Below are 72,089 nucleotides of genomic sequence, written 5' to 3'. Positions count from 1 at the left end.
GTCTTATGTTTTTTCTTCTCTAGTTCCCACTGGCGCGCGCAGTGATTTGCGTGGCTCGAAGCGGTCCTCAAAATTTCAAAGTACTGCTGACATGCAATGAATCAGATGGGCTCCGAGTAGCGGTTCTTGCCTTGAAAGTTAAGGAAGAACTTAAGCTCCGCATTTAGGAGATTTTGCCCCCACGGCCTGCGGCCCTTTTTAATTGCACACAAACTCATCAGCCTACAGTAGTAACATACCCCTTTTCGTGAAAGATCACATGGCACAAGTATACACCCCGTTCGTCCCCGAGCCGCATAAGCGTCCCTTGTGTGCCCTGTTCGAATTCCAGCCGAAATTATTGAAAATTTTCCTAGAACGAAATAATGCGGATACCTTTATTTCACATTACATGTAGTGCTTGGTACACTTTCATTCTACGCATGGTGTCTGTTGTATATTGAGTTTTGGTTTTGATGTGATGATTACCACTGCTAGTGGGACCAGTGTCGCCGTTGTATAAAAATGTGCATCTCCTTGAATAAAGAGAAGTTGATATGCTTGTTGCTCGTACGGCGCGGCCGCTTCTCATTCATCGTCAGCACACGCCGACAAAGCATTGGCGACGAGGGTTAATCAGTTTCAGGGGGGCTTGATTATCGCCATCGGTTTTTTTGCGCGAAGAGCATTTCAAGGCTCGCTCCACAGCCTCCTTTCCTGCCCACGCCTGACAGTCCTACTGTTGCATGGCAGCAATGGCCCCTCATGTTCGGGAACTTACTGCTTGCTTCGGGTGCTTCCGACTGCGCACATGATCGTCGTAAGGCCCTACTACATCACACTCTCGATGTAGAAGGTCAGCCATGTTTTACACCATGCCGCTTCCATCTTCGGACAATTCTACGCCAGGTGAACAACGGACTAGTAGCATACGGCATCAGAACATAGCAAGGGCACTTCCGACACGCGGACTGAACCGTCGTCGTACGACATCGCAGTAGCAGCGCTGCACGCTCATTTATGGCAGCAGGCAACGTTGTCGTCGAGAGGCACCGTTTCGGTAGGCGTGTACAGCAAGCTGGTTGAACTATCAGTGAGTACGTTAGCGCATTACGTAAGCTTTCTGCCACGTGCTGCTTTACTTCCCTGGAAGATTCGCTGCGTGACCAATTCGTTGTGGGTGTATAATCTCAGAGCTCGTGGAAGCGGTTCCTTCTGGAAGGATGGTCTCTATCGTTCGTTAGAGCTGTGCTCACGGCAACACAGTTTGAACAGGCAACCAACGACCTGCAAGAATTTGCCTCTGCAGTTGTTGGATGCATAGACGCCCGTGAGAACACATCACCGCGAGCATCATGTCCCGACGGCAGCTCGAAGCGTTTACGTAGTTACCAGTCACATTTGTACTGCTGCGGTCTATCCCAGCATAATGCCGCCTCATTTTGCTGTCCAGCCAAAACACAAGCGTTGCCACAGTTGCAGTATCATCGGTAACTTTCGCTCTGTTTGCAACAAACAAGACACCGCTCCCCTTTGTGCGATTGAAAGCGAAAATTCATGCGATAAAGTTTTGAGCGCTCTGGCCTTGACGACGTGAACCCACGCTGCAATCCATATTACCATGACAATTTCCAATCAGTATTATTGGAGACGAATTTCCTCGTGAATTCGGGGTAATCGGTTTCCATTATATAGTATGCCCTGTTTAGGTGTTTACAAGGACAGGCGCTTTCTGGCCCTAAAGATCGGCTAGTAGACTATTCAAACAAGCCAATTCAAGTACATGTTTTTTTTTTTTTTTTTTTTTTTTTTGCAGACGTTACATACCAGGACTGCACAGCATGCCTTCTTTTCTATGTCGTGGAACAAGGTCTCATTTTTGGGTATTGATGCCATCAAAGCGCTAGGTCTGCTAATTGATGGCTCGTTGCTGCAGTGTCTTGAAACAACGCTTACTACTAATGCTCGACATGCGACCTCTGATCATACAAGCGTCAAGCAGCTCACGAACCTTCCAGTCAAATTAGTTCGAGTTTGAAACTATATTCGAATCAGGGCTTGGCCTCGCGAATAGTATTGTTCACCCTGTCAGTACACGATCGTAGTACAGCCAGTTGCATCAAAACTTAGGCTCCTTTTGCTCTCATTACGACCAGTGCTCCCTTAAGAACGCCGTCGGATGGAAAAGCTGGAGGTATAGAGCGCCTGGAGGCTTCGGAATGGGTGTCCCCCACTGTGGTGGTTAAAAAGAGGGAGGTATTCGTCTGTGTGAATACCTCCGACAGGCAAACAAGGCCGTTGTTGCAGACAGCTTTCCTATTACTCACACAGAAGAGCTGTTGCATAGTCTAGTGGGGGCCACACATTTTTCGAAGCTTGACCTCGCATCTCTTTATAACCAGGTCGTGCTTCACCCTGAGAGCTGCAATTTGACTGCATTTATAATCCACTATGGCCTCTTCCATTTTAAGCGAGAGTGTTTCAAAGTGGCTTCCACGCCCTCTGCGTTTCAGAGAATGATGTCAGAAATTTTAAAGAGACGTAGTGGCATTCTTTTCTACATTGATGATGCTATTGTATTTGGGAAGGCCAGACAGCAGCATACAACGAATTTTGCCGCAGTACTGAGGCGCATAAAAGAGGCGGGACTTCAGTTCAACAGGCAATGTCTTCGATACGCCTCAGGGTAACAGCAAGGGGTATTATTCCACTCAGAGAAGAGCTTTCCTCCATCCAAGATACCCCGGCACTCACTGATGCAGCCGGACTTCGATCGTTTATAGGACCGGTCGAATACTACGCAAGGTTCATTCCCAACTTAGCACACATTGTCGATTGCAATGTGTGTTCTTAACAGTAAGGGACAGTCACTCGTTTGGTCTAGCGAGGTTGATGACTGTTTTAAAAAGGTTAAAGCGGCACTTGCATCCAGCACCGTACTTCGAATGTTGAGACTCACCGCTTCCTGTGGTCATTTCCACTGACGCTTCTTATTGAGGGCTTGGAGCGGTTCTACAACAGGTGGCCGGACATGAACACTGCCGCTTTCGCGTCACGAGTGCTTTCACCAGCAGAGAGGAAATATAGTGTAGGAGAACACGAAGCACTTTCATGCGTTTGGACTTGTGAGCGGTGGCATGTTTACCTGTAGGGTCGCCATTTCACGCTGCTGACTCACCACCAAGCCTTGCTCGCATTGCTTTCAACCCAAGGAACAGGAAGGCTTCCTTTACGTGTGGCAAGGGGGGCAGAGCACCTCCTACGGCGGAACTATACAGTCAAGTATCGTAAGAAGCGAAACACTGAGTAGCGGATTCACTTTCACGTCTCCCCGCGTCACCTGCGCAGGAAGAAGGAACTTTGCTAGACGAAGTGTTATCGGTTCTCCCTTCTTGCATTGCGAGAGAATAGTTTGCCCAGTCGAATGATAGCGTGCTGCAGCAAAGCAACACCTATATTCAATCATTGTGGCCGGCACACAAATCCTTACCGGAGGAGCTTCAACCATTCTTCAGAGTACGCGATGAGCTTTCAAACATTCAGTGCTGGACAATTTGATCTTGCGTGGCGAACGTCTCGTGGTTCCCGCATCAATTATGTCTAAGGTGATTGTCGCTGGCCACGAAGATCAACCCGGAGTGGTGCGAATGAAAGCACGAGTGCGAGGAAAAGTTTGGTAGCCAGGCATGAACAGGCAAGTCTAACAGTGATGTCGAGGTTCCGCATATGCCAGACCGCGTACAGGAGCACTAAGGTGACGGCTACACCATTAAAACAAGTCCCATTACCAGAAAAACCGTGGCTGAAGCTGGGAATGGACATTGTTGGCCCATTTGACAGATCACCGTACGATTGCAGATATGCAATCACGCTGATCGATTACTATTCAAAGTGGCCCAAAGTACACTTGTGCAGCGAAACCACAGCCTGCACAGTAACAAACTTCTTAGTATTGGTGTTCGCGCGCGAAGCTACCCATAAGAAATTGTTTGCGACCACGGGCCAGTTTACTTCTCGGGAGTTCGAAACATTTCTGAAGGATTGAGGTATTCGCTTGAGACATTTCTGCCCGCAAGCAAACGGTAAAGTAGAACGCTTTAACAGAGTTTTAATAAGCTTCGTTCAAGTAGCTACACTAGAGCAGCGTCCCTTGGCAGGTCATAACAGAATACCTGGGCGTCTACCGTTGCACGCCGCAACTGAAAATGCCCCAGCCCTTCTCCTGCACGGACGGTTTCCAAGAATTCAGCTAGATGAGGTAAGGCACCTATCAGCCATATTCTTTTCTGACCCTGATTCCGAGCTCCGCCACCTATGCGAGCGGGTGAAGCAAAAGCAATAGAACCGAAAAACGTACACGGACGCTTGGAAGGCCGCAAGAGAAACCAGGGAGGGTCTGGGCGACCAGGTCCGAATCAAGAAACCTACAATTTTCTTTAACGGTGACCTGGAATTCACCTGGCCAAGAAAAGTGATCAGCAAGAAGGGACCATCATCTTTCCGCCTGGATGACGGCAAAAGATGGAATGCGTCGAAGTTGTCAAAGATGCAACAAGCGTCGGCTGCCCTTTACACGTCGGGTGAAAGGAACTGTACAGCTACTGAAGGCAGGTCCCCGATAACAAGTCAGGGCCGTACTCCGGACGCGACCGGCAGGACTTAAGCTATTGCGGCAAAACAATCGACCATGGCACCGGCCACTGGCAGTGAGCCGAGCTGATCCCTGTCGACGGCGCTCCCCTAGAACAACAGACACGCAGTGCAGGGTACAGCCACCAAGAAATAGGCGACCTCCAGATTGCTACGGCTACCAAGTGGAGGATTGTACTGCTGTGAATAAGAGCCGGTGAGATCCCTCGCAAGTGTTGCACGCATGTGTAATTGGGAGTACAAAAGACAAACACCGAGATGGCATTGCTTTTGTTTTGTTGTTTTATGTGGTTTTAGTTTTGAATTTTGTAGCATCTTATAGTATACGTACGCTATGCTTACTGTAAGTAGAGTTTTGTAAATATGCACTAACTTACTATTTTACTAATACATGTAATTTTGTTTTTGCTGGAAAGAGAATATGTTGTATATTTGGTTTTGGTGCAAGAAATGCAACTATTGCAAAATCTAGTCAAGTGCAAACCATACGTTAATCTAGAGATTGCTGTCCCCGTCGGAGGCGACCAGTTGACAAGCCTCTAATCACCTGCAACAGCTGCAAGCGACTTAACATATACAGCCATATTAGAGAGGCGCTTTGAGACTCATTAGCATGCTTCACTCGCCCGCAGAAGCAGAGGAACAAAATTTAAAAGCACTAAGGTTAGTCGCGATGCCGCTGACAGATGCTTGAACAGCGCAAGGCGTGTATCCTAGCAAACGAAAAAAGTTTGCGAAAGGGCTTAAGCGAAAGAAATGGCAACATAGTTAGAACCGAAGAGGCCACCTATTTTCAGCACGAAAGAGCGGTGCATGCCCGTATAATGAGGTCATATTTTTACGAAACTGAAACGGGAATGACTAACGGAGCCGAGGAGGGAAAATTTTGTGAAGCGATCTCATTTCATTACATAATTCTTTACTGGAAACGAGTGCGATATATATATATATATATATATATATATATATATATATATATATATATATATATATATATATATATATATATATATTGTTTCATAAAAGTCTTCCAGGATCCAGAAATATGTATAAGATGAGGTAGGGGCGCACAAACGACAACAAAGGTTTATTTCCGACGTTTCGGCAGGGGCCCGGCCGAAACGTCGGAAATAAACCTTTGTTTTCGTTTGTGCGCCCCTACCTCATCTTATACATATTTCTGGATCCTGGAAGACTTTTATGAAACAATATATATATATATATATATATATATATATAGTTTAGAGGCGCTGACAGTCTAAGAGTCTAAGGCAAACGTTGGGGAATTTTTTTACATGTTTGGTTTTTGGTATTTGACAAGAATTATCGGTGATTATCGGGATAACGAATATTTAATATTCTTTATAGCGATAATCACCATAAGAATAATTCTTGTCAAATACCAAAAACCAAACATGAAAAAAAAATCCCCAACGTTTGCCTTAAACTCTTAGACTGTCAGCTCCTTTAAACTCAACGAGCCCCTCATTTTCCTTTCACACATATATATATATATATATATATATATATATATATATATATATATATATATATATATATATATATATATATATATATATATATATATATATATATATATATGTATATATATATATTATATAAACGCCCTTTATGCGTTTCGAATTTGTGGACAATCAGTCAGTGCAGCCGCCTTTCAATCCTGTTCTGGCGTCCCGAAGAACTGACACTAAAAAGTAGTTAGTAGCCAAGGGATCTAACACTCGCTCGTGCACCTATAAACGTTCCTGTCATGGCATTTATATCTTCGTCAATGCGCGAGGAGCCATCCGGGATTATGTGTCATGTTTACAACGATGGAAGACACAGACGAATAGCAGGCGCTTTACAAGACAAAAACGCTTGGAAAACACTTTCTTAAGATCAAAATAAAATATATTTCGGGTTTTAACCAAGAAATTCATTTCTACCATTGGCTAAGAAGTCTTAATTTTGTGAAGCAGGAATTCACCAGTGCATTGGGCCAGTATAAAAGAATCGTTAACCTTTACACTAATCTCGCCCTCTTTCTAGTGTGCTGCATTTCTTGTCTAGGAGATCGGTACTGGAGTCATTTGCATAGTTTCTATTATTTATACTTGTACAGGACCAGGGAGATTCGTTACTGAAGCTGTGTAATGTTGTTGACAGCGATAGCGCGCTTTTGGGGCATAAAATAGTTATTTAAAGAATGTAGGCAAGTTTTTGTGCAGACTGTTGAGAAGCTGGTGCAAGTCATTTATATGTTAGACTCGGTGGCTCAGAGGTTAGGACACTCGAATGTTGATCCCAAAGATGCGGATTCGACCTCTGCCAATTCAAGTCGATGGACGCTGCAACTAAGGCGACCATGCACAGTGTGATGCGAGTTAAGAACGCCATAAGGTCGAAATTGCTATATCCTGTCCACTTAGGCGTCCCTCACAGCCTGGGTGGCTGTGAGGGACACATTAAACTGCATGAAACCAGAAGTTATTGCTTCGATATTCATTTCTTCTTGCGACCTTTCTTGCACGGTCGCTGCTCACAACATGTTCTGCTTAGAGGTTTCGTAATGTTGCGACCTAGTAGATTCAGAACAGCGTTTGACTTCAGTATACCAAGAAAATGGTAGGACTTTTAAAACAAATACCCTAAAATTGGTCCCAATTTTACCAAAATATAATAATAAAAACGCGCAGGATATAACCACTACATTGAATCGTTTTGTAGCCCGCTTGTCCTGCCTTTACAGAGGCACAAAATAACACCATATACGTATTCTTGGGAGCATTCCGGTGAGCTACATTCCAAGGTTCTCTATAGCGCCTGTTTTGTTACATTTTCTTGGACGATGAATACAGCAGCGATTTCGTTTATATAACCAGCAACAACAACAAACAATCTCACACGATGGGTACAAACGTGCGACCTGAAGCTTTAGCATTAAGTTCCGGTCTGCGAGGAAATACGTTTTAAGGCATTCTATTTTGATCTACCAGGCTCTCCCTAGCCTATAGTGCGTGTGCTGCAACACACGTCATCTCTTGCACCGTGCCCATTTCGCACAGTCTGGCAGGCTTCGCCGTAGCCTGATGGAAAGGTGACTTGTTGCCCGAAAGTACCGCGCTCCACAGTCACACATAAATGTCAGATTCGCCGAGCTAACGCGTGAAAGGATATGCATGTCGTGCATTACTGGCGTGGTATTTTGGTTAGAGAAAAGTGCGTGCGATGTCGACTACGTCGACGCAGAAGGCGCTGCTACTAAGATATGAACGTTTTAAAAGCAACTGTGAAATGATTTTTATTTGAAAATTGTTTTACTGACGATAAAGAGACCGGAAGCATACGGAAACGGCACAGTCATCATCATCATCATCATCAGCCTGATTATACCCACTGCAGGGCGAAGGCCTCTCCCATATTTCTCCACTTAACCCGGTTCTGTGCTAACTGCATCCACTTGACCCCTGCGAACTTCTTAATCTCATCCGCCCACATAACTTTCTGCCGCCGCCTGCTACGCTTTGCTTCCCTTGGAATCCAGTTTGTTACCCTCAGCAACCATCGGTTATTCTCTCTTCGCACTACATGTCCTGCCCATGTCCATTTCTTCTTCTTAATTTCAACTAGAATGTCGGTAACTTGAGTTATTTCTCTGACCCACTCTGCACGCTTTCTATCCCTTAATGTTACCCCTACCATTTTTCGTTCCATAGCCCTCTGGGTTGTCCTCAACTTAAGTAGAGCTCTCTTGGTTAGCCTCCACGTTTCAGCCCCATAGGTGAGTACAGGCAAGATGCAACTGCTGATACTTTCCTCTTGAGCGATACCGGTAAGCTGCTAGTCATAATCTGCGAGTGCTTGCCAAATGCGCTCCATCCCAATCGTATTCTTCTTGTTATTTCCTTTTCGTGGTCCGGATCTGCGGTTACTACCTGTCCTAAGTAGACATATTCGCCTACTGCTTCCAGTATTTCGCTACCTAATATAAACTGCTGTTCCTTCCTGAGGCTGTTGAACATTACCTTAGTCTTCTGCATATTGATTTTCAAGCCTACCTTTCTACTTTTCCTGTCTAGGTCATCAATCATTATTTGCAGTTTATCCCCCGAGTTGCTTAGCAAGGCAATGTCATCAGCAAATCGAAGATTACTGAGGTATTCTCCGTCTACCCTTAATCCTAACTGCTCCCATTCTAAGTCTCTGAATACTTCCTCTAAACAAGCTGTGAATAGTACTGGGGAGATTGTGTCTCCTTGCCTAACACCTTTCTTTATGGAAATTTTGTTACTTTCTTTATGCAGAACTATGGCTGCTGTGCAGCCACTATAGTAACCACGAGCAATTGAATGCTTGGTTGGATCCCTCCGTCAAGCCTGTTTCTCGCTTTTTAAATGCACCCCCAACATCTCTGATGGTTTTATATAAAGGTATTGTAAAGGTATCTATGCACAGAAAACGTTGCAGAGGAGGGGTAGGGCCCTTGTTCTAGGGATCCATTGTGTGGCTGCATTGCCACATTCGACTAAAGAACGTTGGTACCCTAGATTCGCGCTATGCAGCGCAGTTTTACAGCTCTGCAGTGATAGGAAAGAGGCAGAAGAAGGTTTCAAGTTATGTCGATAGGCATGCGTTGCGCGCTGCGACGAGACATAGGTCAACCCACTCTTGAATGCACTCATGTCTACTCATTCACACTCTGGTTTGTGAGCGTGAGCGCGAATGTCGGGTTGTCATATTGAGTGGAAGTGAGTGTGAGTGGTCCTCAGTGGGAGAGTTAGTGAGCAGATAATATTGTGAGTGAACGTAAGTGTGAGTGCGTGTCAGGGGTTGTGAGTGAACATGTGTGAGAGTGCGCCTGAACAACTGTCAGTGGGAGTTGAAGGTTTACTACAGCCAAATGTAGTCAACCTTCATGAGCAAATACCCCACACAAGCCTCCGAGACCACGATGTGTCTCTAGATGCTTTCAGTTAGGCAAAGATTGTGCTTCGTCAATAGGGCCCTATATCTGGACAGTTCGTATAGACTTGAAGGGCAAAATTAGGGTCGCAGTAAGGACCAAAGATGTCTGGACATCGATTACTCTTGGTATCGCTAGAACATATAATAACGTAGAAAATAGGATACTTTCAAACCAGCCTGACAGAATTAAACCGCTTTTATACATCTTTGCTTCATACCAAAATTATTTATAAAAATACACAGTTCTTTTGTACAAGAAGATCATTTAATTCTGAAACACAGTACTAAAATAGAAGCGTGCCTCACAAATTGCCTTGACTTTATTACTTTTCCACATAGTAATGCGGGATATTTGTTTAACTGTGATGCCAAAGTCCATGTGTATGCGGATTATGTTCCCTTCTCGTGCACGGAAAAGATATTCCACACTAATTATCGAACCTGCATGCCTCTAAGTTTGGCTGAGTAAGATAAACTTAATTATCAACGTGAAAAACATCTCCCCTACTAGTTTTCACGCCGGCATACCTTTTATATACCAGCCTAATGTATGGCGGTGCCCAGATCCCTCAGGTTTAATAACTAAAATATCGAGGTGTAATAAACTATCTCAAATTATATTGGCGACTTCATATCAAAAGCAATTTCTTGAAAGGTGACCCTGATGCGAATAAACAAAAACATTGCATGCGTCGAGACTCTGTTTTCTTTTCCCTGCGTAAATCATGTGCAAGACTACTTCTGGAGTTCAGTTTGTTCTGTTTTTTGGCAGTCCTAGGTACAAAGCGCGACCTTTGGTGCTTTCGGAGAGGCGCGCGTGCACTACGCCTAGGCCTCGGTTTGCCGAATCAGTTGCGAACGTAGTCCTATATTTAGAAGCCCATGTAACAGATATGAACTCTCGATTCGAGCTTCTAAGTAAAGGCGCGATAATTCGCCCCAGTTTCGTATACATCTTTAAAACCTGCCCTAAACTACTACGAACAACAAACAACGAACACACAGCATATAGCGTGAACTGGGCGTCTGTTTTTAATAGAGCAAGGTTTATTTCATAACAAGCTACATGAGCTACATGACAAAAAATGGCAAGGGTTAGCACTGTTAAATTTATTTTCGCCTTGCTTGTTTTAACTAGGCTCAGTTGCTCTTTTTACACAATACGTGATTCAAATTTTCGGTGGCTATGGGTCTGGTGCGATGCAGTTTTAGCTGTATACATGCGTGGTGATCTAGGAGCCATCGCTGAAATTGTCGGTCTAACTTTCGCCTCCGTAGTCAGCTGCGGTGCAGCGGTGCGCTTGATCATGGAATCCAAGGGTTTGGGGGGCCATCTGTAAGCCGTTGCTTCAAATGGCGGAGCTTTTTACCTGCTATCAACCCGCTTATAAGATGCTAACGCACCCACCCTGGCTGCTCAGCAGTTAAGGCAATCGGTTACTGAGCAAGAATACCTGGGTTCGAATTCGACTGATTTGAATCCTCTCCGAAGGTCTTTTCGTGAGAAACCACTACAATAGGTCACGATCAGGCACTGGCGAGTCACAGGCTTGGCAGGCGAACTTGAAAGCCATATAGAGAGACTCGTGCCTTCGAGCTCCTATACCTGATAGGTTTGACTTAGCCATGTAAGGACATGAGGTCTTGACCTCACAAAACATCTTAGTCAATTACAGTGACGGCACAAGCCATACCAGACACGATTCTTGGTCACTCTGTGGTGAGCGCATGAGTATACTTTCGCACTAAAATTACTTAGGCATATATACGCAACAGAATAAGCTAAGCAATCTAAAGCTTTTAAAGAGAAATAACTTGTTGCCTCATGCGTGGCCTGGACAGTAATAGTGCACAGTGTGTCAGCATAAACTTTTAATAGAGAGAAAAAATACATTGCCGCGACTAGGTTTGTATCCCGTGCCAGAAGGAGCAGATCAGCTTCCCTGGCCTAGACGTGAGAGCAGTATACTATCGCTCAATGTTTTAAAAATAGGGCGTGATTAATATTCAAAATGTGCGATATTTTCGCCGCAGCCGATCACGCCTCGTGTAAAACTGCACCACATTATTGCGCTGGGCAGAAAACATCCCTTTCTTCATCAACTTTCTAACAGCTAAATAGATAATGGGACGATATATTGATAGTGGATGGGCCGTGCATCTTACAGAAAAATAAGAGTGATTCTTTCAATGACCCTATAAAAATGGCCATATATTGTGCATTGTAAGGAAGAACATGCTTAGGTTCAAGTAATAGAATTAGACCTAAGCTTCCCTTTAGCGTAGTGTCAGGGGATAACGTATTATCGGGCGAATCCACCAGGCGGAGTGAAAGAACTTGCTATGCATTAACCTAAGGCACGAAACCAGACTTTAGTTTTTCATTATTTTGCCATCACATATACAGTACAGCAAACCCTTTTGGGCTCATAGCCGAAGCTAGGGCTCATAATCATACGTGATTCGCGGCGGAAATAATAGCGTTAAGAATAAACAGGAAGGAAGACAGGCAGGTCAAACACGAAAGAAAAAAGATGGGAAACTATGCATCTAATTATACATAATGAAGGAAAAAATATTTTCACAGAATGGTCAAAGTTTCTGGCTACATTGACGTCAGTCAATAGTATTCCATGTATTTATACAATACAAATTTAGGCACTGGCCATAGAAGTTGGCCGTTACAGGGAGATTAAAACTAAGGTTGTTTGCATTCGTAGCGCAAGTTAACAGAGAAAACAGATTGGTTGTAAAGGGGTGACTGTTCCAAATAATGTTATTTACCGTTACAGACACATTGAAATACCTGCATAAAGGGTACAGGTAGAAGAAGAGGAAGAAGATGGCTTACAGGTATGAAGGAGCACTGAACAAGGGTAAATGGGGGACGCCTCAGTTTGGAACATTAGAACCAGCAGGAATAAATATCTGTGAACGAACATTAGAATTCCTTAAGTATATTCCCTCTGCACTATAACTATTCTGAAAAACAATCCTAGATAGTGCTAATTGTACAGTTTATTCACAGCACATGTGCACTCTATTCCCCTCGGCAATAGCATAAGCTGCACATGTTTCTCGGAACACATTTCCTCCTTATCACTTCCTAGTTGAGTTTGCCCTCGAACCTTGCTTTTTTTTTTCATGTCAGTTGCGGTTCACTGTGCGGAAATTATTCTGCTTATTTGTCCTTCTCCCCCCCCCCCCCCTCCTCTTTTGTGGAAAGTTTTAAGAATTGTTCACTTCGAAATATTCCTTATCAGGACCCTTTGCAAAGCCTGTCACTTTGTAAGAAGGTGTGTCATGCACCAAACCTACTTAAGTGGTGACTAATCATCCACCCGGCACTGTAGTTTTTCCTGTTACTGTTGCTTTTATTTCTTTTGCAGGCCACAGGATCCCTGGTTCCAGGCTGAGAAATACATACTGAAGAGACGTTTTTTAGCACATTTAACCCTTGTCAGTGATGATCGCTTTGCCCAGACGAAGACAAGTCCATTTGTCGAAACGTTAGCTCGACCTGCGACCTGTGGCGTCCCCCCTTTACCCTTGTTCAGTGGTACGCCATACCGCACAAATAAGAGTGGATGGCTTGCCTGGCGCCAGTTAGAAGACGTACTAATGCGTAAAGTTCTTTTCTGGGGACGGATGATGGGATCCAATTAAGAATGAAACGTAAAGGCCCATGAGACACAGCAGTACACGAAATAACAGGGAAATATAGAGTGGTAAATTGATTTCAGCCCAATCCGTGTAGCCCTTAATTTCTTGGTGACAGTGGAAACGACCCATTGCTGGCGCATTTCTGAGCTTCTGCAGATCTTGTTTCGAGAGCCTCCATTATTTCACTTATTGCTTTTCTATTTGAATGTTTCCGATATTGAGGCAATTGTGTGTGCACAAACTTCAGAAGGGTATTAATCAGCAAATTGCGAGACTAAAGGAGAGCGGTTATTCTGACTCCTCTTTGTCTAGATATAAGAAATGTTGCACGTAGTCTTAACTTGCACAATATGAAGCGACACAGAAGAAACTAATATAAAGACATCTATTAAGGTGGCAGCTTTGCTTGCTGGTAACACATGTCAAACAAGAAGGTTCTCGTGTGCGCATTTCCTCGTCCATGTCCTGTCGCTGTGCTAATTTTGTTTGATAAGATAAAGACCCAATCTTTTCTTATCTGCCGTATACATAGCCTCGCATAGCTTCAAAAAGGTTAGCGGTGGTCACAAATCTCCAGTGGGTCCCACGGCCCCAAAACTTCTACTCAGTGCATCTGCAGCACAGTGTGATAGCGAACCTTGTTCCTGAGCTATCAAGCATAAGACTAAGAAATGTGAAATACGAGGCTAGTGTTGTGTACTGTATTACGCTGTCCTGCGCAATGAAATACAATTGACAAACTGACCGCTGCTGAAACAAAAGATTAAATGAGGCGGTCAAGAATTGTTCGTCTCTCACCCACCAAGTAAAGCTAGCCTGCCATTGCAAACTCTGTGCATACGCAGATTACCGGGCGCTAAACAGAGTCACGGTATCCAACCGCAACCCGGAGCCGCACATTCATAACTAGGGTTCGATCCCGACCGCAGCGGCTGCGTTTCGATGAAAACGACATGAAGGAAGAGGAGAAAACATTTATTTACATGAAATAATTTGGGAAGGGATGCGCGTATGGTTGTGAACCTGAGTGGCAGACCCTATTCCGGGACGCCATTGGCCGTCGCCGCTGTTGTTGTCGTTGTGGCTGTAGGAAGAAGGAAAAGAAAATGCACGAGCCTGCTATTGGCTCTGTAGCTGAGCCACCTCCGCTACCTCGTGCAGACAGAAGTAAATAGAGAAGAAAGGAAAAAGAAGAGGGAGAGAAAGACGCGCGCCGCAACAACAGCCGTCGTCCATTACCGAAGCAGTGGCGCGTGCAATGACGGCCTGGAACAGGTAAAAGTCGGTGGCTGGCTAACCCCCGCCGCAAGCGGCGTTGACTTACCGTCCCAGCACAATATCACAATATCAACGCGCAATACCGTCACACAATATCACAATATCACAATATCAATTAAGGACACAGGGTTGATCAATACCCTTTAAAACTCATCTGTGTGTGCTTATGTGCGTGTGAAAGTGTGCGACACCGATTCTCTTTTTTTTCTCATTTATTTCCCCTTCCCCTCCCACACTCTGTCACCCTCATCCCTCAACCCTCATCAGGAGTAGCATGCTAGGCATACCACCAGGCAGACATCTCCTGTTGCCATTAAAATATCTCTCTCTCTCTCTCTCTCGTCCCAGCCCCGTAGGGCCAGGATCTGCCAACCTTCCCCGCCGCTGCCCGAGCTCTCTGGACCAGGGCACGTTGGGCAGATCCGAGCTAAGCTCCTCGCAGACTCAGACACTCCAACCAGAATCGGAAACAGCGTTAGTACCGACACCTGCCCCGACCTCACATTCATACAGGGAGCGGAACAGGCAGTGTGCGAGAACCTGTTAGATTATCTGGGCAGTGACTACTACATACTCAAAACGCAAGTAACCTCAGACAGACTAAAGCGCCAGCTGAGATCGGCAAAAATCACGGATTGTAGCGCTTTTCGAGAGGCATGCGACGGGAATCTCGCCGAGAACGGGATCCAATCGATAGAAGAGTGGGGAAACATGCTCAAGGAAAAACAACGCAAGTACACCAAAGAAATCGCGCGAACCACGCAGACACCCGAGGTATACGCCAGGCTGCTCAAGCTGTGGGAAGCTAGACGCGGGCTCACTAAGAGATGGAAGAGACAAAAGTACAACAGAAAACTAAAACTTAAGATCGCAGAAGTCACAGCGAAGGCAGAGGAGTACGCGGCATAATTGGCAAGGCAAAATTGGCAACAATTCAGCGATTCCCTCAACGGAACTTTGAGCACAGCGAGGACGTGGCATATCCTCAAGTCTCTCATAGATCCAACCAAGACCAAGGCAGAAAACAACAAGGCCATCTACAGGTTAATCCACCAGTTCAAGGGACCAGACTCAGAACTCCTGGAGAAAGTATGCGTTAAGTGCTTCGGGGACTAACACTAACAATTGACGACCCATTTCAGGTGAAATCTTCGGACGATATTGCTAGATTTTTAACTGACAATTCGAGCAGTGCCTTTGCCGCATGCTCAGTTGATGTAAAAGATTTGTATTATTCCATACCGCATGACGAGCTGATGGTATCTGTAGAAGAATGCATAGATACGCATGGTGCTGTTGCATTTCAAAATGCCTGCGGAATGTCTATTAGAGGGTTCCTGGAGCTATTAGCAGTGTACCTCAGGTCAACTCACGTCTGTTGGGAGGAAAAAGTGTATCTCCAGAAACGCGGTGTTTGCATTGGTTCATGCATCGCGCCTCTACTCAGTGATTTGTACTTGGCGCGAAAAGACAGGTTCCTGAACGTAACCCTTGCAGGTACTAATGTTAAAAAGGTATTTAGGTACGTTGATGACTACCTAGTTCTTTGTGATGGCCAAAGGGCGAATACGCTGGAAGTAGTAATGGAGGAGGTGGGTCGCTTTGCGCAGGCTTTGCAGCCACTTATTACCACGCACGAGCTTCCTGCTCAAGGGTCACTCAGGTTTTTAGACCTGAGACTTGAGTTCACTAGAGGGCACGCCTGCTGGGCCTATGAGCCCAGAGCGGAGAAAGCGCCAATGCCCTTCCAATCAGCTCACTCTAAGCTGACCAAGAGGGCTATTGTGAACTTGTGCTTCACGAATGCCTTGAGGAAATCCTGTGTTCACAAAATGAATGTGAGCTTTCGTCGCCAGGCGGAACGGCTTGGCAACTCGGGTTACCCCTCGCACTTGCTGGTATCTGTTGCCAAGCAGGTGAAAAAGCACCTGATGCAGGCTAGGCCCGAGCAGCAAGATGATGCACAGAAACAGAAAGAAAGGAGGCCGGTAGTAGCAATTCCGTATCTTCACAATATTTCCCATCGCCTGAAAGGCATAGGTCGAAAAGCTGGCGTGAATGTAGTGATGACTGCTCCTAATAAACTCAAAAGTCTGTGCAGACGAGTCAACTCCGATCCGACCAAAAAGAATCAGGGATGCACGATAAAGCATCGAATCCCCTTTGTGGAGTGCACCGAAGGCCTTGTTTATTCGTTGCCAGTGACTTGCGGTAAACAGTACATTGGGCAGACTGGCAGGTGCATGAATGAAAGGCTGCTAGAACACAAAAATAATTTCGAGCAAGCTTGCAGGAACCTGGGAATCCATTGTAGAGATTGCCCTTCAACTAGTTGTGCACCGGCTTTCCAAAAATGCAAAGCTTTGGCTAATCACAAAGACCAGCTAGTCCGGGAAATAATCGAGGCAGCTTCGATAGCGAGTCTGCGCGACGATTGTGTCAGCACACCGTCCGTTGCTTTGACTAAGAAAGAATTTGACATGTTAAAAATGTGATTATAAATATCTGCGATTATGTGTCTTATGCTTTTTTGTGGACGCTTGAACGATATGGTTGCGACGCATGTGCCTTTTGAAAGGGTGATGAAGGTATAAGAAGCAATGTTTCTTCGAAATAAAAACCAGTTGTAAGTCAGCGCTTGTCTCTTGTCCCGATGTTTCGCGCTGTCCCATCAAGAATGAATAACCAACATGCTCAAGCTGCTGTCCTGGCTGACACAAACCCAGCGGCTTACGCAGAGCACTACCGGGGAAGAGAAAACCACACCCTGGACAGGCTCATCACTCGAGAAGAGGCTCATCACGCGGACAAGATCAATAACGCACTCATCCGCAACCTCAGTGATCACCGAGTCGCTGAATAAACAGACTTTCTCAACAAACACTGGGAAGCGGAGACCGTCCCCGAGGAGTGGAAGCATGCGGAAGTAGTCATGATTCCTAAACCGGGCAAGAAACTACAAATTGAGAACCTCAGACCGATCTCGCTCACATCGTGCCTTAGGAAACTGTACGAACGAGCAGTGACGCTGAGACTACAACAGTACATGGAGGACAACGAACTGTATCCCCACAGCATGTTCGGTTTCAGAGCAAAACTATCGATACAGGGTGTACTACTTCAAATCAAAGAAGAAGTACTCGGGAACATCCCCAAGAGCGGAGAGAACATAATAATGGCATTGGACATCAAGGGGGCTTTTGTCAATGTCAGTCAAGAGGCTATCCTTACGAGCATGAACGACCTGAACTGCGGGAGGAGGGTCTACGGCTACGTCAAAGCCGTCCTGTCAAACAGAACAGTAACAGTTGGCCTGGGGGACCTCAGATCAGACAAATTCCTCACGCCAAACAAAGTAACACCTCAAGGATCGGTCATCTCTCCTACGCTCTTCAACATAGCCATGATTGGCTTGGCAAAACAGTTGAAAGAAATCGACGGCATACACCATGCCATGTATGCCGACGACATCACCATCTGGGTCAACACAGGCTCGCTCGGAGAGAAAGAAGAGAAATTACAAAAGGCAGCCACCTGCGTAGAGAACTACGTCAGAGCAAGAGGGCTAGCATGCTCCACCGAGAAATTCGAGGTCTTAAGAGTTTGGAGAGGAAGACACAACCGCACAGTCCCCACTAGCGACGACTTAAAGCTAAACGTCTACCTCGAGAGGAAGTCGATACCAGAAAAAAACTCATCAGAATTTTGGGGATGTGAATACAGTCAAACCAACGCTGTACCCACACCCTCGCCCTAATCAAGGCATCCACTCTACAAGTGACCAGCATGATAACGCGCATCTCACGCAGACGTCATGGCATGCGAGAGGAGGACACACTCAAGCTGGTTAGAAGCCTGGTAGTCAGCCGAGTGACATACAGCCTCCCCTACTATAACTCCAACAAGAGTGAAGTACAACAGGCGGACGTGATTCTACGAAAAGCCTGCAAAACCGCACTCTACCTTCCTCACAGCACTTAAACCAAAAAGCTCCTAGCCCCAGGACTACACAACACATTCGATGAATTGAGAGAGGCACAACTAGTCTCCCAAGTGCGCAGACTACAGCAGACCCCACCTGGCAGGGAGCTGCTTAAGAAACTGGGCCACGCCGATCAAATTCAAGAGATTAAGAGGACACAAACAATCCCGGACGAATATCGCCACACACTAAAAGTAACGCCCATACCCAGGAACATGGATCCCAACCTACACAAAGCACGCAGAGAGGCAAGGGCTGAATGACATTAGCACCCAGAGAAACGACGGTATACGTGGACGCAGCCACATACACCAGAACGGCGGGGCAGCACAACAGAAATGTGGTAACAACAGTGATTGACTCGACGCTACGCGAGATCACCAGCGCATCACTACAAGACTGTGCGATAGTCGAGGCTGAGGAAGCGGCCGTTGCTCTAGCGGCAGCGGAGGGCTATCGATCTAAGCGGTCTCTAACAATCCTTACAGACTCACAAACAGCATGCTGCAACTATCTTCGCGGCAGAATCGGGCACAGAGCGCTCCGCGTACTCCGCTCTGGGGGCCACATAACACGACAACCAAACGAAAAACCAATCAAGCATACGATAGTACGGACGCTGGCACACGCGGGAGTAACAGGGAACCAAGAGGCGGACAGGATAGCTCGAGGGTGCACTTATTACCGAGCATCCAACGTAGGCGACCCCGAGGGGAACGGACCTGCCCCCCAAAATTATTCGGCGATACTAAACCATTACAAGGTCTGCAGAAAGCGGTACCCACCACCACACAACTCCCTTGGCAGAGAGGACTCGGTCGCTTGGAGACTGCTACAAACGGGCTCGTACCCGAACCTACACGCATTCATCGCACACAGTACACTGACAAATGTCCTTGATGCCAAGAACCACCCACGCTGTACCATATAACGTGGGCATGCCAGAGGATAAGCGTGGTACCCGTTATAAGAAACCCGAGTGCGTAGCAATGGGAGGGAGTGCTCTCAAGCGATCGCCGAGTCGACCAAGAAGGTCTGATTCGGCGAGCACAACTAGCAGCAGCATCCAGCGGAACCCTGGACTTAAGGGCAACCAACCTTTGTCTTAGAAGATGGACGAAGCCATCTGAAAACCGCAGAAGACAAGCCAATCTAGAGCTAAATAAAGTTTTTTACACACACACACACACGTAGACTAGTTGGCTGTTTTATAAGTGGCGTCCGGGTGCTGTGCGACGTCAGCGTACGTTTAAGATCCTCAGGTTGTCGAAACTACTCCGCAGCCCTCCACTACGACTCCCTTTTCTATCCTTCCACTTTCACCCCCACTATCTGCCTGCCCTTATTTCGCGGTTCAGGTGTCCACAGCGCAAGTATGACAGATACTGCACCTTTCCCTTCCTGTGAACCAATTATTAAGGTGAAAGTCTTTTAATGCCTTGTGCTGTCATTGTTGTTATTGTGGCAGTAGGAATAAGGAAAGAAAATGCACGGGCCTGCTACTAGCTCTGTAGCTGAGCCACCTATAATTGGTTCACAGGAAGGGAAAGCGCAGTATCTGTCACACTTGCGTCTATGGACACCTGAACCGCGCTGTAAGAGAAGGGAGGAAGGTGGGAGTGAAAGTGGAAAGAAAGAAAGAGGAGCCGTAGTGGAGGTCTACGGAGTAATTTGGACTACCTGGGGATCTTTAACGTGCACTGACATCGCACAGCACACGGACGCCTCTTCGTTTCGCCTCCATCGAAAGGCAGCGGCCGCGGTCGGGATCGAACCCGGGTACTCCGGCACAGTAGCCGGGCGTCTTACCACTGTACCACCCCGGCGGCGCAGCTTAGCCACCTGGGGTGGTGCCGTGGTAAGACGCCCGACTACTGTGCCGGAGTAGTCGGGCCCACCTCCGCTGCCTCGTGCGGACAGAAGAAAGAAAGTAAAGAAAGAAATCAAGAGAGAGAAACCCGCGCACCGCAACAGCCGTCGTCCACCACCTAAGCGGTTTCGGGTGCAATGACGGCCTACAACAGATAAAAATTCGGTGGAAGGCTAGCCCACGCCGCAAGCGGCTTTGACCCAGCCCCGTAGGGCCAGAACAGCCACCCTTCGTGGACAAAATGTGTCCCGCTTTTGCGGCGGCTTTGATTGGCCGAGGCGGGATGACGTTATAGAGGTCTCGACCAATCACAGAGCACCACCACAGTACGCGCTTATGCGTGCCTTATATGGCCATATGCCAATCAATGATCAATTCCTGATAATTTAAATAACTAACCAAATAATTACTAATCACTGACCAATTAAATAAATCGGTATATAAATAATATATGACTGATTATTTACCTACATGCTGTAAATATTTATTAACTAATGACCGTTTAATATATAAATAACTAATTAGTACCAGTTGCGTAGCAGAATGCGGCACTCAGGCTTTCGCCTTTCATTACTTTCGCCGCTAAAGTCCCTTGTAATTTTTATTATTAATATGCATGACATAACGACCAAATTTCACGGTGCTACAATATTTTTCAAAGTGGACCTAGCAGGGGGCATACCACCAGATACCCGTGACACCCGAGGACATCGCAATAACCTCCATAACAACACGCTTTGCCCTCTTAGAATTTCTTCGAATGCCTTTCGGGCTTCGAAATGCCGGTCAGACGTTTCTGGGGTTGATGGACGGTATTTTACGTGGTCTAAACTTTTGCCATGTCTACCTGGACAGCTTTCTCATTGCTAGCGCCACTCCATCTGAGCATGAGCAACACTTGCGCGCCGTGTTGCGACGCCTTTTCTCCCACGACATCGCGGTTAACGTAACAAAATGCCTGCTTAGTATGCCTGAACTCCCCTTCTGGGGCATACGATATCGAGCGCCGGAATTCGCCCCCACACGTGAAAGTTTAAATCTGTGCGGGAATTCTCGCTACCCAGCACAAAGCTACAGCTCCGAGAATTCCTTGGACTGGTGAATTTCTATTGTCGGTTCGTGCCTCAGTGCGCTGAGATTTTGCATGCTCTGTACAGATCTTCATCAGCGCGGAGATCGCTGGGAAGAACCTCACTTGGGGCGACGAAGCATGTGACAATTTCCATCGAGACAAGGAGGCTTTGGCAAATGTTGCTCTCCAGTCCAGCGCCGCACCGTGACGCCGTCAGCAAGGCTCCCTGCACCTGACTCGTGATTCGATCATGTGCACTTGGACATTGTAGGACCTCCGCCATCTTCCAATGGGCAGTCGTATTTACTGAAGTATGTCGACCAATTTACCCGTTGGGATGATGCTGTACTCATTGTTTAACACATTCGCCTGCGCTATTGTGTACCACTGGGTGGCTCGCTTCGGCGTGCCATCGACAGTCACGACTAACCGTGGCAGGCAGTTTGCTCTTTTCGCCAGCATAATGTGGCTGATCGGCACTTCTCGCATAAGAGCGACTACCCATCACCCTCAGAGCTATTGCACGGTTGAACGTTTTCACCGCCAGCTTAAAGCAGCTCTTACTGCGACCGAAGAAAACAGCTGGGCAGAAGCTTGTCCTTCTTGGTATACGAACAACGTTGAAATCTGACATTGAATCCAGCGCTGCTGAGCTCTGCCCTGGAACAACACTGCGACTACCTGGTGAATTTTTCGCACGACCTATAGATGAAAGAGCCGTTGCTACTGCGGACTACGCAAGCAGGCTACGCGATATCACGAGCAAGCTTAGTGCCACGTCGCCTCGTCAGCCAGCTCCGCGACTCGTCAATGAACATTCGGAGCTAAGGTCTTGCTTCCACGTTTCTGTGCGTCATGATGCCGTGTCACGACCTCTTACACCGCCGTACGATGGTCCGTTTAAGGTGCTCTACTGCACGGGAAAACTATTGACGCTGGACATTCGAGGTCGATGCGAGGTGGTGTCTACCGACCACGTGAAGCCTGCCCATATCGACAATTTCAAAACATCGCGCACTACACGAGTAGTGGCAAGTGCAGCAGTGCGCCAGTTCTGATGGAAGTTTATTTGTACGTTGGCAACGCACTGGGGAGGGAGTGATGCAGCGACCTACATGCGCGCTTCCGCAGGAGGAAACAGAGGGCGGAGCACGGACGCGCCTAGCAGCCAGAAGGAAAAATAAATATCAGTCTTGCTTTGGGATTCACGGCTCGCGGTCACTCGTTTCTGGCCTGCGCTAGCCCAACTAGAGTAATTGCTTAAGCTCTCTAAATTAACTTATTCCGTTGTGAATATCTGCGTGTGTCCTTAAGTGGCACTTATAAATTGAATCCTTCCCCATTGAAACACAGTGGCTAGTTTGTGCTGTGCCTGCTGTGCCTGCGTTCGGTTTGTCGCTTGTAATTGTTTAGCGCGGTTCCTCGAGAGCTTCTAACTGCAGACACATTCTGGCGAGCACTCGAACCTCTGTCTGGAGTGCCTTTTTTGCTTTCATGAAACACCCAGCTTCGTTTCTTGATAGCCAGTGGTGACCGCTGTACACTCAATCGCAATTCGTACTTACTCAGCCATTGTCTTAAATTTAAGTGTCGCCTATGCTTGTGCAACGCATTATTAATGTTCAGGCACTTCTGCATTTTCCTTGCACCTGTCTCTGCTATTTAATGCAAAACACTTTACTACTAATGGGGTCAATGACCTAGAGGATTACTTGTTGCAGTACCCGCAATACGCAGCTATTTTTTTCAGATGCCTTCCAAATTCTCGAAAAAATTGCAATATGCGTATATTCCTGGCGCTGGTCTGGAGTTATTCTATTCAGGACCCAAAGCCAATATTTATTTCTGAATTTCTTCCAATTAGTTCGACTCTTCACAACGTCCTTTGCGATATGTCTCATGTAAACATACTCTCGGAGGGTTTCTCAGTCTTAGCAGTGCTTGAAAGCTCTAAGACATGTGTTTTGTCCAGTTATATTTTTACTTCCTGTCTATGCACGACAACTGCGTTTTCAACCGATTCCGGAACATTACGGCATTACATCTAACCTGGTTGCCTCTTTCTTAATGAATCTAGCTCTCAAAGGTCCATTTACCACAGTTGACACAGTATTAAGAAAATCCACTAGCAGCGAAAACGGTCACAAACTCCCCGGAATCAACGAGGGCCCGCGAAAAGCCAGGTATTAGTTTTACTTCGTCTGGGCAGCATTGTGGTTTGGCGGTGCCGCATTAAAGAAAATGAAAATTGACAAAAGCACAAGACTGCGTGTGCAAGAACCAGGAAGAAGTAGAAGCCGCAGGAAATCAGAGCATCCGCCAGAAACGGAATGGTTCGTGAACAATTCAGCGTGACGAGCGGTTCCTTGCGTGAGGATCTTAAAGGTCAGCCAGGGTTTCGGTTTGGCTGCCTAATAAATAAACAGCTGCTTGCGTCAGTCATTTGGCTGATAGTTGTGCTCACGTCACATAAATTCTTAACCAGTAGATAGGCGCATTGCCACACACAAGCAGCAATAGAGAAAGTATGCCCGTCGCAGGAAACGGATTACGGCCACGCAACCAAAACAGGAATGGCGACAGACATCGAAGCATTATTAAAGCACTCACATGAGAGGTATTTAAAATTTACGCGGCGCTGCCGAGGAAACGGAGCTCGGGTAATGTGCGGCCCGCCTGGTAATCTGTGTGGCAGGAGGAGCAAAGTGGCGCAGGCGAGGAGGAACGTACGAAAAAGCATTGAGGGTACTGCAGAGCTTCATTGGAGAAATGCAAAAACATGTGCTTTGACTGAGCTGAGCTGAGTTGAATTGTTGTATACTACAGGGGGGATTTTGACCGGAACAGCGCGCACTAAGACACAGACAAGAAGAGAGACACGACACACACGAGCGCTGTTCCGGTCAAAATGAGTTACCAACTTGCCCAAGCATCTGTTTTAAAGGGGGGATTAGCCTTGCTTATTCTGCCGACAATTTCTCCATCGTACCATCACTTATGTGTTAAAAAATATGAAAATCTGTGATATTTGCCTCCCTATGCGCGCAGTTACTTATAACAGTACATATGCCCCTCCAACAGTCCCCATCTATGCACAAATTGATTCACAGTATAACATAGTCCACTCCAGAAGTCACCAGCTATGCACACATTTACTCACATTCAAACATAGTCCATTCCAGCTGCCGCCATCCATACACACATTCACTCACAGTATAACATAGTCCACTACAGAAGTCACCATCTACACACATTCACTTACCGCAGAACATAGTCCGTTCCAGCTGTTACCATCTTGAGTCAAGATCAGTATCATGCAGAAATTGTAAAAGAAGACGTGAAGCCTCCCTTGTGCATGTCTGGTTTCCACTCTGGTAGACAATGACCTGAACTGCACCACGGAGGGCTGCTGTCTTCTTGAAGGAATCGAGCAATGCACACCTTTCCGCGTTGTACACTGGATATCACATAATATAACGTTCTGTATCCCCACAGACACACCGTATAGAACATAGCGGAGACGATGCCATGCCCGCCTTATGCATCCAGGCAAGAGTACGAGCAGACCCTGCGCGAATTTTATGTAGAGTGGCCTGGTGTCTTCTCAGACCCTCGGTTACACATGGCTTGTGGGGCGCACTCCACAGGATACTAAAATGGTTGAGTACCGTTGCTCTCAACAGTTGCTTTTTCGCTTGAGGGACTTTTTTTGAGGAAGTACCGGACAGTGCTTTATGGGCGAGACTGTCTGCCACCTCGTTGCCCATGACAACTATGGGGAGGGTACCCATTGGAAATGTAAAGCCTCTGCTATGCAGATTCTGCACTAAGCGTAGAGAGCTTATAGACAAGCCATCAGAAGGGAAACCGCGCTCTAACTTTTGAAGGGCTGATTTTGAATCTGTTAGGACGACAACAGGTTGCTGCTCTTTAGTAGCTCCTAGACTGTCATGCCTCAGTACGTTAGAATTTCATGACTCAGCACTGCTAACCGTAATGAGTCAGCACTTGTAAGAGTCATGATTACACACTAGTCATGGTCATGACTGAGATTTTCAGAAGTCATGGACCCGCCGTAGTCATGTACATTGAATCTCCGATCTCACTGGCTCGTGAGAAGTGCCTATGACTAATGACTAAACTTTATTGACCCTCGTGACATGACTAGGCATGCCATGACATTTATATGCCACTTGTCGTTATATACGCATTCATAATTATCATTCTCATCTTAATGTGACCTCAATCACACGTTACATTTTGCTTCTATATTTTGTTTCCATGTCTTGCTTCCATTTTTTTCGGACATGTTTTCGCAAACATAGCCACGTAAGGTCGGAAGAGCGCGGGAAGCAAGGGCAGCCATGAAACTATTATGTACAGTAAAGGGATTTATTTTCCTGTAAGCAGTAAACCTGCTAATTTTAATTTTAAATGCCTTCTGATATGAAGGAGAAAGAAAAAAAAAACACTTCATCTCAGAGCGCGAGATCATGCGCTTAACAGCTGCTGGGCACACATCTGAAACCAAAGCGCGGTTAACGTTGCTGAATGCGATGCGGCTTTGAACGAGAGGATGGCTAGTTTTTTTCTCAAACCGGGAATTTGACAGGGAGGGTAGCGAGATGCTTTCATGCACGAAGCCAATAAGGTGAAGCTTTATATTGCACAACTGATCAAAGCTATGCTGTAGAGTATATCCACTGATTGTGACTGATAGCGGCCTTCACCATTGCCCTGATGTTACTTCTTCACACGATTCTTCAATGAAGTGATGGCGAGACATCATAATTTCTTGAATATTGCTATTGCTTTTTTTGCGTAAATACCTCCAACAGAAAGAAGCTGCGTAGTCTCCCTTCTGAAAAAGGGTCGTCGATTTCAAAGGCACCACTTATATATATATATATATATATATATATATATATATATATATATATATATATATATATATATATATATATATATATATATAAATATATATATATAAAAAAAAAATGTATCTATTATATATATATATATATATATATATATATATATATATATATATATATATATATAATAGATACATTTTTTTTTTTTTGCCGACTAGAACAAGGATTCATTTTCCGCGGCGTATGCTGTCAAGCGACTGGTTGGAAACTATTTACGTTCTTGGCGAACCTTTGGTTCGATACACGAAGCAGCAATTGATGAAAATGAACAAAAGTTCCTTATGCTTTATAGACAGATAGCGCCACTATGTGTCCATTAAAGCGACGTCTTCTAAAAGACTGCCTCACAAAGAAGCGTCCTCTTTTTAATTTTGAAGCCTTTAAACAAGGCAGTCTGTGTGCTCGCAGCAAACACCTCTTTTCAGTGAATGTGATAACCTGTCTTGGTGCAGCAAGCATGAGGCAGCATCGGCCGTCCGAGTGGAACCCCCCTTGATGCTTTAATTTATTTTTCGTACTAGACGGCAGGGAGATCTTGTCCTTACTCCTGTAGCAGGCGTCAAGCATGGAGCCTCGCAGTTCGCTGCCTGGCTCCGTCATTTCAGAGCGGGCAAGCGGTGGGTCATGTGGGGGACGGACTTCATAGGCACGTGCGGGTAAGCGTGCTCCTGTTGACGCTGGGCAAACTCTATCGGTCTGTTTGTCTTTAGAGGCACCCCCCACGCAGCGCCAGTCTTCATTACCAAAACGCACATAGCTATCAAATGACAGGGCAATGCTTGTGATTCTATGGCTGGTGGTTGGTACCATGGCAACACTGTCGCCAGGCAGCTGGGAGTCACCAAAGAAAGGCTTTCATTTTCGCTTCAACATGAGTGAAATAATCTTCTTTTCTTGCGTCCGTATCCGTAATTCGGCCGCGATATTCAAAGCTTATATTGCGCTTACGGTTCCCTCTATCAAGCAATTCTTGAATGCGGTATTTTTACATTTAGGCTTGCATAATGAGCAGTGGGAAACCTGTGATCTTCATTCTAGAGTAAAATCAAGTTTGCATTGAAGAGTAAAAACCCTCATCTATCAACTCTGGTGTACTAGGCGTCCTAAGAAATTGCCATGTCAAACTATTTGGCACATTGGAATAGTACGTCCCTGCAAATTTTTTGTTCAGTCTTGAATGTGTTGAAAGGATGGGTAATCGTGCCATGAAATGTTATACTTTGCTTCCTCAATCCGACTTTGTGGGGACTTTCTGATCCAGAGAAATATGGTCTTGAAACATCCTGGCAGCATTGACTTCTCCTAATTGTATTTCGCTTTACGTTCATTAAAATGCGCTGCTACCTATGCGAAGAAAGATTTCTCAGGAAGTGGAAACATTTTCCTCAATTCAAAAAAATGTTTGCTTGTTTGTGTCGTATTGAGGCCAGAGGAAACAGCTACCGCACACACATTCGAAAGAAAAACTCAAACAAGGAAGAAAAAATCACAAATTCAAAGCCAAGTTTAACCCTAAAAAATGCACAGCACAATACCAGAGAATACAAAAAAGAAAACAGATCTCACACAACACTCCTAAAAATAAGCCGACAGGAGTCAACGATCGATTATCGAACATTAGCTGTAGGATTCTATTTCATCTCATTTTGTTGCATATTAATGGCGTAACCAACTTTGCTTATATCCGGGTAACGTTGTATGCACCTTCGTCATAATCCGGGACACTCATTTATTATTCCGTCCTCCTCGTCATTCTGCTCGTCCGTTCCAGCCAATTCCTTGTACCGCTCGACCTTTTGACAGTTTCGGCACGATTTATACGGCCCCCTTCCTCATATCGCCGCAGGCAACTGTTGATCACCTGAGTTGATATGCCGAAACACAGCCCTGCCGGCAGCCTCAGCCGGTGATGTGGCCGCTCATTCTACGCCAGGTTGTCTTATGCCACGGCACGCTACGTGAACTGCTGAGCGACAGAAGACGAGTTTTCTTGTCTGTAGGGGTTGAAGTGCTCCTCACAAAATCTCAGATTATGCGCCGCACTACCACGGCCTATCTCCCGCTAACTAACGGTCTCACCGACCGAATCAACAGAATGCTCGGAGACATAATAACTATGTATATTGCATCTGACTACACCAACTGGGATGCAGTCCTTCCATTCGTTACCTTCGCTTACAGTACCGCCACGCTACTACTATGGGATTTTCCTCGTTCTACCTTCTCCACGGACGGGGGCTCTCGTCTTTGTCGGATACGATCCTCCTGACAGCTCCGCATGTACTGCCGTTTCCCAGGCCACAAAAGACGCCAAAGATTGCGACCGCGTAGACCGATCGTTCACGACGGAAAAAGAAATTAGCCAGCAAGCTAGTACCCTTCAGTTACGACCAGGTTAGCCCCTTTCAACCTGGCCAACAATTTTTGTAGCGGGTTCCTGCAGTTAGCCCACAAACTGTTGGCGAACCACCAATTCCCGTAGTGAGTTATCGATAGACCAGTCAACTACGTCATCGAGCCCGATACTTCATCCGATCTGCGTCAGGGCGTCAGAGTGTTCACGTTTAGGGTCTGAAGTCCTTTTACGACCCATATTCTCCTCCCCTTGAGTCGCCAGGATGGTGACTCAAGGTAAAAATGAGAATCCTCATTTTTATCCTGATGAAGGAAGGTCCCCCGTCCAAAACTGTCCGTAACAGAAAGTTGTGTAAAATTCTCATAATATATATAACAACACAACATCTGGAAGTCTTACCGACCGCGTTAAATACAGACCACAAATTGTCCGGAGGGACTCTAGCTCTATTCAGTGATGCAGAAATAAGGGACAACAATCACAGGAGGTACTGGCGCTCAACTTCAAAATAATTTGTCGGCTAGCACTAATAAAGATTACAAAGAACTTAATCCAGATTATTCCAAGACAAAATTGTATTCGTTAGCACATCGGGTTTCACTTTGGTTTCGACTTTTGTTTGAGACTCAGTTTCAGAGTCAAGCAGGCTTCATACAAATTCAAATTCATTCTATTTTGTCGTGTCTGTAAGGAGCAGCCACAAAAAGCTACCGTTCGCGGCAGCTTGACGAGGTGGCGACCCCTACAAGTGGACAGCAGCTGCGCGTACATCGAGGAGTTCAAAACAAGCATATTTTAAACACTTCAATTCACATATACAAAATCTGAACTTCATACACTGCACGATTAAGGAAATCAACTACACAATCGTTATACACACAACTGTTATACGCACAAGACCTGCGAAATCGGAGAGGGGGGAGTTTATTGGTAGAGAAGTGTAAATTCGTGGCACGTACCGCTTAACTTAGCTTTGGAGGGCAAAGCTATAGTGCTGTGTTCTGAATATACTGCGTGCGATTGGAAGTTGATGATGACGACAACGACATGCATAGCAGAGCGCGAGAAACATGCAGGATGCTCGGCTATCCCGGTAGCTTTAATTGTGGTCCAATGCAATTTGCAGCGAAGCTCATCTTGAAACGTACTCGTGACAATAAATTGTTTTATTTTAAAGTTAGTTCTATCCACAATTACTGGTTTCCAACTGCCACCTGTAAAAGTCAAATTACAAGACAAAAAGAAAAACAAATATCAAGGTGTCGAGTACGGTGGGCTCCAGTGCTATCACACTAAAATCATTGAGAAAAATTGCAATCATTTTAGCTGTCATATTAACCAAATTTTGTAACTTGACATAAAACACTACAGCATAAATACTTGCCTCGGGTAGCAGATGTCCCAGAAAAAAGGTAAAAATGATATCAGTCAGGAATGACACGTATGTTGACTTGTAACTTTGGATCACTGATCGTATTCTTCGGTCAAAGGATCGAACTAAGTGTACATGATATATTCTGCAGTAGTAGTTTATTGCTTGTGGCAGAACAGCACTAGGCTTAGACATGCTTAGAGAAATGCTTAGGGCACTATTTTGAAAGTATAGTTGAGCTCTTAATTGTTTCCCTTTTTTCTTTAAAATGCGGAGTGCTCTCACATGACGAGACTTATTCTCCGTGAAATTGTCTGGAGAAATCTCTTGACAATTGCGTAAAAAGTTCTCAATTTTACAGAGGTGGGCAGTGCTTTAACTGCGGTGAGTTTCGGGGACAAAATGACGATACTGGCTTAGTCGTTGCCATGAAACTACTTCCTGATTTAATATCAGTACACTGTTACTGAGATTCCGCTTTGAGGAGATCAAGTCTACTACATGTAGTACACCCCACCAAAGCTCAGCCTCATTGTCAGCGGAGAAAAGGCATGGCGGCGAAAGCAGTCTGAGCAAAAAGCGCAGGTAGGACCACCGAACAAAAGTTATATTAAATGCGCACATTTCATCAGCCACGAGAGTGTCGGCAAACAACGTATGGTGAGAGAATTTTTGAGTAGTTTTCATCGCTTGATTTTGTATATTAATTTGTTTGCTGGATGAGTCCCATTAAGAATACGTCTATTAAACTTCAGTATGCATAGTCACTAGAGACATATAAAAAACAATGACAGTTTTTTGTTGAGCATGTACTAATTCCTGGCTCGCGTTTTCTTTTCTTTGTGTGAAGGAGCCCTAGAGCTAATCGAGTGTTAACAAATAATATGTTCACACTGTGAATACGGTCTGCTGTTATGGTGTCTGAAAAAAAAAATTAATGAGGCCATGAAAAATTTCAGGCTTCATTAGCTTTTAATTTCCCTCCTTAAATTTGTTTCCTGTAATTAGGTATAATTTCTAGTTGCCAGCTGCTTGGGTTTATTATCGGTAACGGATATTAATGCAGCCTATATATCTCTCTCATCCTTAAAAACATGCCACATGCACACATTTTATGACCGACTTTGCACTAGCTATATTTTGCTCAAAAATATCTACATTATTTTCGACCCCATCAATCTACACCAGCGATATTCCAGGTAGCACAGAATGTGGGGCCCCAGTGGGTCCGATGTAGGCAAGAGGGTTGGGGCAACCATCATATTATCTGCATCGGTTCCCGATCGAGCAAAAGTGGGCAAGCCCCATTTAGGTGGGCCTCTGTTTTTTCTGCATGGGTCCCATAAAAGGGCTGCTTGGGCTGACGCTGAACACATTCCTGCATTAAGGTCACAAGGGTCCCTTTTGAAATTTTTGAGAGAAGATCCACCCTAAATGTGAGCTGTTTGTGGGAAAGCCTCATAGATTCGAAATGGGGACCCCCACATTAATTCTCTGGTGAATCTACATCGGCTGTTGTGAGGCGAAAAGCCGGGCATACCCGCATGCTGCCCTACTCGGTTCCTTGTAGGTTATTTGAGGGCACGGATGATATGGAATGAGAGCTCAATTTGCGCAAGCCCTTGTGAAGCCCAATAGAGGCTGCCTTAGCTAAACCGCTGTAGCTCCTACATCGGCCGTATTGGGGCTCGAAGGCGGCGTTCCCGCCTGATCGGATACCAAAATCGGTCCCTTGTGGGGAATGTGAAGGCACATGCAATAGTAAGTGGCCTCTAGGTTCAAAAAGAACACCCAGCCAAACTAGGGCTACCCACACAAACCCGCTTGAGGTCAAGGTGGGCCTTTGCGAGTATAGAAACTCGCGCGCCCACATGATCATCAGATATCTGTTAATGATTGCTCACTCAGCTTAAATGCGGGCTCATGTGAAAAATAGCGCTAGCCCTAAAGGAGCTGACGCATCAATGCCGCTGAAGGTTATACATTGACTGTAGCGGGGCTGAACACACTTTAGTGTCTGCTTGCTATTGTACACGCATTCCTTAAATTTTTTTTTATTTCAGTCATGAATTGCCTTAAATTAGTGTTATTGATGGTTTGTTTAAAAGTTTTTAGCATCCTTAGTCGGTTAGAAAAACTTATTGGCTTTGGTTCTCGCGCTCACGTAAATTACGCTAAAAGACTGCGACATACAAACTACTAACTACTCCTCTTTAAGTGGTCGGCCTGTACTGCCTTGAACTTTCCACACAGTATTACTGTTCCAAACACACAACTTCATCACCTGAACAAGGTTGAACATAAATCAACATAAATAAAAGTAACAGTTTTTTCTTGGAATGTAAATAGTGAATTTTAACGTATTTCCTCGACATGAGGTATGTTATGTGCACTGTCTACTGTTCTTAGCCGTTTACGTTTTCAGTTTTGATCATTCGTCATCACACATATCAATGCATAATGTCTAATAAAGTTTTTTCAAAACACATGAAGTCACTTAGGCTAGAATAATCAGATGAAATTATTGTGTAATGTCATGTTGTACCTGTTTATAAAGGGCACACATGTATAAAATAATTGTTTAATTATACCTGAAATATTCAGGCACAGAAGATCAATTATCAATTATTATAAATTAATTATCAATAATTATGAATTATCTTCATCGGGCTCCTATGGATAAAAATGTGGGAAAGCCCAAGATGGGCTCGCCGCTTAGAACCCGCACTGGGCCTATGTCGTTATCTGATGGGGCTGACCGAAAAAAAAAAAAAATACCCACGATTATGTTACTTCCTAATGCGAAATTTGAGCGCAGCTCATCAGCTGTTTCACCTTTTCGATAAATTCAGGCAAACATTTCGAGTAAGACAAGTATGCACAATTACAGATAACTTTTATTTTTTATTTTTCACACGCATTCCTTCAAGAAACACTCCACTAACAGTTCTTGGCTGTCTTGAAAGAAGCTTTGTGGTCGGAGAAATGAAGAGAGCAGTTGAGGTTTTCGCCGCGAGATCGACCTAGAGGGGGCGCCACCGTCACTCCGGTAGTGTGGATCGGCAGCCGGCGGCGCTCGCAGAAACGCACGCTGCGTAGGTCTGCTTCCGAGTTTACGGCGGGTTTGTTGGCGATGAAAACGTGTCTTCTGCAGTATTTCTGCAATATTGCAGAAAAAGATCCAATTATTTCGCCAATGCAGCAGAAGAAGAGCGGATTTTAGGAAAACAAAGCACGCAACCACCAGACTTCCAGATTTACTTTGCACGTTTCTTGCGCTGTACCGCGCTCACGCGCCTAATGCTTGGGCCTGCCTAATGACAGCTTTGTTTTTCTTATCGACTTTTAAACAGTTTGCGCGTGTCTCATGCGAGTGAGACCGGCGAATTTAGCGTCAAGCCCACGCAGATACTAGGTTCGTGCTCCGACCTGCAGTAATTTAGATTGAATCGAGAAAGCCTCGTTCATTATACCATACTTGACTCGATGATTAAGCAGGTTAAATGCAGCATTGGCAGCGCACTGCATGGCGAGCTGCTTTAGACTGAGTGCACATCAACTCTGGTCCAGACAACCACGCACAAGTACTTCCCAAAAATGAGATCACGCCGACACTATACAGGAAACCTCGCCGCACAGGAAAGCTGATTGTTCACGTGTACAGTGCTGAGTGGATTTAATTTGCCGAGATGCTTTCTGCAGCCACTGTCATAGAATGTGATAGTGTATTAATGCATGCGCCACTAACTGTAAATGATTTCCTGAAACCGAGGAAAGTATAAGGGATTTCTGATGTCTGTGATGTTAATATATAATGGTAAATTAGCAGTGTAATTATTTTGTTTTGCAATGCGAATAAATTTCACCGTGTGAGAGAACTTTTACACACTTGACAGAATTTACAATAATCAGCTATTAATTTTCAGTAACGTTAAAGTGCAAGCTACGAATTACTCGCTGCGAAGACATCGTTATAAATTGCGCATGGGCACTGTCATGTTCTGGGAAGCGATTTTACAGGTCGAAAATTTCTTTATCACTAATTATTTAGCAGTGACTAAATCTTATGCGAAGTAAAATATTAGGGTTGCTTCCAAAACAGATGTCGGATATAAAACTATTCCTAAAGAAATGGAGGTCATCTTATCATGCGACTATAAAAATGTATTTATTCCCGAACTAAACACTGATATTTAAGCCCGCATGCAGCTGCTTTACTCCCCTTGTCAGAAATGACGAGTTTTGTCGGAAGATAGCACTTGGACGAAAAGGGATTATAATGATTATAATAGGCTACCAGTAAAGTACATTGATCTAGGTGTATTATGTAATATTTAGGGTAACAATTAGGTGCAGCTGGGAATATGTTTCCCAAACATTCGAGCATTTCTCTAAAGCAAAATGTGCTCACTAAAACTTTTACGGATGCACAGAAGCCTTCAACAACAAAAAAAAAAGAAAAAAAAAAGAAGTGTATATTGGCCCGGGTTTAACGCATGAAAGCGGCATCGGCTATGACGGATGATTGCAGAGGCTGGTTTTGGTGTCGTTTTTTTTTCATTATTAACGCCACATTTACGACGTGGGATTGTTTATTGTGTAGTCAAATCCCACTGCAGGGGAACGCCTTTCGAAACGGTTGGGATTGAATCCCCCGTTCTCGAAATCAGCAGTCGAGCGCCCTTACCATTGAGACATCGCGACAGAAGTTTAAAAACAAAAATAAAAAATAAAAAAGTTGAAATAAAATAAAAATAAAGTACTCACACAACTCTATCGTGCATACAGACGGCATAGTAGGCATAGAGTGGTCTGTTCAAACTGCGTTCTGCTATATGAAGCAGTCTGCGGTGGCATATGTTTTAGTAGCTGCGGTATTCCAAACAGAAACGGGAATATGCGATTTCTGAGCGTTTGCATTAACTTTTATTGACGGCAACGACCTGCTTTGCTTTGACACGGCGGTAACGACAGTACCACTTCGTTTGAGACATTGCATAGCAAAGGATCTCAAGTGCCGAAAACCGCGATGGATGATGTCCTTATCCAAGCATGACATGCTCGATATACGGACAAGTATATATATTTTTTTAATGAAGCGTGGAGTTATAGACTGTTCATATTTATTTTGCAAGAGGCATATAGGTAAGCAAAAGCGCACAGGAACCGCGAAACAAACAAAACACTCCTGTACACGCCGCATGCGCGCGCGTAAATCACTGCGGGCTGGCACACGACGCAAAAACGCATCCACACTGAGTAGGTTTCGCCGTTGAGCCGCAAGGTGGCAACTCTGCTCGATCTCGAGGCCAATTGGGAGGTTGCGGGAGGCAGCGCGTGGGTCCATAGAAACGTTGCGCGACGAACAGATAGCAGTGACTGACTGATGCCGCTGACGCCGCTAGCGAGTGAAGTTAGTGAGAACGGGATGCACGCACCGTGATCCGCTTACCGAGCCGGCGTTTCGGCAACTGGAAAGCACGCTCTCCGCCACTCAGGAAAAAGGGGGGGGGGGGGGGGGGAGCATGGGATTTAGCTCGAACTTAGCTATCGCAAGCCATTATATGTAAAACAACCCTGCATCTGCTTTTACTCCCTGCTGTAAACCTTTCTACAGGATGTCAGAACTCCATTTTGTCTATTGTTTTATTTCTAATATCATTGAGGTTACTTTCGACTGGAGCTGCCTCAATTGATTATGATGGCGTCAAAGCATGAAGGTTTTGCGCAATTGCACCCGTCCATTTATTTCCTCTCTCTGGACTTGTAAGCACATGCTTAGGAAGGCGTAAATAGTTTTGAAGAACGCCGACGTTCCCAGATATATCGCAGCACTGTCGTAGATACTTGAGCTTTGCGTGCCTTGCAGGAGTCAGCCATTATGCGTCTTTATAAAAACTGGAGTGACAGTGTAGCACCGCTACGTCTTCTACTCAGATTAAGGCAACAGCTGGTCACAGGTGACACAGGTTTATTTACTATTACAAAATGAATGTATTTTCATTTTCATTGCTTTCCGATGATTACACAAAAATCAGCGAGCTCACAGAGATAATTACCATCAATATTTTATTTGGAACTAAGAGTTGAGGCTACTTCAAATATTCTTAGACCATATGAACGTACACCAGAACCACGCTTTCACAATCCAGACACACATATGTGGAAAGTAGGCACTCTGCACATGCTGAGTCGGCATCATTTCGTAACGCTCCTTATCAATCCACTCGGCGTGGAAGCATCGCAGATCTGCGCTCAATAAGCACTAGATGCGCACCTCGAGCGCCTTCAGTATGGTCGTCATGACTCCACTGAATTAGGACAGCAGAAGAGTAGCTATCACTATTCTTAAGCGCACTGAGATACAACGTTGTTAGGTTTTTCTGTTCTCTTTTGATTTTGCGCATCCGTGATAAGAACAGTGTTGGCGTCGAGGTAGAACATCTGCCTTGCGTTCAAAAGGAGCGTGGTGCGAATTCCGGTGCCGCGCATATTCCCCAACGCATTTTTAGACATCAAGAAAAAAATCCGCGTGTCGATAAAATTGCATAGGCAGGTTTGGGGTGCGACCAGATGCCGGCGAACATCTCTGGAAAGGTACCCTCCCTCTACAGAGCCTGATTTGGCCACGCTACTGTAATAATTAGCCCCAACCTCGTATTAATGCTCCAGCAAACCTCTGACCCTCATTCCCCAGCTGCTGCGAAGCAACTGACCACGGCTGCGGTCAGACCAGTAATACAGCAAAGGGGGCTAATGGCTTCGGAACGGCCGCCATTGGAAACTGACCCTGGCAACGTTGTACGCTAGAGCCCTAGCTGGTGAGGCTAGTTTAGCAGTGCTCTTTGTGGAACTAGCGGGCATAAAATGGGATATCATAGGGTTCAGTGCTGTTAAAAAGGCAATTGAGGCATATACTCGGTGGACATTTATTGTGTTGTCGAGGTTTACCGGGGCGAACTAGAAGTAGGGTTCCGTGTCAATAAGGATATGGCTGGTAGTATAGATGAACTCTATGTCATTAATGAGAGCGTGGCAGGCATCGTAATTAAGCTGAGCAAGCGGCATTAAGTGAAGTTTGTGCAGGCTTTCACGCCTACATGTAGTCATGATGACCAGACAGACGAAAGCTTCTACGAAGATGTAGAATTGCCAACGAGAAAAGTAAAGACGCAGCTGTAATAATCGACGACTTCAATGCTAAGGTAAGGAAAAAGCAGACTGAAGACAAGGCAGTGGGTGGGTGACCATGGCTTTAGAGGGGAGTTATTATATGTGTTTGCAGAGCGGAATAACTTAAAAATCATGAATACCTTTTTTGACAAACGCAAGAACCGGAAGTGGACATGGAAAAGCCCTAACGGGGAGACCAAAGAAACTTCCTTCATACTGTGTTCTAACCACGGCATTATGCAGGATGTAGAGGTAATCAAAAATGCGATGCAGTGGCAACAGGTTGGTAAGTCTCGAATTAATCTAAATCTGAAGGAAAGAAACATATTTGTAAGAACGAAGTCCATCAACGAATTAGCGGTAAGAGGGAGGGCAGAGAATTCAATATCTCGCCTCAAAATAGATATTTAGCTTTAACTGAGAATGACGAATTTAATGTAAAAGCGATGAATGATTCCTTCAAAGATACCATTACTGAGTGCGTGGTAGAGTAGGAGGCAGGATAGTTAGAGAGCATACCGGCAAATGATCTAAGCAAACGAAAGATTTCATTAAGAAACGTTAAAATATGAAAGCTTACAACCAAACAGACAAGGTAGAGCTGGCAGAGCTGTCAAAGGTAATAAAAAAATGCAAATTATTCGACATAAGGAAGGCTATATTGGAGAAAATCTCGCGTGCTCTATAGAACGGGGGTAGCCTTAAAGCGGTGAAGAGGAAATTGGGCATAGGCAAAAATCAGATGTACTCTCTAAGGAACAAAGCGAGCAATGTCATCACGAATATCGTCAAGACAGTCAAAGTAAATGAGGAGTTCTATACTAATCCCTACAGGAGCAGAAGTAGTAAGGACAATAATGAGATTGGCAATAGTAAAAATCAGGCAGACGTCCCCGGACTAACGAAGGACGAGGGGAAGAAAGTTTTAGAAACTATGAAAAGGGAGGAGGCTGCTGGGGAGGATCACGTAACTACAGCTTTGTTGAAGGACTGGGGGTTATCGTGCTAGGAATACTGGTCACCCTGAATTCTCATTCACTCTTGTCATCGACGGTACCGGAATCGTAGAAGAAGGCTAATATTATGTTAGTCAAATATTTAGGGGAATCCCCCAAGGTTGAGTAGATTTGTAATAAGGGAGTAATTACTCATTGCATCCACCCAAGCGCAGCCATACGGCTACAAAGGAAAGCTATATAGCTTTCTCAGAAACTTCGTAGTTAAAGAAAAATTCGTCCTAATCCGGGAATCGAACCCGGCACCACCGCCTTTCTGGGGCAGTCGCTCTACCGACTGAGCTAACCAGGACGGTCAGCAGAGCAGACGGTAGGGCGAGAGCGAATTGATCTATAACTCGAAGTGGGAATGGTGTTAGTCAAATATTTAGGGGAATCCCCTAAGGTGGAGCAGATTTGTAATAAGGGAGTAATTACTCATTGCATCCACCCAAGCGCAGCCATACGGCTACAAAGGAAAGCTATACAGCTTTCTCAGAAACTTCGTAGTTAAAGAAAAATTCGTCTTGATCCGGGAATCGAACCCGGCACCACCGCCTTTCCGGGGCAGTCGCTCTACCGACTGAGCTAACCAGGACGGTAAGCAGAGCAGACGGTAGGGCGAGAGCGAATTGATCTATAACTCGAAGTGGGAATGGTGTTGGTCAAATATTTAGGGGAATCCCCCAAGGTGGAGTAGATTTGTAATAAGGGAGTAATTACTCATTGCATCCACCCAAGCGCAGCCATACGGCTACAAAGGAAAGCTATACAGCTTTCTCAGAAACTTCGTAGTTAAAGAAAAATTCGTCTTGATCCGGGAATCGAACCCGGCACCACCGCCTTTCCGGGGCAGTCGCTCTACCGACTGAGCTAACCAGGACGGTCAGCAGAGCAGACGGTAGGGCGAGAGCGAATTGATCTATAACTCGAAGTGGGAATGGTGTTGGTCAAATATTTAGGGGAATCCCCCAAGGTGGAGTAGATTTGTAATAAGGGAGTAATTACTCATTGCATCCACCTAAGCGCAGCCATACGGCTACAAAGGAAAGCTATACAGCTTTCTCAGAAACTTCGTAGTTAAAGAGAAATTCGTCCTGATCCGGGAATCGAACCCGGCACCACCGCCTTTCCAGGGCAGTCGCTCTACCGACTGAGCTAACCAGGACGGTCAGCAGAGCAGACGGTAGGGCGAGAGGGAATTGATCTATAACTAGAAGTGGGAAAGGTGTTGGTCAAATATTACTTTCCTTTGTAGCCGTATGGCTGCCCTTGGGTGGATGCAATGAGTAATTACTCCCTTATTACAAAGCAAATATTATCTTAATTCATGAGAAAAGGGACGCTAAGGATTTAAAAAATTACTGTCCAACAGCTTACTATTGGTTGCGTATAAGGTATTTACTAAGGTAATGGCTAACAGGATCAGGATAACCTTAGGCTTCATCGAACAAAATATCAAGCAGGTTTTAGGAAAGGGTACTCTGCAATTGATCATACCCATACCATCAACTAGGTGATCGAAAAATGCTCGCAATATAACCAGCCCTTATACAATGCACTCAGTGATTACGAAAAAGCATTTGACTCTCTAGAAACTTGGGTAGTCATGCAGGCTTTGAGAAATAAGGGGGTAGACTAGAAATAGAAACAGACTAGAAATAGAGGAGTAGGGGGTAAAGTAATGGAAGGTATCTAAAGTGAGTGCACAGCGAACATAGTTCTGCATAAATAAAGTAAAATATTTCCATGAATAAATGTTTTAGGCCAAGAGACACAATCTCCCCAGTACTATTCACAGCTTGCTTAGAGGAAGTATTCAAAGACTTGAAATAGGATCAGTTGGGGATACGGGTTGATAGAGAATGCCTCAGTTATCTGCGATTCGTTGATGATATTGCCTTGCTAAGGAACTCGAGGGATGAACTGCAAAGAATAATTGGTGGCCTAGAAAGTAGCTAGTAGGTAGTGTGCGCGTGTGTTGTGTTTCTTCGCCTGTGTTTGTGTTTGTTGCGCCACATTTCTGGGTATTAGGCCAGAACATCATATGCAGAAGACTGAGGTAATGTTCAACAGCCTCGAGAAGGAACAGCTGTTCACAATAGGTAGCGAAGCACAGGAACTGGTCGGCGAATATGTCTACTTAGGACAGGTAGTAACTCCCGATCCGGACCATGAAAGGGGAATAACTATGATAAAAAGATTGGGATGTAGCGCATTTCGCAAGTAATCGCGGATTATGACTAGCTGCGTACCATTATCGCTCAAGAGAAGAGTATATAACAGCTGTGTCTTACCTATGAAGCGGTAACGTGAAGTTTAACGAAAAAGGTTCTACTTAAGTTGAGGAAAACGCACAGGGCTATCGAAAGAAAAATAGTAAGTGTAACGTTAAGAGATAGGAAGCCTGCAAGGTAGGTTGGAGAAATAACTCCAAGTAATGGCATTCTAGCGGAAATCAAGAAGAAATGGTCATGGTCAGGTCATGTAGTGCGAAGAGAGGATAACCTATGGTCGCGAAGGGTAACAAACTGGATTCCAAAGGGAATATCTTCGATCTCTCTCTCTCTCTCTGTGTTAGTATGCAAACAGCCCTCCCGGTGATGAGATTCCGATATTTCCTAATGTTACCTTTCGGAGCCAATGGCGTTTTTTTTGTGTGTCTAATGTTTTTCGAGACGCCGCATGGCACAGCTTCAGAAGCGATGACATAGGAAGCACACTTTCCTGTTGTCGCAGGGAGATCAGAGAGGGCGATATACATTTCGCTAAGGAAGGTTCGTCTTCACTTTGGAAGCCTGCCAGCCGGAAAACACCTTCTACATGAAGAGCAGAGATAGGCGACCACGGCGGCTGCGGCGTCAAGCTTTTCCGCGGGAAATTCCTTTTTGCTATGATGGTGGCTCTTGGTTCGGCGTTGACTGTGGTTCGTACGCTACAAACCTCAGTTGAGTATCGCTGTCGGATCTCCTCTTAAGCTCTGCTGTGACCTGTGGAAAATGGAGTCACACGCAATTCTGTTTTCTTTGTTTTATGCCACGTATTCATTGAATGTACCGTAGCTAACTTTCATCTCATTCTCGGTAGGTTTCGTCATTAAAATTGTTTCTCGCAATGATGGTAAATATTGAAGTTTTGTATCCCCGCTCTCTTCTATTATTTCCTAACACAGAAGGCTAATATTTTAAGGTGGCAACGTTTGTTAGAATGGGTAATACTACATCATCAGCATTTGGTCGGGGACGTTGATTACATGTATGTATGTAATTGGTATGCATGTAATTGGTTCACAGGAAGGGAAAGGCGCAGTAACTTCTCACGGGTTTCTGTAGACACCTGAATCGCGCTGTAAAGGAAGGTAGGAAGGTGGGAGTGAAAGTGGATAGGGAGAAATGTATACCTATTATTCGGATACATCACGCTCAATTATTGTTAATTGTGTTTCATTGATATTTAAAATTGCAAAATACGATGTGAAGCGAACTGTAGTTGGGATATGTTTGCCGCTTGCATTTGGTGGGTCTGCACTAATTTTGAAATTGGTTGTTTAATGATTTAATTGTAACTTATTTCACTATAGCTACACGGATAAAATGGGCTGTGTACAGCGGTCAGGAATTTTCGGTTGTTTCTGTCATTTCAGTAATCGTACCGAGAAATTGATGCCTCCTCAGCAGTTTCTTAACCCAACAACTTTTTGTACTGCCGCGTATAAATACACGCTCGAAACGCTAAGCCTAATATTACTAATTTGTTTCGGTGATTCCTGATTAAGTGTGCCTTGTGGCCCGGCCTGTGGTTGTACATCCAGTTCCTGAACTTTTAAATTGCAGAAATTTACCACTGTCCTTGCTTGCTTCTTTAGTCCAAATGTTCAGCGCACTGTGTAAAGAGGCATTCTCTGGTGTATTTCAGGTTTTCAACCATAGTTATTTTATTGAATTTGCAGCCTCTCAAGTGCGTCATCTAAAAGCATTGTGTGTCAATGTATGTTCAGTTTTAGTGATGCAGGACAATGCCTCACTCTCGAAGTCCGCTGAAGTATCGAAGAACATATTAGATCGAGGCAAGGGGAGACAGCGAATTAAGAAACACCAGACAATATTTATGTCGCGTTATCTCAATTCTAAGGGCGCACTCCTCACCCTCAGCCTACGCCTGTCATCCGCCACAACATTCTGGACAGTAATTCTGTTCTTCACTTTGTAGCATGCCTTTAAAGTTCACTCCTCTTCGCGTTGCTGCTGGGATGTAAATCAAATAAATGAAAACGAATAGAATTTATTTCAGAAAGGAAACAAAATAGATGCTCAAACCATAGTGAGACAACTCAACAATATGCTTTCGTTTTATGCATAACAACGCTATATATTGAACACAGACAAGAAAAGCGAATAACACAAGAAATTATGAAATGGTTACGAAACGCTGATTTACACGTTCGACAGTTTTTAGCGGTGTTAGAAAAGTGTTATAACTACTAACGTTTTTATGCCAGAGACTAAAAATACCCTATCTATGCATTCGCCGAAAGCTCATTTTATAACATGACTGCTGAATAAACATTTTTTCCTATAAACACTGTTAGCAAGTGCAAGGTTGAAACGGCGGTGTAATTTTTCTTTTTTTTGTTGGTGAGGTGAATGGATAAAATCTTCCGATAGTAGCCCTGCGTTGGAACCTATAATGTGTATCAGCGTACGCATCATTTTAAAATCCCGCATAGCAAATCAATTTGTAATATCTAAATCGCTGAAGAGTGCAGCAGATACTTCTGCAATTTACTTTGTGTGAATATTCGCACTGGTATTTTAGTATTCGAATAATAATATTTGACTTATATAAACATCATTCGTAAGCCCCTCAAGATATTATACAACTAAGATATTATGTAATCATATCATTTGGCTATGATAAACGCAATATTAAAGTAGCTATCACAGAGCCAGTGCCTCCCTTACTTCTATGAGTCATTCCCGCATCAAAGAAATTGCTGTGCCGGTACTGATTTCGCGCAAGACTCCCCAAACACATTCCCAAGAGGTCTTCACTATTAAAGTTTTATTCTAACTGCTTATACCTCATGCGCTATGTCGAAATAGTGGAGGCCCGACTTCTCCGCGGGGATGTGCTCGCATTAGAGCGCTACTGTCGCGTGGACCTTATCGATTTATTCTGACAATGTGCTATACTTGAAGTCAATAAACAGCCAAAGAGTCCCTCTAGCGCACAGATTACCGTACCTAGCTGCTCACGGATGCTAAAACGCAGCTCCCATTCCCTACATATGGAAGCCAAAGCAGCTTTTTCAAGAAGGTGTAGGGGTACCGAATAAACCCCTTCTGTTCGGGTCTAGCCACAGCAGAATGAGGAGAAAACTGATTTGGGTCTCGAGGTGTTACTAACGTTCTTTCCTAATGTCTCCCCAAACCGGCCTTGGGCCTTCTTTAAAGAGCGCAGGTCACTTAAAGATGTCAAAGAAGTTGTATTACTAGTGTGGGTAACAGTAGAGGTCATCGAGCAGTTGTTGAACACAGATGTACATTACAGCCCAATTATTTCGGACCAGAATGCAAAAAAGCATCGGTGCCGAGAAAATAATTATTCCTATTCTAATTGAAGAAGAAAAATGTACTCCTAAACGTAATGCAGAAGCGGCTTTTGAGAAATAGGTAAAACATATGTCTGGAAGGACGATCAGGAAATGTCGCCAGAAAACCTGGCCACCTTTCGTGCTTTATGCTTTACTGCGAATATTACATCAGAATCTTGGAAGAAAGCAAATATTATCATTCTCCTTAAAGTGAGGGCCGTCAAGAATTTGAAAAAATTACCAAAGCCATCGGCTTACTTGTCCACTAACACCAATTTATTTACTAAAGCGATCTCTCGAATAGAATCAATGAAAACTTGGATTTAAATGTAGCTGTGAAGTGGGCTGGCTTTTATTCTAGAACAGATCCTATTAGCACTATCATCCACTTAGCAGAAAAATGACAAGACTGCAACCAGATCGATCAAATATTGTGCTATATTAAGTATGATATAATTATTTTCTTTTTGGCTATTTGGAACGGTGCTTTGTGCAGTGTGGCTAGACTCATACAAGCAGCAGTCACTTTCGTTATCTTCACGTGTTTCAACTATTTTGCTATGAGCCGTTGACCAACAGCAGAGAGTTTGGTAAAATAGTTCCTTGTCATATTCGTTAGTGTGGCAGAAAGTCAAGATGAAACTGCAACCTTGTACTGCGCCGTAGTCTCCGAAGCAAGTCCTGTTGGTGGTTTTCTTCCCGCTGACTTTTTCCTTTTTACATTACTGCATTAAGCGGGGCGTCGCTTCGATGCTTGTCTGGCAGAGCTCCCGCCCTTGTGCCGACTGTCGCGATGGCCTGATGCTCCTAAGACGGCTGTCAATTTTGTGGAGCACTGAAAGTGCTCTATGTCATTCTATTCCCATCCTTGGTGTTTATTCTTTCGCGTTCTAATTCGGTTCCGACCGGTCCGTGCTAAGCATTGCGTATGAATCCGCCTGCCAAGCTGGCTGCGACAGATTTTGGCGTCGTCGATGTCGGAGCTAATTCGTTCTGCGTCGTTTCACCTGCTACGGCTGACACACCCGCACCAGGCAACGGCTACATATCGAAAAGGTATGTTTCCCTGCCAGTGGCATCTCGCATTGCCAGCTCATGTTCTGGATCCTATATTATGAAACTTGTACAACATGGGCGAGGAACGGCACCCATCGGGGTCTTTTCCCCATTCCGACCGGTGCCTAATTCCTTGCGCACAGATGGACTATGTTCTCTGCCACACCAACAAAAATAGTTTTGATGTGGCTTTTGCAGAACGACTTACGGCATTTCTGCCGAGATCTGGTAGATGCTGGGCTATCTCTTTTTCTCTATTTAATGTTCACTATATTCCGTACTTTCAGTGAGAGATTATGTTAAAATGAACATGATGTTTCCTCTTATTGGCAGTAGCAAAGAGACTAAAAAAACAGGCACCTACATAACGGTTCTGAATATCTCAAACTTCATAGCAACACAAGGGAAAAAAGGCATACATCCGGCGAGTTTATTTCCAAATGCTATTCTTTATGAAACAACACAAATTTTAATACGTGTTCATGTATGCCTTAAGCGTCTAAACGGCACCTATATCATACTGAAAAGGCATACATGTGGAATAGTGCGTTGACATATTGAGTGATCTGAAAAGTGCGCGAAGAGGAAGGATGGTCACTTAACAGCGCTTCTGCTGGGCTAGAGGGTGGAGCACTTTCCAACGCAAGGCAAAACAGTGCAAATTCAACACAAAAGACAGCCGAAAAGTTAGATTTGGGCAGGACGAAGAGGAAGAAATTTCCCATATGGTATTAACTTAGCGTTGAAGCCTTAGACAAATGAAGCCACCTGAGAGTAGTAATAATAAGACTTGTTCCCTACAGTTTTATAGCAGTCACGATTAATCTACCCTCTGCTGTTAAATACTGCAAAAAGTAACACATCTGTGTAACGCATTAATACGATCTGTTGCAGCGTGGTGTAGCTCTGGCGGCGACGTAGAGCACAGGCGAGAAGAGACCGTTATTTAAAAAAAAAAGGGGGTCTAATCTGTGCTGCGCCTAGAAACTGCAGGAATGCATACGTGCTGACCCATGTTCTGTTCCCATAGATAAAATACAATTCGTATAGTACAATTTGTACAATTAGTAATACAGTATTACAGTCGCGAAGGACAGCAAGTAACGGCATGAGGTAACTGAAGTAAAACACATAGTTCATGCTGGTTACAGCGACAATTGGTCAAGGATGTAAATAATGTAAGATGCATTTATGGTAGTAGCTTGAAGGGATTTGCTGACAATCGTGACCCCGAGTAGTTCGCTCATGAACGCTGGCACAGCTGCCATTTCTTCACCGCAGATGACGAGAGGAGCTCCCGGTGGCTGCGCGATGCATGTGCTCATATTCGCGTAGGTCACAAAAGCCGTCATCAGTAAATATTTTATTTAGTTTTATGCGGCGTTTGGCGAAAAGTATGTACACGCTTTAACCCCGTCTTGTTCGCTGGAGTCGCACCAGATGGCACACATGTACCAGGACGTAAGCTTTGGCCTTTCGACAGATGCGCTGTGATGTGTACATGCCATGATCTCTGAGCTCCTTTTACAAATGGGGGAGCCACCACCTCTAACGTCGCGGCGTTTAAAGAAGTCAACCTAGACAAATGCAACAAATGCAATAGGCTCTTCATTCTCGTCTGAATTGCCGCGAACCTTATTTGAATTGCAGTGACGGTATCAGATGGAGCCACTTGTTCGAAACTTCTGGGGCGCACATGCTAGACACACTCCGACAATAATAATCTTGAGCCTTCGCAGTGTCGTTATTGTAGACACTAAGTAAAAAAGACCGTTTTCAATTAGTATTGCTTCACTTGCCGATATTTTGAAGCACAGTGCAGACCACTTATAACGTAACCTCTTATTATAAAGGAACGCTTATAACGCTGTTGTTCCCGGCCACTGGTCTGCCTTCAATTGAACTGAATATAAGGTCGCGCCGCTTATTATGCGGTCGTGCGAAGTAAAATACCGGTTATCATTCGGCTTTGAAATTCGCTCGGTGGCAGCGCGGAACAGCAATTGCACTTCCCTGCTCTGCACCGGGCTTCCCAGAACATGGCACCACGTGTTTAAGGCGTGACACAAGTGCACGCTTTGCGGACGCCGTTCGTTTCCTCCCCTTTATGGCTCATTCACACTTGAGCAATTGGGGGCGAAATCCACAAGTTGTTTCGTTCTCGGCCAACACATCGCCGCCATCGCGACTTCCAATTTGAGCTCAAAACTTACCGCTAGATTGAAACTACGTACGCCACCAAAGAGAATCCAACTATGCTATGTGCTGACGGGAAAACGCATTATGATTCAATTCTTCACTAATGCATAGCACATCTGACCCATATGCTGCGGAAATATGAGCTTCAACATGCTATTTGCAAGCTAAGAAAAAAAAATGGCGTAGGTACAGCCAAGGACAGCGCCAGTTTTATTCTAATTGTCATACCTCAACCCATAGTTTTTCTGTTAGGGGTGATGCTTGTCGTACAGCAAATAATATAACTTCGCGACTTCGATAAGCACTTCGGCTGTGGCCCTAACTCATTGCGTGCCTATGGTCATTTGCGAGCATGCCGCTGCAGGGTACCCATGAGGGATGCTACACCGCGGGCCGTGGCGACACAACCTCCTCGCCGTCCTGTTAGCTAATGGAAATCGGCGAAATTTTTCCGACGGCAAGAGTCGGTCCCGGACCGAACTGGCTTTCTGTGCAGATTTCAAGCGGATTTTCTGCCGCGACGCCGGATTTCGATCGCTCTCGTAGCCGAATACCCAAGTGTGAATGAGCCTTTAGTCTCCACTCATTGTTCCTGCCTTGCAAAAAAATAGCTACTCTTTTTTGATATCATGGGCTGCAACAACCGCGCACCAAAACCTGAATGAGGATTCCACTTCAGCCTCACCGAAGGGTGTGTTTTCTAACCAAAATGTCTCGGAACGCCTCGCATTCTTTATGGGAACGAAAAGAGATGCTTTTGCGTACTGCGTACAGTGCGACTGCGGAGGATAGCGCGACCGCCTTCGAGAAACAGGGCATGCGGTAATAACAAACGCATAGGCATTTCCGTGGTGACAGTAGCGGTAATTCTCGCGGTCGCTCTACGCGCGGTGGGCTGAAGCTAATGTGAGTGTACAGCGGACATAGTGCGTTGCTTTCCGTTCAAGGAATATTAAGGCATTTCCGAAAGGGAAGTTCTCCATCTGGTGTGTATTTGACTTTAAAAAAAGTCTTGGTTATATTGCGGTGCCGCGTATACTGTAGATTACCGCGGTCTGCGTGCCCTACGTTATAAATGGTTTCAGTGTAATAATAACTACAACAACCCAAGACAAATGTTGAAACTCCTATGAATCTCACAAGGCACTTATTTATCGCTCTGTCTACTATAAATGCTCTAGCACGTACTCTGACACTTTTCCTTGAAACCAAAGTGTCGGAGATCATGCATTATTATTGAAAATCTCGTATAGAATTTGTGCCCAGTCCAAATTTTCTAGTTATTCAATAGTCGCTTTATTTTGCGAATTCCTTAAGAGGAGCTCAACAGAGCTGCCCAACATCTTTTTTTTTCTTTCCTGAAATCACTAGTAAAAATCAACTACACGCATTTTCTGAAAATGTTGACGCTTGGTCAGTACTGTAGCCGAAAGAGAAATTATTGCTAAGAATATTTTATGACTAGCTGATATGTGCCGCTAGATTCAGACGCGTGACGCCTCCAACAAGAAGGAGTCCGTCATCAATATGCCAAGAAAATGTCGATGTTGAACAGAATCAAACATTGGGCACATATATCTCTGCCGGTACAACGCTGGTTACCTATAAACCTGCTGAAGACATCTAATTGCATATTTTTTGCTTTTAATTTACAGCTTCCAGTGAAATAATTAGTATGTCAGTCGAATGTCGTGATATATTGACGAAGGATAACGCATATTATGTTGTCCTCTCTGTTACATGTATTAATGGTGAAACAGCCATTATCGGAATCGGTATCTCCGTTTATGTTATATGCGCGATGTAAAGTGTCATACATCTGCACGGAGTTCAATTCTAATCTTTTATACAGTTCATATATTGTGGACACAGGTAAACGAGGCTTCGAAAAAAAAACGAGGGAGGCGAAGAATGAAGCGCTTGTGCAGTGTTTTCTTTCGATATTTTGTCGCAATGAGGGCTCCGCTACTATCAAGAGAGGTTTTCTTCCTTCTAAAAAAAGCTTACTGTAAAAAGTGGCGAAAGAATGAAAGAAAGGAAAAAATTATGTACGACGGAGTGATAAACGTTCTGTGCTGAGCGCGAGTATGTTTCAACGCGCGAGATTCGCATTTACTCAAAAAACACTGGTGAAGAAATGAATGAAGAGAAACCGCTCCTCGTTAAACTTTACCTTAGCGTTTGCTTTATGCGCTAACAATCCTTTTTGTCTCCTAATGTATCACTTTTTTCCGACCAAAGTGTAATTAAACCGCGGCTGTATTCTTGCCGGAGGCTTAAGCGCTGCAGCGGTGAAGAAATTACGGTGCGGGAATGTGCCACAGTTCTAAGCTCTGTGTTTTTTTTTTCGCCCGAGGCTTTAAGCTGAAGCAATACGGTTTCACCACTCTTCTAATTTTTCATTACGAGTGGAAGAAGAACCAGCTGTAATAGCAAGGATTTAACTGCCACAGAAACGGTATGCTATTACGCGTTGGTTGCATCAGAGCAAGGGCTCAAAAGTGCCATTATAGTGCAGTATTTATTTTTTTATATTGAAACACTGAGTAACGCAGATATATGAAAGAGAGAAGAAAACAATCAATATTTGCTAGTGAGCATATTTCTTTCTAATCTTCAGGGAGTGCGGATATACAACAGTGAAAATAAAAATTAGAGCTATTGAACGCTGCTGACCCGAATGTGGTGGGAAAGCATTAGCTGCGGGTGACCAAGCGTTCTTTTTCTTTGTATTTTTCTTCTTCTACTACTTCTTCGTCTTCTTCTTCTTCTTGTTCTTCGTCTTTTTCGTCTTCCACGGTGCCACGGTAACACTGTGGCACGTCGACGGCTTGAAAGCCTAGCGCAGTGTAGCTTTCGCTATAGAACAATACCCTAATACTGGCCCACGTCCAACAGTTGTATTACTCTTCGCCTCTAAATGTTAACGGTTATTTTTTATATCTTTTATACCATCAAACTTCTCAAGGAGATCTTTCAATTTAAAACAGGAAAGTAACATCGGCGTTTTACGCTTGTATATCTTCATTGCCATTTTCGACATAAAGCGCAGCTAAGGAACGAAAGGTTTCGGAAATAATTACGGCTTATTTACTTGAAAATATCAGCATATTATAATTTTCATGTGAAAGCCTTGAATGAAGCTAAAATGCGTAGAGCTACCTAGTTTGTTTCAAAACGCCGTCAGACAAAGAGCAAGAAATGTTTTTTGTAAAACTTAGTTGGAGTTGAGGGGATGTTCATAATTTTCAACAGGTAAACAACCATAATTCTACGAGGTGGATGCTTGCTTGACGAAATATTTTCAAGCCTCATTTCGGAAGACACTGGAGAAACGTCTCCTTTTCCTTGCGAGGAGAGCGCGTAGCCTGGCGCGCATCTGTGTCACTCTCCCTCATCACTCCACGCCGACGCTTACTCACCCGGCCGAGAAGGTGCTGGTCATCTGGAGTAAGTTTTTTCCTAACCAATAACGACGCGTGTCTCAGCGGGAGGTGGAGAGGTCGCTTCAGGAGTTAAATTTGCATGCATGTGGGCGCCTGCCTTGGCGCGTTGTAACAGACAGATGCGCGCGGCCTATTTATTGAGGTCGCGTCGCTTCAGCCAGTCTGCCAGTGTTCGTTCGAGTGTTGCAGTGAGTGTTGCACGGCTACTGCTCGGCTCCAGGGGTTGACCCGCTGATCGGCAAGCCTCAGAAATTTGCGATGGAGCTGTGCTTGTCTACAAGACGGTCACGTTATTATTCTCCTGACGTCCCGGTGGAAAATATGCTGTTTATTTGTTCTGAATCTCTTGTGTACTGTTCAGTGTTGTAAAGCCTCTGTGCTTATTGAAAGCCACTTTATTTGCATGCTCGGCATTCTCTTTCTGTGGACCCCAGTTGTCGGTGCATTAAGGCGAAAGCCTTTAATGACTCATGCTCGCAGCCACGATCGTGTCCATCCGTCCGTAACGTTTTAGATGACATCATGAGTGGTGCAGTATGTCGTGCCTTGAAAAAAATGCTAAGGGCACTTTGGATCCCTAAAGGGCTATGAGACGAAATTTTTTTGTAGTGCAGTGGTCCGCCGCCCTCAACAACAGGACCTCTTTCTCTCTCTTTCACTCCCACCTTCCTCCTTTCCTTGCGGCTTGGTGCAGGTGTCCGCAGAGACTTGTGACCGATACAGCGTCTTTTATTTAATGTAAACCAATTTGAAACGCCTGTGATGCTTGCTGTGCTGCGCCTGCTTTTATGTGTTGTGTGGGACAGCGCTCGGGGAAACGCCAAATTTAAGGCACCCCATGGACTCCTGTATCGGACGTACGGCGGAATCAGCTTGGTATATGCATGAATTGCCTGGTGACGTCATAACCGAATGTAACGTCATGATGACGTCATATTTGATCCTGACGTCACTTCCGATGACGCCTCCATGTGATAGCATCATATTCAGTAGCCTGTGATTACTCATGACTATTCATTAGTCATGACTAATGAATAATTAGTACTAGTTAATGACGTCATTATTTGGCACTGATCAGTGGCTAGCCATCAGTTAGTACTCGTTAGTGGCTAGTTAGTCATCAAACTAAAAACTGACGGACGGACGCGATCGTGGCCGCGAGCTTGGGCTGGCCTGAGCCATTAAGGCTTTCGCCTTAAATGATGACATCACCAGTAGTGTACATCGTGCCTTGCAATTCATCATCATCATCATCAGCCTGACTATATCCACTGCAGGGCGAAGGCCTCTCCCATATTTCTACACTTAACCCGGTTCTGTGCTGACTTCATCCACTTGACCCCTGCGAACTTAACCTCATCTGCCCACCTAACTTTCTGCCGCCCCCTGCTGCGCTTTCCTTCCCTTGGAATCCAGTTTGTTACCCTAAGCAACCATCGGTTATCCTCTCTTCGCACTACATGTCCGGCCCAAGCCCATTTCTTCTCAATTTCCACTAGAATTTCGGTAACCTGAGTTGTTTCTCTGAGCCACTCTGCACGCTTCCTATCTCTTAATGTTACCCCTACCATTTTTCGTTCCATAACCCTCTGAGTTGTCCTCAACTTAAGTAGAACTCTCTTGGTTAGCCTCCAAGTTTCAGCCCCATAGGTGAGTACAGGTAAGATGCAACTGTTATATATTTTCCTCTTTAGCGATACCGGTAAGCTGCTAGTCATAATCTGTGAGTGCTTTCCAAGTGCGCTCCATCCCAATCGTATTATTCTTATTTCATTTTCATGGTCCGGATCTGCGGTTACTACCTGTCCTAAGTAGACATATTCGCCTACTACTTACAGTACTTTGCTACCTAATGTAAACTGCTGTTCCTTTCCGAGGCTGTTGAACATTACCTTAGTCTTCTGCATATTGATTTTCAAGCCTACATTTCTACTTTTCCTGTCTAGGTCACCAATCATTATTTGCAGTTCATCCCCCGAGTTGCTTAGCAAGGCAATGTCATCAGCAAATCGCAGATTACTGAGGTATTCTCCATCTACTCTTATCACTAACTGCTTCCATTCCAAGTCCCTGAATACTTCTTTTAAACAAGCTGGGAATAGTACTGGGGAGATTGTGTCTCCTTGCCTAACACTTATTTATGGGAAATTTGTTACTTCTTTATGCAGAACTATGGTTGCTGTGCAGCCACTATATATGTCTTCCAGCCTTGAAATTAATGATGAAGTAATCAGGGGTGTAATATGTTGTACATTAAAACAAATAATTACGTTATCAGTGGTTTATGTCATGCCTTGAAATTAATGATGACTTCATCGGTAGTGCATTCGGTCATACCTTCAAATAAATGACAGAAATGACAGTGACCTCATGGCCAGGTGTATTTTAAGGTGTTTTAATATTTGGGAACCGGTCAGGAGATGAATAAGCCCTCTTCGCGCGGCCTCCTGATGCGGGAATCGCGGCAGCTGCTACTATATAGCACAGTCGCACGATCAGCCGTTGCTGGTCGTGCAGGTCTAAGCTGGAAAAAGCAGCCTGGGCTCCTCCTGCAAATGAAGGGAGAAGAAATTTCACGTTAACTCTGGTCAATTTTCCTCAATTGCTTTTTCCAGATGGCACTGCACGTGTGCACCTCCATTCAGAAAGGTTATATCAGTAACTGCAGCAAAACCCATGCAGAATACGAAAGGATACGTACATAGTTTGACCAGAACCTTGAATTCATTATTTGAATGTTTTTGTGCCGTCTGTTTCAACATGTCCCTATGATTATACATAGCATGTTATAAATGCTTGCTTCTCGAAGCCCTGAGAAATGACCAAGACATGCACTGTGCATGCAGAACTAAGCATTAAGGATGCTGTATGCTGTACAAAGCAATGCCACAGCGTCGCAGTATTACACAGCCGTGAACTGGTAGCAGAAACCTGCATTTTGAAGTGGCTCAAGATGAAAATGTTTGAAGTCATTGTTATAGCTATAAAAGAAATTCATCAATAATAAAATCATTTAAAATTTGTCACAACTTTTATTCTGTAAACTATAACGTTTGCTGGTTTCCATGTGTCCTTCCCGAAGACCCTCTCGGGGATTGTCAAGGGCCTATCAACATCCACATGTACGCTAGCAGAAAGGCATCTCCTTAGAGCAACTGTGAGAAATTAACAACTTATGTTAGTTTAGCCAATTCTTATGCAAGCCGCAACACTAGGATAAAGATGACGATTTAACATGCGGCTGAAGCCCAACGTGGTAGAATAGCTTGCTGCAGTAATTATGCACTATTCATGCTTCTAGAAGGGTTATAAGCAGTCATTTGTTTACCCACAGTACTACTCGTGACATTAAAATGACAAGGGTTGGAGTTACACAAAATACAAAAAGAAAGAAAACAACCATAACATCCTGATATATTACCAGGAGTATGCGGTATGAATTTCAGAAAATTTGTCACAACTTTTATTCTGTAAACTATACAACGTTTGCTGGTTAAAAGCAGTCATTTGTTTAGCCACAGTACTATTCGTGAAATTAAAATGACAAGGGTTGGAGTTACACAAAATATAAAAAGAAAGAAAACAACCATAACCTTCTGATATATTACCAGGAGCATGCAGTATGAATGTCAGATAGTCTCTGAAATATAGATCCATAATTTTGACACACCAACTGTGCCTGCATGCTATTTATTTCTTGAGTACGCATCACAAATTAGAAAAGAAATATAATGGTCTGTATGGATGCTGCTAGCTGTTCACAAGAAATACTGTGCAGGAAGGGGAAGATTTAAGGTGGAGGGTAGTGAGGACTGCCTGAACTGCCCCTGTCCAAGGATGACCAATAAATTTGGTCTTATGTACAAGCTGCCACTGGGGTAATGGGATTAGTGATAAGAAGTGTATAAAAAACCTGAGCGCTGCGCCACCGCCATAGCTATACAAATGATATTGATATTGGTGTAGTGCCTTCGAGCAGGCCTGGCATTACAAATGCAAGTGTTTGTGTTCGCTGCGCCTCAATTGAAGAAACAAAGGAGGACAGTATAAAGCTACCACGACAGATAGTATTACATGGTATGATTTTATGATATCAAGTCTCAGCATGAAAATTATCACACTATATCATGAAAATTTGGGATCCCCTTTATCCCTTTTGCAGAATTGGACATAAGAGCTCGCCATCTCCAGAAAGGTGTCTAAGAAACAGTTATATACAGAAAAAAAATGGCTGGGGTTTAGCTTTAATTAAACCCGTTAGGTTGCGTAAGCAAAGTCGACGTAGCTTCTTCATCGTCTTCTTCTGCAGCGCGGCGTGACTACCGACCGGGGTTACCCGACAGCTTGAAGAGGGGCCCCATCTGCGTTCACTCTAAAGGTCAAACGTGGCTACCGGCTGGGTTTACGCGACGGACTTGAACCTGGCGTAGTATTGCTCACGCAATAATAATCGTTAATGGAATAAACACAACACATCAGATAATGCTACTGTTTCTAAGTGAAAAGTCTAAAACTCCTGGTCATACAAGTTTGTGTGCGTCTCTGCACATCAACTAGACCGAAACAATGCAGAGTGAACTAATAGTTCAACCTCTGCTAACACTTACAAGGTGATAAGTCTATAGTAATTAGTAACGTTTTACCTTTATCTGTCCACCCACTACAATAGGACATACATTTGACTCAAGTCTGTGTTGAAAAGGAACAGTAAGCTATGCTATTAAAACGCACGTTTTTTTTTTTTTTTTTTTTTTTTTTTTTTTTTTGTCTGGCAGTTCTCAAGGCGAAGAGGGTGAAAAGTGAAAAATATCGGTGAAGGCCAACAAAAGGTTGTGAAGATCATGAGCGTGCTTGGGGTTGAAGTCGGATGCTATAATCGCGGAAAATGTTCTGGAATGGATGTGGGGAGTTCGGGTACTTCAGGGACGTTTGAAGGTGGGCCACGCATGAGAGCAGGGATGGTACAGCAGGGATGGTACAATTTCAATAGATGAACCGATGGTTTGTATGGGTAGAATACTAAATAGGGAAACATTTAAAGGGTCCAGCAAATTTTTGACCATAACAACCTGCGGGGTGTGAAATTTAGGCCAATGGACACCGAAAAAGGAGGTCGGTTGACAGCAAAAAATAGACATAGATCGGTGAAACTCTGATTCATATATCCTTAGGTACGTCTGAACAGTTCGAATTTGTAATCTATATATCAAGGGAGGAATCCGGGCTTCAAGGTAGAGCACATTGTTGGCAACAAATTTTGGAAGTCCAAGACACAACCGAAGCGCTTCTCGCTCCAAGAGAACAAGCGGTCGAATTTTATAAGCTGCTGAACCAGAAAACAAGACTGAACCGAACTCTAAAATTGGACGCGCATACATAACATAAATAATTAAAAACACATCTCTCCGCATTCCAGACCTGGGACGACTAATTCGGCGCAACATGCCCACGGCCCGAACCCCTTTCGTAGCAATATGGTTAATGTGGGGCTGCCATGAAAGATTATCATCATAAGTGACCCCTAAATACTTTAATGATTTAACCTGTAGTATTATTTGCTGCTGATACATTACAGTCAGCCTTACAGAATCCTTTATATCGAATACGGTGACCGCACTTTTGTTCACATTTAATTTGAGACGCAAGCCACACAACCAATTCTCAATAGAGTTTAGATACGTTTGCAAGTGGACATAAAGGGATTTAATATCCGATGCAGTCGCAAAAAACGCAATATCATCCGCATATACGTAAGTGCGAACGTCATGATTAACTGGTATTGAGCTGAGTGGTATGTTGAAAAGGACTGGTGAGAGGACTGCTCCTTGCGGCCCTCCCCTGGCTTGCTTATATCTGCCAGAACGAACGCCATTAAATGCACAGTAAAACTCTCAGTTTTGGAGGAATTCAGATATCCAGGCTACTAAATAATGTGGAACCTAAGAGATTTTAATTTTTACAATAGAATGCTATGCTGAACGCTATCATAGGCTTTGGCTATATCTAGCGTTATCAAGGCAGCGTGCATTTTTTGGCGCCGCGCTAAAAGCACTCGACTCTCGAGATCAGCATGCGCCTTCCAGATGGAACACATTTGACGGAAACCAATTTGCAAGGGCTGAGGATATTTTCTTTATTCATAAAGTCCGAAACACGTTTAAATATGACTCTTTCAATTAATTTTACAATGTTTGATGTTAATGCAATTGGTCTAATATTATCAATGGACAAGGCACCGCCTTTATTCTTAAGTAAAGGTATTATTTTGGCAAGTTTCTATTCTGGGTGTATCCAAGCGTGTTTGATGGAATAATTTACTAGCTCTAATAACGTCTCAGATGACTCGTCAAAACGAATTTTTAACAGTTTTGAAATTACGTTATCAGGACCGGGAGCAGCGGCTGGTAATCTCATAACTATAGAAGAAAGCTCAGAAACGGAAATTTGAGGATGATAACTGGATCTATTGGCATTACAGATATCGAGCACGAAGGAAGTGCAGACGAGAAACGCTTCTCCAGTCCTTTGGCAATTGTTTCAATTGTGTCTATTGCTTCATGGGGAGTCAAAATAAAGGAATGTAGATTTTGTGATTGCGGAATCTTTTTCCGCGAGCGTAAAAAACCAAAAAGAGCAGTTCGGTTGGCAGATTAGGACAGGAAATCAAAATGCTTAACATCATACTCGTGCTCCGCTTTTGCAACTGTACGTTTAAAAGTAGCTGCAATGAACTTGTAATTCTGCCAGTTATTCGGGCACTGGTTGTGGATAAGCTTTTTCCATGCCGCCTTTCTACGTCTGTAATCTCGGGAACAATCAGCATTCCACCTAACAGCTGAAGTATTCCCCTTTGAGCTCCGTACCAAGATCTCAGACTTCTTACGGCAATCCTCAATCACCGAGCACAAGCGTTTTGATTTTTGTTCTTCATCCGTGTTAGTCATTGACTCAAGATTAGAGCGTAACTTTAACTGAAAGTTATTATAGTTGATAAATGACTTCAACTGAGAAGTCGCTGAAGTTACAGGGCGATTAACATCAAACGTAATCGGTATGTGGTCACTAGAGGTGCCACAATCAAGTGTCGACCAATTATTAACGAAAAGACTGGGAGAGGTAAAGTTAAATCTAACACAGATTGGGTGTGTTTTCTTATGAAAGTGGCCGAACTCGAATTTCTACAGGAAACGTTATTACGTGTTACCCAATCCCAAAGACGCTTGCCCCAACTATGTGTCTTGTAGCCCCATGACACATAATGCGAAATAAAATCACCAGCCAGAAGAACTGCGTTTCAAATGTTTCAAATGTATTCTGGCGCACATTACTTTACTGCCTACTAACCTACTTCTTTCGGGTGATATTGAGACAAACCCGGGACCAACTGAGAAGCAATTGCTGTCGGAACTGCTAGACGGCCAAAAGAAAGTGCAAGGAACTATTGAAGGAATAATCGACGGTCAGAATGAAATAAAAGAGCAAATGGTTACACTAAACAACAGAATAGATGGCATTGAACAGCAGTTGTCCAAGCTTGGCACGCTGACAAAACAAGTAAGCGAAATAGAAAAAACAATAGCAGATTTTGACAGCCAGTTGTCCTTTCTGATGAATAAGGTGGACGACTTAGAAAACAGAAGTCGTCGCAATAATCTTATAATTTACGGTTTAGAAGAGTCAGGAAACGAGACGCTTGAAGAACTTGAAAACAAAGTGAAAGACGACATAATAATAAAGAAGATAGGTATAACACCTACAGGTATAGAAAGACTTCATAGGCTTGGGCGTAAATCCAGTGACAAATCTAGACCGGTTATCATAAAATTTCTTGACTATCGGGAAAAGGCATCCATTTTACAAGCAGCCTACAAACTAAAAGGATCGTCGTACTCTGTCTCGGAAGACTTCTCAAAGCGCGTGCGTAACTTGCGTAAACTTCTGTGAAACAGCGCAGCGGAAGAAAAAGCAAATGGCGCTAAGGTAAAGCTGGTGTTTGATAAAGTTAGCATTGATAGTGTTATGTTTGTATGGGATGCCCAGAAAGGAGAGCGTGTCAGATTGGTCAATAAGAATAATAACTGACAGAAAAAGCACTATCCTAGATCCTTGAAAATCTTAAACATTAACTGCAGAAGTGTAATCAATAAAGTAACCGAGCTTCAAGGGCTCCTTTTTACTAACAATTCAGACATTGCTGTGCTAACCAAAACATGGTTACATGATGCAATTTTCGACAGTGAATTCGTGCCTACTGGTTACAATGTACTCCGGAAAGACCGTACTGGAAGAGGTGGTGGCGTCTGTATGATACACAAGAAATCATTACGAGTTTTAAGGATGCCTGACGTTCCTAGTGGAGAGTGCATTTTCAGTAAAACATATTGTGGTACAATCAGGTACATTATAGGTGTGTTGTACAGGCCCCCTTCTTCTTCTATATCGGTTTTAAATGATTTGAAAACGTACATGAACACATATTTAAAACCTGGAGATCGGATAATTCTAGCTGGCGACGTTAATCTGCCTGCCTAATATTGACTGGCGCACGATGTCCCTCAAAAATCATAACAACAAAACAGGTGATGCCATGTTGGACATAGCATTTGCATTTGATTTATCCCAACTTGTTGACGAGTACACCAGGGTACACGACAGCGCCAAATCTATACTGGACCTTTTCTTCGTAAGCGGATCTATTAGTACTAAAACAAAATGCGAAATAATCCCAGGAATCTCCGATCACCAGGCCGTGTTCCTTACCTTATCTGATGCCGCTATTGACAGGCATCCAAAGCAGTCATGTTTTCCCAACTTCTCACGCGCTGATGACACATCAATAATCGATACCTTATCCTTTCATTTTGATAGCTTTTCGAGGTCTACCGCAAATGTAGACGATCTGTGGATTTCTTTCAAGGATCTGGTTATGATGTGTATTAGCCATTTTGTGCCAATCATTGTTAAAAAGACAAAACGTGGCAATCCCTCTGTCTCTCTTTTTCACCTCTGTCTCTCGACGCTTCACTAGGTCTACTTTTCTTCTTTGCTACGTAATCTTTCCGTCTCAGTGCTGCTACGGGGACCCTTACGAACACGCTGGTCCAAAGTAAAGGTCAAGGTCAAATTCAAAGTCAAAGTTTAATTCCCATTTAAAACTACAGATGGAGGAATCGTAGAAAAAAGCAGCCCTTGGGCAGCTTGACGAGTCTACAATCCTAATTATTGGCAGGGAGGCAACACAAGAGTTTATACAGTTTTAAAAACAAGCTCATCAAGGAAACACCAGAGAATACACGAAACAGCAATATGTATACATAATGAAACTTAAACCATGTTATTCAAAAACAAATTATGCAGTTCACGACGTGGAAAAGAAAACAAATTGAGGTTAATGTGGATATACCTATTTAGAAGAGATGGAAGAGTGTACTGAAAGCATTCCCTACCATGATTTAGTCGAGGTGTTGGCACTGTCCATTCTTCGCCACATCTTGTTGGATAGACTGATTCTTTTTTCCTTAGTTTTGCTAAATTCTTAAGATTTGTTACATTATTCCTGATTTCTGTTTTAAAAGTAACACTGAGGCAATATTTATAAAGATTATGTGCTTTAATAACTCTGGAATGACAAAAGAGAGCTGCACTTGGATGTCGGAACGGTAAATTATATGTATTTCGGAGATATCTCATTTGCATTAAATGAATACGTTCAAGGTTAGTGAATGTTGTAGTGCCCCACACTAACTGGCAATAGCTTAAATGCGAGTTGAATATTGAATTGTATAACAGCATCTTAGTTTTTGTGGGAAGTATGTATTTTAGACGGCCTATAACACCAGTGATTTGAGCTATTTTTTTCAAGATATAATTAACATGATAATCCCATGACATACTGTCAGAAAATATAACCCCGAGGCATTTAAACTGCTCAACTATTTCTACAGCCCGCGAGTTTAATATAATATTATCATGTGGTGGGATAACTTTGTTTTTCGGCCTAAATATGACAGCTTTGGTCTTACTATCGTTAATTTGCATCAGGTTAACTGCAGACCAGACCTCAAGTGCTTTCATTGTGGCATTACATTGCTTGATAAGTTCACGAACATTTCCACCTGAAAAACAATATGCTCGTATCGTCGGCATAGATGAAACACTTTGTATTATCGCTAATCTTGACAATATCATTTAGGTAAATATTGAAGAGTAGAGGCCTTGGCGTACTGCCTTAGGGGACACCGCAGAAGAGCGGCTTCGGCTCAGATCGTATACCATTTATGAACACCACTTGCTGTCTAAACAACAAATAGGAACTTAACAGTGAGAGCGCTTTTCCTCGGATACCATAGCAGTGTAATTTATTTGGTAAGATTTCATGATTTACCAGGTCAAAAGCCTTTAAGAAGTCCACACCAATGACAATAGCTTTGTTTTCAAGTTGCTTTATTATATATTTCTTTTGTTGGAGTAACGCAAGTTCAGTTGATTTACTTTTGCAGAAGCCAAACTGAAACGGTGTTAGCAAGTTAAATTTATGGATGAAATTTGACATTCTTAGATGGAGCATTTTCTCAAATACTTTCGAGAACACTGGCAAAACAGAGATTGGTCTGTAGTTGCCGAGGGCGTTGCGATCTCCTTTTTTGTAAAGAACAACAACTTTTGCTAATTGCATTTTTACCGGAAAAACTGCAGTTTCTAAAAGCATGTTAAAGGTGTGAGCAAATATGTTAGAACTGATGCTTGGGCGAGTTGGTATGCCATTTACTGAAGAACTGCGCGACTTGAACAAGGACGGAAGGAAGACAACACGGACAGGCGCTGACTTGCAACTGAAGTTTATTGCTCGGAACGTGGTAATATATATATCAGGCTCCAAACAACAAGAGAAAACACAGAAGCAATACACATTTGATTAAACACTTGAAAACTCGTGTGATGCCACCACGTCACTTCCCTGTAGCTAGATATCTAAGCTCCTTTGCTGACAAGGCCAAGGACGGGCTGCTGACACAGGCGTCATTTGACCATGCGATTTGTGCGGCCTCAATAATTTCACGGGTTATCTTGTCCCGATGCCTATTTAACACTTTTGTTTTTTGGAAATAAGGTTGGCAGTCGTTACTTTCGCAATCTCTGCAATGGATGCCGAGATGCCCTTTAACGGAGTTGAAAACATTGTTATTGTGTTCTCTTAGGCGCTCATTAAGGCAGAGATTGCGAAAGTAACGACTGCCAACCTTATTTCCAAAAAACAAAAGTGTTAAATAGGCATCGGGACAAGATAACCCGTGAAATTATTGAGGCCCCACAAATCGCATGGTCAAATGACGCCTGTGTCAGCAGCCCGTCCTTGGCCTTGTCAGCAAAGGAGCTTAGATATCTAGCTACAGGGAAGTGACGTGGTGGCATCACACGAGTTTTCAAGTGTTTAATCAAATGTGTATTGCTTCTGTGTTTTCTCTTGTTGTTTGGAGCCTGATATATATATTACCACGTTCCGAGCAATAAACTTCAGTTGCAAGTCAGCGCCTGTCCGTGTTGTCTTCCTTCCGTCCTTGTTCAAGTCGCGCTGTTCTTCAGAAAAAAGAGCAAATATGGGAGCAATTATATCAACTACATGCTTGACTGGCCGTATTTGAATACCATCAATGTCACAGCTACGGCTAGTGTTAAGATTTGTTATCACCGACACTACTTCGCCTACCATGACTGGGTGCAGAAAAATTGTTTCATCATTCTGAATTCGAACATATTTGCAAGCGTCAGATCCGGCAGCACGGGTAGCCAAGCTCGTTAAAAAAAGTATTGAATACATTAGCCAGTTCAACGCCAGAAACTTTCTTTCCGTCAATATTTAATTTTGTTAATGCATACGCAATTTTGTTAATGCATCCATACGGAAAACACTACTTTCTAGTGTTCATGTTTACTAATCGAACTACGCGTCGATACCACGCACCTCCCGCTCCTAATGGCTGACCCACGCACACCAACGGACGCAAGAAGTCCCCTTACCTGAGCATTGGTTGCGCCTTCCTCGCCGCGTCACTCCTCGCTGTGGGGCACTTCCGATCGTCGCTGCCTCTGACCGTCTCCGCGGATGTCCCTGAGTCCTTGCACTTGTCGATGAAGCTCCTACCCCGAACGACCGGGAGATCTCAGCACCTCAGCAACAGTTGCCCCTTCTTTGCCGCGTTGCGCCTCGCTGGTGGGCACTCCAGCTCGCCGCTGCCTCTGACCGTCATTTCTTGGGGTCTCTAGGTCCTCGCAGCGTTGCTCTTCCACCTTGAACTGCCGGCAGACCTCGGTGAGCGTCGCGACAGCTCGAGTAACGGGCTGGGCTTTCTGAGTGCTGCAGTTGCCAAATTATCATGTCCACTGCGCCAGTGTGATGTCCCTCCTTCATCCCTGTCCTGTCCTTTGCGCTGTAGTTATGGGTCCGCGACCAGCTGCAGAACCTCTTCTTGGATGCTCCACCTGCAATGAATTCGTCTACCAGAGACATCATCCGTAATGAAATCCGGCGAGTGGTGCAGCCAGAACCAGCATCACTACCGGAGGCATGTATTATGGCTTATAGCGATTTCCTACGTCGAGATAGCTGAGCCTCTGAGCCGCTTGAAAAAGACGCTGAACGTTTTTTGGGAGCCACGACCAAGAAAAAGCCTTCACAGAAGTCAGGTCTCGTCTCTAATGTACGCCTATACTTCGCCACGTCGATGAAGAGGCCGACACGGACTTGCACACGGACGCCAGTAACGATGGCCTCGGCGCTGCAGGCATGCACCCAGCTTTTTTCATTGGCAGGACAGTACGAACCGCGTCATAGGTAACGCCAGTCGTACTTCGTCCCGTTCCGAAGTTAATTACTCAACTACGGAAAAAGATTGGCCTCGTTGTATGGTCGATCATAAAATGTCATCCGTACTTGTACGGCCGGTCATTTCGCGTCATGAGCGACCATCACTCACTGTGCTGGCGGGCAAACCTGAACAATCTATTGGGGCGGCTTGCTCGATAGAGCCTTCGGTTGCAAGAATGTGACATTGCTGTCGTGCACAGTCCGTCCAGAAACACAGCGATACTGACTGTCTGCCCCACGGCCCTATTACCTGCCATAGGGACTGCTCCGACGACGATACCGCTTTCCTCTGTGTTATCACGACGTCCACCCTAGCCCGAAAGCAGCGGGCAGACTCCAATCTTCTGACCCTCATCAAAAACCTCAAACAAATCGTGCCATCTCCTCCTCGGCTCTTCAGGCGTGGACTGTCATCATTTCGCATCCGAGCGGTGTGATCTCAAGAACTACGGTCCAACAGAAACTTCTTATCCGCTTGTAGCGGCTACAAAGCTTATAACAAAGTTCTTTGTGCGTGCCATGACGACCTTTCTTCTGGCCATCTCCGTTTTTCGCGCACATTGGCACGGATATGCCGAAAGTACTACTGGCTCAGGCTAGCTGCAGCTTTGCACCGCTACGTCTATACCTGCAGTGAGTGCGCAGAAGACACCGCCGACTAATCCAGCTGGACTCCTGCGCCCTATCGCTTCCCGTGAATTTATGGACTTATTCGGCCCATTCCTAGAGCCCTCCACAGATAACATGTATATAGCGGTTGCTACTGACTACCTATGTCAATACTGTGAGACCAAGGTCATTCTCCTTGGTACAGCAGTGGAAGTTTCCAATTTCTTCACTCACAACATTGTGCTTTGTCACGGCTCTCTAACAGTAGTTTTAACTGACAGGGGAATCTGGTTTGCATCGGCTCTCACGAGTGAGGTCCTTCAACTCAGTGGCACCTCCCATCGCTGGACAACAGTCCACAATCCTCAAACTAATGGACTGACTCAGCCGCTTAACAAGAAAATTGACGATTTGATTTACTTGTATGTAAACGACGATTACGGTAACTGGGACCGAATCCTACCGTACATCGCATTCGCATAGATCATTGCGCTCCAGGAAACTACACGCTTCACTCATTTTCATATGCTCCATGGACGCGAAACCTTTACTATGGTCGATGCCATATTTCTTCCGGATGCTGCTCCCTGCACTGTTGTGGGCTCTGACCAATTTATTCGTGACGCAGAAGCCACGCACAAATTTGTCCGACAGCGAATTCGGCACCAACAAGAACACGCCGCCCAGCGCTACAACCTGCGACACCGAGAGGCGGCTCACATGCCCAGCGACCAAGTTTGGGTGTGAAGCCCGATCCGGTTACAACGGCGCTCTCAAAAACTTCTTCGCCTTTACTTTGGCCCCTACGAGCTGTTCCGCCGCTTCAGCGCAGTGAATTACGAGGTGCTCCCACAAGGCACTGTCCGCACCTCTCGACAGCCGAAGTCTGAAATAGTTCACGTCGCCAGAATGAAGCCATAACATAATAGTTAAACCGTATCTTCGGTACAAACCAGAGCAAGAGGCTCGCCCGTATAACTTGCCCCATTTTTGCATCGTTCCCCTATGTTTGCAGCATCGGGTCGATGCTTCTTGGAAGGGACCAAGTTCAAGATAACTTTATTGCCGTCGATGTAAAGGTCCCTCTACTCCCTAAGTAAGACCCTAGGGGGCGTTCAAGGGCGAGGGAGCCCCGCACGGAGACTGCTTTCGCCAAGCGGATCGTGTGAGACGGATTACTCGAGCTTGCTGCTCCGGAGGAGGCGCAACTCTAGAGACTGAGTTCCATGAAGGCAGGAAGAAATATCATGGCCAGCATACCGGAAACTAGAGGGAGCTGTCATACATTGCGGCAAAAATAGATCTTCAGGTGCGAAAACGACTGAAGATCACTTCAATTCCGAAGAACATGCACCCGATACACAACAAAAAGCGCAGGGCACAGAGATCCAAATTATTAAAAAAAAAAGGCTACGAGGGGTGGACTCTACTGAAATTGCGCACTGTGAGGCGGCTTGCGGCGTAGAAGGGGCGGTTGTAATGACAGTAATCGATGGAGACTACGAGACAGTGGTCACCGGATCCCTCAAGACTAGAAACTCGCTCATAACGGAAGAGGTTGCTCTGGCATTAGCCTGCAGGAGCACCAAAGCCAAATTCATACTTTGCGACAGCAAGATAACAGTAAGAAAGTTTAATAATGGAATTGCTTCGAAACAAGTAGTTAGGATACTTAAACAATCGGTATTGAATAGAGAGATTTCCATCATGTGGGTACCAGCTAACAAGGGGATCTCAGGCAATGAGGCTGCTAAAAATCTCGTCCGAGATATCTACACCCGGGCGGCCGTGGAACCACCCTTACCGGGGTCGAAGGTTCCGCTCATCACGTACACGGAAATCACGGCTGCACACAGGAATGAAAGATAAGACCTCGCACCTCCAGATCGGTCTCTCACACCTAAAAAATGGAGAGACTGAAAAAATTACAAAGAAACCGATTCTTTCATCTTATCTATACGGGAACGGAGAGGAATCTCCAAAGTTCTGCACCAAATGCGGCATAATAACAAATCAAGAACATGTCACTTGGGAATTCCCCAATTCTCCCGGGCATATTGATGGAATCAGAGAGAAGGAATCTTGGATGGGACCGCGCAATCCCACACCGCTGTCTATCTTGTGGCGCCACGAAGTGGACGAACTATGTCTTGGCATGTGACCGAACGCCGTCATTGTCTTATGTCTCGAGCTTCGCCTCATTAAAAATTCCACCCAGGTTGTTGTGCTGCTTGCCACATTTGCCAGTGACATTTGGTGGAGGTTCTGGGAACAATCCCATGTATATTTCCCTCGAAGACGTCATGGTGACGTCTGCAGATCTGGGTGTAACGTCAGGGTGACGTAACACACTGTGTTGAAGTCATATTTAGTCATGATGCCTTCATTACTGCAAACATATACAGCTGCACAGGTATACTCATTGCTGGAAACTAGTTACACGAGCGAAATTGTCACAGTTCGTGTGTGTTCATAATAACAACAAAGCATGAAGCATAAATTGCTTTTTTTTTTTTTTTTTGGAATGGAAAGACCTGGTATTTATCCACTCTCGATGAAAACCAGAATGGTCATGCGGCGAGAACGTTTCAAGGTCATTTTCTGAACGCAAAGGCATAGTATCTCTCACTTCTTGGTGGACGCCTGGCTAAGCTTGATCTGCGCACGAAGGCTCGTCCCAGTCCCACTTTAACCTTGCCGAACCCTTGCTTTTCCTACAAGGTCATTCGTAATGTAAATGTAAATTTGTGTATAGGAAATGAAAGGCGCTTTATTTGTCACACTTCTGCGCGGACACCTCTGGGCCACCCAATAGTTGCCTGCTCGCTATTCTGACGCCCGGATTGCATCCCCGCTCAAGCCAAGAATGCGCGCTTAAGAGCTGCGCTCCAAGACCATCCCCCAAAAGTTAATCGCGAGTAGTGTATCAGTGAGTGTTCAAGGCCCCGAACGAAAAAAAAACGAAAGAAAAGACATCTGCGTAGTTTAATCGAAGTAGAGGAAAAACTTTATTTACCTTGACCGCAGCAGATTACTTAGTATATTTTGCAGCATTGCGGCTTCTAATATTCATCATTGTTCCTCCCAAGAAGGTTGCGCATGTTTATTTCTAAAGTCCCCGCAGTATTATATTAGAAATCTGGTGGCAATAATAACGCAGTTAACACTCATTCTAGTACTCATCTAACACTCATTCTATCTTCTAATATTTAATAAGTTACGTAATGCCGATTAAACTCACTGTTTGGTTAGTCTGCACAAATCAATTTACGAAATTTAAGACCGCCTATTTGCACCTATATTTGTCGGAGCCATGAGAGCTTTGAACAGAATATATGTGCGACGACTACCTATTTAAATGGAGTCCTAGCATACGTTCTGAAATATCATGCGCTAATATGGAGCATACAGGAGACATTTGCCGTCAGAGTGCCTAGCATAGTAATAGCAAAGTTTGATAACTGCCCCGCTAGAACAAATATATTCGGAACTACATATGGCGTGGACTTATACACACTACAACACAGACAACTCAAACATCCATGAGACGTGGGAGTCTCTCCTGCGTGCTTCAGAGCCAGCAGACCAACGCCGGCTTATTCAGCGCGCGGTGGAGGCCGCGACATCCTAAGGGATCCCTGCCGACCTCTTCTAAGCCAGCGCAACCGGTCCTTTGACTGGTCCCCTGCTTTTGGGCGTAATAAGAGTTCACCGCCATCACCAGAACACCCTCATATAGAGGAAACGGCGCTTTAGTCTCGCGACTGAGTGGAATCGAACTGCAATAAAAATATGTGCAGCGATGCGCCGTACATCAAAAACTAAACCTCGACACCCTGTATTGTGAACATCGGCGCTCAAAAAACATGAACAACAGCATTCGAGTAGATCCAGCGAACGAGTACAGCTACAGACGAATGCGCCAGGGATCGCACAACATCAAAGCTCAACATCAAACTCCGGGTCTCGGGCAACAAAAAACCCGGGCTTTGTGGCCACCGAATGAAAGACTCCAACTGCAGCCATGCAACCAATCATTTACAGCGAAGAAATACTGCAGTCGCTCTCGCGCACGCTAAGTCTGGAAAAACACACCAGGCTACCGAGTAAAGGCCACTTATCTCACAAAAGCGTGGACTCAGCGCGTTATCTACGTTTGTCCGGCCCATTCTGTACAGACAAACCTTTCAGCTATCCGCGTGAGTGTACTAATTGCCTCCTCGGTTGTTGCCCCGAGAAGCACAACCCAATCTTGTTATTGCTGCTTCACCCAAAGGCCGTCAACGTTGGTGAAGCTCTTCCCGCGAGCAATGAATAAATGCAGTGATAAAGACGGCTATAAAGTATTACCAAAATAGGTACTCAATAGATTATGTAGGAGCAAAGAATTACACACAAAATTCTGCGAAGAAATGCTAATAAGAATCAACTTTTAAACAAAGTAAAAATCATTCCTCAGTTAACACGCAGCCGGTGGCAAAATGTTCTCTAATAGCTTTGGAGTTCCGATGATGTGCGGTACTCATAGAATCGATAGGTAGCGACAGCGTAGGGCTCGAAAAGCTTGGCTTGACCAGAGCTTTTTGCCGCGAAAGTGATACCCGAGGGACAATCTCCCCAGAGCGCGATGCGGCTGTCTCTTATTTCCTGAGTGAGTTGCCCCGCGCGCCTCCTGTCGATGGCGCGGGCATTGCCCCGGAGAATCATATCAGAGTATGATCAGAGGAGCGGGGAGATGCCGTATCTTTTGCGCTATAAGACGCAGCTTGTGAGAGTAATGCAAGTCTTTAGTAGGATGGTAAAAGAAAGCGTGTTCAGAGTCTAGCTAGGCTGATCTATAAAACTCATGGTCGAAAAGTACGCGCTTGAAAATAGAGTTCTATTATTGAATAAATGATTGAAGGAACCTGTAGTTACATGCGGAAAGCACATATACGCTCAACTGAAAATATTTGCAGGATTCGTCAAAAAAGGCTGGTAGAAATCGTCCGCGATTATTCTAGGATAGTGGATTTCAGGGATAAAGCAAAAGTTTTGACCCCACAACGGATTTTCATTACCATGTTCAATCGTCGATTTCTGGATGCAGCAGCGACGAAGCAAAGAATAAGAGAAATCTGTTGTGCTTTGCAACGTCGCCGCTACATCCGGAAATCGACGCTTGAGCATACGCATTAGTAAGGCAACGGGTGAGAATTTCGTTGCTGAAATTTGTTTCTTCATATGACGTAGTCGCCGCGAAGCATTCATTACTTCAAAGAGCGGAAAGACTTTTTTATGCTTCTTCTTGTGTGAATTCGTGGCTAGGAATTACTACAGATGGGTAACATTGCAAGCACGACGGTAGACTACGGTTTTTCTTTTTTTTTTTTTTGTCGGTAGCTTCTCCCAAGCAATTGTTTCAAGTTCGCCTAATTACTCCCTTATTATGAAGCTATTCCACCAAGCTCTGAGACAACGCCTTTTCATTTCAAGTTCTGAGTGAGTTCATTATCACAGTGTGTTTAAGGGGCCGCATTGAGTCAGCCCTAGATTTGTGATGACAACAGCTCGCAACACGAATCAGGAGGAATTATTCTTTAGCAAGTTTCAGTGAAAGCCGAATACCTTTGCTTTATAGCCGTATAATTCGGCTTAGCTGGACACTAGTGAGTAACCATTGTTTTATAATTAATTTTTTTTTTTCACCAATTGCGATGATCCTCTGCTCTTCGGTTTTCCCACCTAACTGCTGCAGCTATTGCTTGTAACAGGGTTGTTGGTAAGTGTGGCAAAAATACAAGAGATGGCGCTAGAATTTAATTTTCTTCTACGTGGCGCGCAAGAAGCACCCTCACATGGCATCCGAACATGTCTAGGCTTGTGCCGACCGTTAGAAATAGTCTGAGAGCCATTCGCGCTCAGCTATGTGGTTATTCCCGCGAAAATGGAAAAAGGTGAATTTCGAGCAACTCCGCTTTCACCAAGACAAAGCTCCTCCTCAAAGATCGCTCGTTGCAATGGCCAAATTGCACGATTAAGGGTTCGAGATTGTGCCTCATGCACTCTGTTGTTGTTGTTGTTGTTGTCCAAATAACTTATGGCACATACCCACAGAGGGGAATCGGCCATGAATTCGGTTTCTCCCCATGCGACTTTTTCTTCTTCTCAAACATAAATTGGCTCGGTGTAAAGATTTTTTTTTTTTTTTTCAGAAGCGGTCATCTCAGTGGTGAATGACTACTTGAAGGGCCTCGAGCCATCCTTCTCTTCAGAAGGAATGAAAAAATCGGAGCTCGCTGGAACATGTATGTAGAGCTGGGAGGAAACTATGTTGAAAAATTAAATATTGTTTTTTACATAGCTTTTTACAACCCTTCTTGAACGACCCTCGTACATCATAGACTGGTTTTTACAAATATGTGATTTTTCGGTATTACTCACAAAATATGCAGGAGATAAAACAAATAATTCCGGCCTCGGTGCACTGCAGTACGTCACAGGCAATGGTTTGCAAGTGTGGCTTTGCATTAGAACAGACTACCAGATGGCGCTTCCTTCAGCATCAGGAATTGTGGGCATGCCCTTGGCCTCTCAGTGCTATCTGATCTTCATCTTGCTGTGCAGAGCCAGAATGACGACATTCAGCGATAACATTAAAGTCACGAAGGATGCATATTACTGAAACTGCCCAGTACACTGCAAAATCATCTGCAAAATTTGGCGATGTGCATGCGAGACTTCCAGTTACGTCTCGCGGGTATACAAAATGTGAGGTGCAATGACAAGACAAATGCCATTCGCCGGATTCACGAAACGGGGTCTGCTCAGTATTAGTATTCTTTTTCGCGATTAATTGAATCATGAAAATATTCTTTATGTTTTGCGAAACGGCGTTAGGCTGTGGTATAAGGAATGCTATACAAAGCTGATTTTTAACAAAAAGGTAACCAAACCTATTCTACTAAGATCTGCTCATCTATGTTGTCCATTGTCGCCTTTGTTGTTAGCCCGGTATTATTAAGAGTGCGGTGATTCCTTGTTTCCCCCCGGCTGAATGTTAAATTAATATTTTGGTCTAGGCTGATTATGTCGTCTTTTGTGTTCTTATAGAAGGGGTTCCCTCGAGGCTTTACATTTGCCTGAAAACTTTGGCGAATAATTAGGTATAACTCTTTATTTAAACAAATCTTAATAATTTTGTTTAGGCCAATATGGCAAGAGGTCGTGTTTTTTTGGCGACATCACCTAGATTTCTGGCGCTCTTCACTGCCTAGCGGTTCCTCTGCACTAAGTGCGCAACTGCGGGACATACTGTGACTCGGAGGTATTGGCTATAAGGGAAAAATTCAGGCTTAGATGGGTCGTGAGCTTTTAGTGTTTGCTCGGGCTCTGCAAACCTCCTCGTTTCCTTAGCTTGTCTAAGTCTTGTAACTTTGCATTGTGCGAGGGAGAAGGTGTAGGTGATAACACAGATTATTCGCAACCTTCGTGCGGGGCTCACAATAGGGGCCCATGAGTCGTGGCAACCTGTTTCGTCCTGTAGAGTCTGGCAGAATAGACCTTGTACACTTGTTTGTGCATTTACTTCTTTCGCGCTTCTTTTTTCTCAAATTTGCAAATTACCCCTGCTTTGCTTACTCGAATTCTCAGTGCTGTTTGCCTTATTTATTCGCACCGACTGAAGAGGCTCCTGAAGGAACTGTGCGGGATTCCTTAAGGAAGTTGTGGGTTTTGTTTAGATTATCTGTGTAGCCCCTCCAGAAGGAAGACCTAGGCCGACCCTATCTGAGTCTGTGCTTCCTGTGTCGTTTGCTCCCTCTGCCTTCTCAGGGACATCTATAGCACTAGGTTTTTGAAATACGTTACACTCATGTGCATTTCGTCTGCTGCAAAAAACATTCGCATTCGAACTGGACACATTAATGCTTCCTGTCAAGGCATGGCTTCCTGCTAAGGGGATGCGTGTGCCATGGTTAGTGAATTTCCGCTTGTGTAATGCGCCATAAACCATTCATATTTGTCTTGTCCTGTGCTGTGATACGGCGTT

General features: G+C 44.5%; 2 non-coding genes and 1 pseudogene across 2 annotated transcripts; 1 reads left to right on the top strand and 2 right to left on the bottom strand.

The window, feature by feature from the left end:
* The first annotated feature begins 21,925 nt into the window (after nucleotides 1-21,925).
* LOC146184952 (uncharacterized) lies at nucleotides 21,926-22,520 on the top strand (annotated as a pseudogene).
* Nucleotides 22,521-38,531: 16,011 nt separating this feature from the next.
* TRNAS-AGA (transfer RNA serine (anticodon AGA)) lies at nucleotides 38,532-38,605 on the bottom strand. The gene has a single exon. It is a non-coding gene; the product is annotated as a tRNA-Ser (tRNA).
* Nucleotides 38,606-39,386: 781 nt separating this feature from the next.
* On the bottom strand, nucleotides 39,387-39,460 carry TRNAS-GGA (transfer RNA serine (anticodon GGA)). The gene has a single exon. It is a non-coding gene; the product is annotated as a tRNA-Ser (tRNA).
* Nucleotides 39,461-72,089: the final 32,629 nt, after the last annotated feature.

This window comes from Amblyomma maculatum, chromosome 6, assembly GCF_055883805.1.
Source record: "Amblyomma maculatum isolate TAMU_Amacu chromosome 6, ASM5588380v1, whole genome shotgun sequence".
Taxonomy (NCBI): Eukaryota; Metazoa; Arthropoda; class Arachnida; order Ixodida; family Ixodidae; genus Amblyomma; species Amblyomma maculatum.
Note: the sequence above shows the minus strand (reverse complement) of the source record. Positions and strands in the feature narration are given on the sequence as shown.